At 40.2% G+C, this 71,146-nt stretch overlaps 4 protein-coding genes and 1 long non-coding RNA gene across 6 annotated transcripts; 2 read left to right on the top strand and 3 right to left on the bottom strand.

The window, feature by feature from the left end:
* Positions 1 to 6,882: 6,882 nt before the first annotated feature.
* LOC122054145 lies at positions 6,883 to 7,436 on the bottom strand. The gene is made up of 3 exons (XR_006132581.1): positions 7,396 to 7,436; positions 7,175 to 7,275; positions 6,883 to 6,906 (listed from the first exon to the last, which is right to left on the bottom strand). It is a non-coding gene; the product is annotated as an uncharacterized LOC122054145 (long non-coding RNA).
* A 30,893-nt stretch (positions 7,437 to 38,329) lies between these two features.
* LOC122052898 (WD repeat-containing protein 3-like) lies at positions 38,330 to 44,464 on the top strand. 2 transcript variants are annotated; one of them, XM_042614639.1, is made up of 13 exons: positions 38,330 to 38,500; positions 38,569 to 38,720; positions 38,818 to 39,033; positions 39,114 to 40,205; positions 40,414 to 40,539; positions 41,487 to 41,668; positions 41,756 to 41,987; positions 42,096 to 42,305; positions 42,526 to 42,651; positions 43,119 to 43,187; positions 43,398 to 43,520; positions 43,962 to 44,012; positions 44,109 to 44,464. In XM_042614639.1, exons 4-13 carry the CDS (start codon positions 39,177 to 39,179, stop codon positions 44,259 to 44,261), a joined length of 2,301 nt encoding a protein of 766 aa, XP_042470573.1. In that variant the 5' UTR covers positions 38,330 to 38,500; positions 38,569 to 38,720; positions 38,818 to 39,033; positions 39,114 to 39,176; the 3' UTR covers positions 44,262 to 44,464. The 2 variants fall into 2 exon arrangements, with proteins under 2 accessions (XP_042470573.1, XP_042470572.1); XM_042614638.1 differs by having other exon boundaries at positions 38,335 to 38,720.
* A 362-nt stretch (positions 44,465 to 44,826) lies between these two features.
* Positions 44,827 to 52,451, top strand: LOC122052897 (OVARIAN TUMOR DOMAIN-containing deubiquitinating enzyme 12-like). The gene is made up of 12 exons (XM_042614637.1): positions 44,827 to 45,047; positions 45,136 to 45,177; positions 46,282 to 46,643; positions 46,804 to 46,952; positions 47,120 to 47,193; positions 48,127 to 48,181; positions 49,967 to 50,041; positions 50,156 to 50,229; positions 50,326 to 50,374; positions 51,794 to 51,878; positions 51,956 to 52,012; positions 52,235 to 52,451. The coding sequence occupies exons 3-12, from the start codon at positions 46,313 to 46,315 to the stop codon at positions 52,285 to 52,287; spliced, it is 1,002 nt and encodes a 333-aa protein (XP_042470571.1). The 5' UTR covers positions 44,827 to 45,047; positions 45,136 to 45,177; positions 46,282 to 46,312; the 3' UTR covers positions 52,288 to 52,451.
* A 2,897-nt stretch (positions 52,452 to 55,348) lies between these two features.
* On the bottom strand, positions 55,349 to 56,925 carry LOC122054144 (transcription factor MYB8-like). The gene is made up of 3 exons (XM_042615967.1): positions 56,515 to 56,925; positions 56,299 to 56,428; positions 55,349 to 56,195 (listed from the first exon to the last, which is right to left on the bottom strand). The coding sequence occupies exons 1-3, from the start codon at positions 56,648 to 56,650 to the stop codon at positions 55,535 to 55,537; spliced, it is 927 nt and encodes a 308-aa protein (XP_042471901.1). The 5' UTR covers positions 56,651 to 56,925; the 3' UTR covers positions 55,349 to 55,534.
* Positions 56,926 to 60,331: 3,406 nt separating this feature from the next.
* On the bottom strand, positions 60,332 to 67,235 carry LOC122052896. Its single transcript, XM_042614636.1, has 7 exons — positions 67,151 to 67,235; positions 62,009 to 62,083; positions 61,630 to 61,882; positions 61,203 to 61,290; positions 60,665 to 60,731; positions 60,534 to 60,592; positions 60,332 to 60,437 (listed from the first exon to the last, which is right to left on the bottom strand). The coding sequence occupies exons 3-6, from the start codon at positions 61,748 to 61,750 to the stop codon at positions 60,539 to 60,541; spliced, it is 330 nt and encodes a 109-aa protein (XP_042470570.1). The 5' UTR covers positions 61,751 to 61,882; positions 62,009 to 62,083; positions 67,151 to 67,235; the 3' UTR covers positions 60,332 to 60,437; positions 60,534 to 60,538.
* Between the last annotated feature and the right edge of the window lie 3,911 nt (positions 67,236 to 71,146).

Raw genomic sequence — 71,146 nt, 5'->3', positions numbered from 1 at the left:
GGAAAAATATAAAAGACCTATTATATTTTGGACTCTAGGACCATAGGGATTCATTTTTACATTAATTATAGGGGAGTGAACGGAGTTAAGCTAATTATCAAGTAACTTTTGAAAAGGTTTTCAAATTTAGCTAAGTTTTTTTAAACTTAGTTTTTCAAATTTAATTAAATATTTTTCGAAAAACTTTTCAAATTTAACTTAGTATTAAATGGTCTTTCAAAATTATCTCAAATTTGGTTATATTTTTGTTAAAATCGTTTTCTAACTTAAAAAGTTAACTAAATATTTTTTCGAAAGCTTTTCAAATTTAATTAAGTATCTTTAGAACAACTTTAACTAAGTTTTCTTCAAAACTATTTCAAATTTGACTAAGTTTTCTTTGAAAAATCAAGTTAAAATACTTTTGAAAATATTTTGACTATGTTATCTATCCGTAAATTAAGTATTTTTCAAGCTTAATCAAGTTTTCGTTAAACTAAAATTGTGTTCTAAACTTAGCTATCCGGCAAAGTGCTCTTTCAACGCAATCATTTTAAAAGCTAAAAATATAGCTAAGTTGATTTTTTAGAAAAAAAAAATATATGCTACCTTTCAGGGGGAGTTTAAAATCGAATATTTGTTTTTTCTCTTTTCCTAGTATTCTTTTTTATTTATGTCAAAGGGGGAGAGAGAAAAGTTAAGTAAATTAAGAGTAAACTTAAACATAATCAAAGGGGAAGCATAAAGTTTTTTTGTTATTTATGCTCATGTTTAAGTTTCTGTACTTACTGTCATATTTTTTCTCTACTTAACTTTGAACCGTGTTGCTATAATCAAAAAGGAGGAGATGGTTGGTGCGGGAAGCATCCGACGATCAAACCTATATTTTGATTATGTCAAAAGGTTCAAAGTTAAGGTGTTTTATTTTCTAATATGTTGAACAAGTTTGCAGGAAAGTCCTAAGGTTTCTTAGGCAAAAGTCCTAGCTGCGGTTAGGCAAGTGGAAAACCCTAGGGGGTGGTAACCTTAGGTCATAGGGGGTGGTAACCCTATGCGAAAAGTCTTGGCGGGTCGAGAGCTTCAGGCAAAAGTCCTAGGGGGTGGTAACCCTAGGTGGAAAGTCCTGGTGTCGCGAACCAGGTGGAAGACTGGACGGACCGGGAAGCAAAAGTCCAGCAGAAAGTCCGGAAGCTTCGAACGGTGAGCAAAAGTCCAGTCGATCTGGAGGATCGCACTGGCAACAGGTAAATCTCCTGAGTGGAGTAGGTGAGGACGCGTTCCCCGTAGAGGGAACAGTAGGCGTCGGGTCGACCTAGGGTTTCCGGTTAGAAATCCGAAGTCAGACCCGGACAGTCCGATGACTGTCGACTATCATTTGTTATATCGTTTCTATGCTAACTTTGTTTTGCAGGGCATGTGTTTGGGACTAACACATTTTGCAGGAACAAAGAAGCAACTTTGGCCTCGGATGAACAGTGTCCGAGGCGCCTCCATGGGGCTTGGAAGCTCCTCGGGTGCAAGCCGAAGCCAGCTGTCCAGAGGAGCTGGAGGCGCCTTGGACCAGGGCTTGAAGGCACCTTGAGGAGGCTTGAAGGCGCCTTAAACCTGATAAGGTGTGACCAGGTTTACGCTGATCCACCCGTGCGACTCGGCGGCCTGGAGGCGCCTTGGACAGGCTTGGAGGCACCTCCAGCACAGTATAAAAGAGGGGTCGAGGCAACATCTCAAAACAACAACTTCCGAGCAATCTTAACGCTACAAGCTACTAACGAGACGATCTCGAAGTGCTGCAACATCATCCCGATGACCTGGAGCTTCAGCATTCATTTCTTTATTGTCGGTATTAAGTTAATTACTATTTTTCTCTGTACTTAGCTTGTAATATATTTTCGAGATTATAAGTGTTGCCCAACATACACGCTCAACGAGCGTGAGCCTTGGAGTAGGAGTCGCTCAAGGCTCCGAACCAAGTAAACTCCTCGTGTCTCTGTGTGTGATATTCTCTTTACTATTTTCCGTTGCGTTTATTATCTCGATTAGTTTTACGATTCCGAAACGAACGAAATAGCCACGAGCGCTATTCACCCCCCTCTAGCGCTTTCGATCCAACAACAATTACATCTAAGATAGACTCTATCTTGAAAAATCACACTTGGGAACTTGTGGATCTTCCTCCTGGAAGTAAACCACTAGATTACAAGTGGATCTTCAAGAAGAAAATGAAATCAGATGGAACAATTCATAAGTATAAGATAAGATTGGTAATCAAAGGATACCAACAATGAGAAGACCTCGATTACTTTGATACGTATTCTCCGATATCGAGAATAACTTTCATCAGAGTATTATTGGCTATTACCGCTCTATGAAATCTCGAAATACCTTATATGGATATAAAGAATGCCTTTCTAAACGGAGATTTAGAAGAGAAAATCTACATGGAGCAACCTGAGGGGTTTTCTGTGCCGAGATAGAAAAATAAGGTATATAAATTGGTGAAGTGATTATATGGCTTGAAACAAGTACCAAAGTAGTGACATGAGAAATTTGATAATACTACGAAGGAATGTGGATTTAAAATTAATGAATGTGATAAATGTGTCTACATGAAAGTCACAGAGAATGACTACATCATCTTGTGCATATATGTAGATGACATACTTGTCATTAGGAGTAATAATAAGATAATCAAATTCACTAAAGATATGTTAAACTCAAGATTTGATATGAAAGACATGGGTCTAACTGATGTGATTCTAGGAATCAAAATTCTTAGAACGACAGAAAGACTTGTTCTTAGTCAGTCTCATTACGTGGATAAGATTCTTGAGAAATTCACCAAGGCCGATACTACGTTGGCACGAATACCGATAGATACGAGTCAACATCTATCGAAAAATTGATGTGAAAGTGTCTCTTAGATAGAGTACTCTCGAGTGATTAGAAGTTTGATATACCTGATGAATTGTAAACGACCAGACTTGGCCTACACAGTAAGTAAACTGAGTAGATACACGAGTAATCCCGGTGTTGAGCAGTAAAAAGGGATAACAAGAGTACTAAGGTACTTGAGATATACTCGTGAATATGTATTGCATTATACGAGATATCCTATTGTGATCAAAGGATACAGCGATACGAGTTGGATATCTGACGTAAAAGACTCTAAGTCTATGAGTGGATATGTCACTACAACAAAAACTGCAAACGACAACGGATATTATCCGTTGTCGTAGGGTTAAAAAACCGTTGTAACTGAGGGTGTTGTAGAATGTATTGTCCTACGACAACGGTTTTGAATCCGTTGTCTTTGTAGACATTTGACAACGGTTTTTATCCGTTGTTGTTTATATGCCCAAAATTTGGCTACGAAGGATACGACAACGTTTTAAAACCGTTGTGGTAGATAATTTTAACAACAGAAATAAACCGTTGTGGTAGACATTTTTTACAACAGATATAAACTGTTGTGGTAGATAATATTTGACACATTTATTTTTTTTACAACAGTTTTAATATATTTTACAACGGATAAAACCGTTGTCTTTTATCACTTTTTTAAAAAAAAAATTGTTGTGGTTTACCTAGTTTTTACAACATTTTTAACTGTTGTCTTTAATGTTCATTAATACCAAACAACCAATCTTATTTTACTATAAGAAAACCACCAATGCAAAACTAAATATTTACTACATTAAATCCAAAATAAACATCCGTATATAATTCATCTTGTAGCCACATATACAAAAATATACAAAATGAGTTGTTACTCATCAAAATACACATGTTTTTCATTACTCTCCATATACATTAAATCACATGTTTTCCATTTGCTGTTCTCCATATGGCTTTTAATTTACAAATTAGCAAGGCAAGCTACATCCTAACAAAGCTCACTTCTTGCATCAAAAAAACTCAAGCCTCACGAATTGCCCGACCTGCAAGAGAAATTTTAACAAAACTTATCAAATTCCAGAATTCCAAAAGGAGAATGTAATTAACCAATCTGTAGTGCATTGAAGGCAAAAACAAACCAAATGAAGGAAACAAAAAGAGGTGTTTATTAGAGAATAACAGTACATGGAATCTACTAGGAGCAGTGATACCAAGCTTAGCATAGTTTATTAAATAATTAGCACTACATGCAGCTAACATTATTTAAGTGAACTATCATCCAAGATCAATAGAATCCATGCAAAGCACATTACATCCATTAACATCTTGAAACAAAATATTCATGCAATTTTCTGTGCCATTTTCCAGACTGCATTACCTTTGAGACCTGGTAGGTATAATATGCTTTTCCATTTTGCAAGTAACAAGTTGCCAGGAGCTGCAAATTGACATAAGGAGAGTACAAACAAGAAAAAATAATAAATTATAGGAGGAAAAACATGATTAAGTCATGGCATATAGACGAAAATCATAAGGAGAGTACAAACAAGAAATTTGTAGAGCAACTCATAAGATACAAAAAGGTCATCATCTAACAATTCACAAGGAGATAACTTCCACATTGTCAGTCCTTGCATAATTCAAAAAAACTAAATAATCTACTCACACAACCCAGCCATTATTAATTTTGGACCACAAAGAGAGGCAATAAATAAGGGAAATGTCAGCTAATTCTGCTCATGGTAGAAATGCAAGAATGAAGTATTGAGCAAAGGAGATAGCTAGCTGTGAACAAACAAATTATTAGCACTAAGGAATCAAAATCAATAAGTCATGGAGTCACAAACAAAGTGTTCAACCATCTTTTGAAGTCTAGTAATTTATACCTAGTAATGAATATAGTATAGTACGCAATCCGCCCATTCGGATCGCACTTCGTCAATTTCTTCATTGGAGTAAATTGTTTTCATGAACTGTTAACAAACCCAGATTATATTAGTAAAAAAAATCAGTAATGAAGAAGCAAAGTCAAATAAAAGAAATTATTTGAGAAAATTGAGAATATGTCAAATATTACCATTGACAACTACTCACATTAAAATCCAAATTCAAAAGAAAAAAAACTACATCAAAGAAAAAAGGGAGAAAAAAACAAACGAAATTGTCCCTTCTTATTCCCCTTCACTCTGAATCCGAGTTCATACTCTCCATTCCCTTCAACCCTCTTCGCCTCTTCTTCTTCTGTTCAAAACCAATAAATAGATACTAAATAAATGTTTCTCAATAGAAAATATAATACCGATGTAATTGCTAGAATAGATATAGATATTTCAAGGTGATCAAGAGGGGAAAAATGAACAATAATTAGAGAGCGAGCCACTGCACCAATGGAACATAACATACGTGGACCCGCTCGAAAGGGCCAACAAAGACATGCTGCATTAAAGACATGCAACAATGAAGGAAAACCAAGGAATATTGTCAAAATTAATAATAGAAGGAAATGATCGAATACTATCATGCAGCACAGCAGCAGTGAAAGCAATCAAAAAAGGTAGAGAATGTTAAAAATTAAGATGAAACAAATATCAGAGCATGAAATTTTAAAGAATGGAAGCAAGTGGACAGAAATGGATACCTTCCTCGTGCATGTCTTCTCCCTCACTTCATACCTTGCCCTTGTCAAATCTGTTAGCCACATACCTGGATAACAGTACTGGGATCCAAATTCACAACAATTAGGAAAATAAAGTTTGAATTTTGAGAAGAAAATGAGCAACAAGTTGTGATTTTGCTGAATCCAAAGAATGGAAGAATGTGGAAGTAGTGTGACCAACACTTACCTGATAGTCCAAAGAAGAGGGCAACATCACCATCTTTGCCCATATTGTTGCTAGAGTGCTGGGAGAGAATATTTCTTTTAGGCATTAGATAGTGCATCACACCAAACAAACCTTCTTCATCTCCCCGGCATACTGTGTGTCAAGGATGACCATTTCTTTCCTATCAAGATTAAGATCAATGCTGGTGGAGGTAGTCATGTAGTGTGTGTATCGATTACATGGAAACTAGCCAACATTGTAAATTGTGAAGCAAAAGAGATCCGTTTCAGCCCAAGGCAATAGTGCATTACGTATTCTAGTTGTAAATCGGACCAGAATTTCAATAACAACAGTAACAACAACAATGGCAAGTCTTGTATAACCAGTAAACCTCTTTGGGCGGATCAAAACTTCATCAAGAAAAAAAAAAGAGGAAAGGAAAGATATTTAGAAATTTAGTAGAAGGAAAAAAGGATTTCTTAGAGAAAAAATATTCCAATGTAATGGCATCATTTGGCTCAAATATACCAACATGATCTGCATATAGAAAGTTTCCAAACTGATGTAGATCCAATTACTGATAATTTCAACAACTGATATATAAAAATTAGCATGGAAGAAAGAAATGCAATCATTAGCAAATCTTGCAGAAAAGCATAGAAACAGGGATGATGCTTGTGCCACTATCTAGCAAGTAGCACCTAAATTCGAAAAAAAACGAATAATGGACAAGTTCAGTTGCATGTCGCATTCGATCAAATGCGATGTTTCCACTTTATTGACAATTCTATGAAAACTAAAATAGAATGGAGCTCGACAACACTATACATATAAATATAAAGATCAAAGTTTCTGAATGGATAAGTGTGAGAGGGTGAAGTGTAACGAAATTTCAAGATTTTGCAGGCAAATCTTGCTGATATGCTAGAGAAATGAATTTACCTTGTTGGAAGATGAGCTTTACATGAAAATGTAGTTCTAGCATCTCTAAGCAATTTCCACCACCTTCGAAGAAGACAGTGGAATAAGGTAGTCTATCTCTGTTTTAAATCCCATGCTCAAAATGCATAGTTTGAAATGCTATAGATGCCTCAATGAAACACTCCATATGACTAGGAACTCGGTGATTGAAAGGTTTCAATTGGTAATCTTCACAAATAAAAATAATTTGGGTTTTTCTTCCAATTCTTCAGGCGTAGGACGGATGCACCTGCGATCCTTCCAATTATTTCTTACAAAAGAGAGTTTTTCTTCTTCTAATTTACATGTTTTCCCTTGGCATTAAGGAGAGAAAGAGGAGCTAGTTATCTCACTAACACTAATATATGCATATGTATGATCCAGCCTGCTACTAACACAACTATGATTCACTACTAGAGATCAACAGAACCAACGCAAAGATGACTTATCTGGATAACTGTCGAACTGTAGAATTGAAGAGCATCTTTAGCATTCTTATTAGTAGTATTTTCACTTACATGTTGTGCATGAACAGGGAATGATAGGCCCTTGCAGAGACAATTTGAACTTTGATTCGATGCTCGGGATCCCAGTTGAGGAATTGGTCATTCACAAATACCTTGTATCATTCAGATGACATATTAGGATCTATGAGGAATTACATCAAACACTTGATGTGCATATGTACCTTATTAGGATCTATGAGGAATTACATCAAACACTTGATGTGCATATGTACCTTATCCAAAGAGTTGAGGTAATCGACAGCCCTCTCCCTGTGCACTAGGAAGGTGTGCTCATCCATCTCTATGTTCGGTGAGCCTCTGCATGAATAGTGAACATACATATTGAGAAGGAACCATCAATGGAAGGATCATGAATTAGTTGTGTGGACTTACTTTCCCCACCAAAGCTCATTGGCAGTGGTTTCATCCTTGACAACGCGCTTGTCCCTCGGCGAACGGCCAGTCTTCGCGCCGGACAAGGTAGCCAAGGCTCCGGTCGATGTTATGAATGATCCATATTCATGTTTTATGGCTTGCTCGTAGAGTTCTACAAGGAATTCGTGATTCTTTCAATGAGAATGAAATGTGATGATTTGAGTGATGAAGAGGAGATGAGAGCAGATATCGACCGGGGAGAGGTTGTAGAGGACATGGGTAAACTTGAGGGCGTTGTTGCTGACGCTGATGGTCGGCGTCAAGTAGTGGTGGTGCTCGGCGCCGACCTCTTCTTCTGCAGGGAGTGCAGTTCGTCGATGGTCTTCGCCTTCACCGGTGGTGCGCTGTCGTCATGGCAGATCTCGTTCTCTGGTTTCTCCCTCCCGTGCGTCTGGATCTTCGGCAGCCCATTGGAGAACGCCTCCGCTCACCAGGAAACGAGAAGGAGAACAACGTCGTATGAGGAGAGGGAAAGATAAATGGCTTAGGTTTGGGAACGCGAAAACACGGTGCCGAAAAGAAAACAGCGAGGGAAAGGAAAAAATCGAAGGGGGGAAATGACCAAATTCAATTACAACGATTTTTTCAAAACTGTTGTCGTAGCCGCTAAAAATTTGGATAAAGACAACGGTTTATAAAACCGTTGTAAAAAGTGTTGTCGTTTTAAAAAAAAAATCGCTCAACGACAACAGTTTTGCCAAAACCGTTGTCTTTTATATTTAATGGGGAGTTCAAAGACAACGGTTTTGGCAAAAACCGTTGTCTTTGAGCAAATACGCAACGCTTTCTCTTAAAACCGTTGTCGTAGGGGTGTTGTCGTTTGCAGTTTTTGTTGTAGTGTGTATTTACTCTTGGAGGTGCAGCCATATCCTAGAAATCTCCTAAGCAAACGGTAATAACCAGATCTACGATAGAATCTGAGTTTGTAACTCTTGACAAATACAGTGAAGAGGATGAATGATTACGACAATTTTTAGAAGATATTCCACGATGGCCGAAACATGTACCAGTAATTTGCATACATTGCGATAATCAATCATCAATCGGTCGGGCACAGAGCCATATGTATAATGGTAAGTCAAGCATACACATCGTAGACATAATACCATTAGATAACTACTCTCAACGGGAGTTATCACTGTTAACTATGTGAAGTCAAAGGATAACCTAGTGGATCCGCTAACCAAGGGGTTAAACAGAGAGTTAGTTGCGAGCACATCACGAGGAATGGGCTTGATGTCGTTGTCAGCGATCAGTGTAGAGGACACCCAACCTATGCTGACTAGAGATCTCAAGAATTAGGTTCAAAGGGGCGACTAATTTGCTCTGACTAGACACATTGTGGGGGGAACGACCCAATGAATCAGTGAAGGGTGGATGTTAAGCACATAACTTTTAATGATCAAGAAGAGTAGATGGCTACTCTCGAGGGATCACCTATATGAGAAAGAAGTGGGGCTATTTCGAAGAGAATTGGAGGCACAATTCTTAGAGCTGCTCACAGAACCAGGGGTGTTCATGGCCAAGAACAAACACACTAATGAGAACTGAGTTGTATCAGGAAGAGTCTTGAGTGAGATATGTCAATGCATATGCAAACGGTAGAACAATTCAAGGACATCACGTCTACTGTCAGCCAATAAGCAAACATATATGCACAAGGGAAAGTTCAAAGGGTAAAACTTACCTATCCTATATTTGACTCAACTGTTGAATGCTATCATATACCCGATCTTCCATTCATGTGGGGGATTGTTGGAAATGTGAATGGAATAAAGAGGTGGAGACGAAGAGACTCTATTGTGTATGAGTTTAATCTCACATTAGAAGTCTCTTGGCTTTATTGTTGGTTTAAATTATGATACATGCATTGATATTGTAAACATATGCATGGGAAGAGACTCTCTCATGCGTGAGTGTGCAGGAGTGGGTGTAAATCTAGGGTCCGGATTGTACTGAACCAAGGCTAACTCGTGTACGGGCACGACCTATGCATGTCGAATGTCGGACCGGTCGAGGCAAAATTTGCCCAAAAGAATGAACCAACATATTGCCACTTGAATCTCTTTTTGCTACATGCTTAAGAGTGTAACGGAAACATTAATGTGAAATTAATGGCGATTCCATAATATCTCGACATTAATGATGACATTAAACTCATTAATGATGATATTAAACCCAGCATTAAATGAGCATAATTTGATCATTTATTGCAGGCAAGGTGAGAGCTCCTATATAAGGAGACTAGATCTTGAGCAAATAGTAGAGTGGAAGATAAGCGAAAGAGAATAGAGAAAGAGCAGGGAGCGAACCTCCGTCCACCCATATTTTCTCACAAAAACTCTCTCAGTCGTGCATCCGCTTGGCTGAACTACTCGTGATAGCACTCAGGTGCATTCTCAGTTCACCATGAACAACTAGTACTTGGTTGTGTTCGTAGTTTTACTATTGTATCCTGGGAAACAGACGATCCAAGAAAACCTCGAAGCATAGTCGGAGGTAGGACGAATCTGTTTCAAGAAAATTATATTGAGCGCATGCCTTGACATCTTACTTGGTGAATTCTCTTTTCGACTCGACAATCGACTCCCGATTCTGCTACGCACCACATCGACTTCGCAACTCGGACCACCGAAAGTTTAGCATAACTTATTTGCTGGCAGCCTGAAATTATCAGTTCAAGTCATCTCGATAGATAAATTAGAATTGTTTTTGTATAATTTCAATTCGACTAATTCCCTAAAATATCTTGCATCAGATTGTCCAACAGTTATTAGATCTCTGAATTATGGGTTATGGTTTTGTGTATAGTGTTATGCCCAATTCTAATATCAAGTGGAGCCGCAGATGTCAGATTTGCCAAAGTGGAGCTCACCATGTAAGCTGAGCTTGGAAAATTATTACCCAAAATATCAAAGTCCCTATTCGTAAATTATGCATGGTAATTAAATTTTCTCAATTAATTACTATACATCTGTATGAGAAATGCTAGAACTTTAGGTAGTGTTCTAGATCATCAAAGGATATACATCAGCCTCGCCATGTACTAAACTTCTACAAATAAAATATATTCTTGAACTAGGCAGCTAATTGTGCTTAATTTAATTTACTTATTTCAATAGTCCACACATGTACTCCAGTTCCAAAAATTCATTGTGATGTAGCTTAAGCTATGCATATATTGTGAATTCCCTTTCATTATTCTATAGACAAGTGTGTGGAATGATAGAAGCTATATATTAGGAATATAATATACCATTTAATTGTATTAATTTATAAATATTACAATTTTAATTTGGAAAGGGAGTCTTTGCATGCATGTGTTTGTATAATTGGAGATAATTTTTTTATTGAAGTAATTGGTGATTTCAAAATCATGCACCTTTTCACCTTGAATGAAGATGAGTGAATATACAAAGATAAAATTGAATCATGTGAGAAATTAAATGTTAATTCCATTAATTAGTATCTTTAATGTTGATCTAATGTACATTAATTAATGATCAATAGACGTATCCAATTTCACTTCCTTTGTGTAAGCTGTTAGAAGATGTACACATATATATTAGATAAATAAAAACTCCCATTAATGCATGATCCGGTGGTAAGAGCCCGGGACCCCCTAATAAGGGGTCAACGTCACATGGAGGTCAAATAGCCAAGTAGCCCGCCGGAGAAGGGTGAGCTGTCCGGACTTGGAAGAAATGGATAAGACCGATCGGCCGACCAAGGGACATTCGGTAATAAAAGGCGCCCCGACCGGGTAGGGGTTCCGACGCTCTGTCGAAATAGTAGTTAAGAGCCGAGCGGAAGAACCAGGAGAAAATGACACTGCTAACAGTCTCTACATAGCGCCTACTGGAAATTTCCCCAGCACACCAATGTCAACGGCAGGCCGGACGCGAGGTGACTGCCGTCCGGCCAGCGCGTAAAAGGAGGATGGGCCGGCCGGACGGACTCCCTGTCCATCCGGTCGGACGCCCCGGATTATGAGCAGTAAAGAAGGGGGAACATCTTCTGATAGTCGTCAAGTCATATGGCTAGGCCATACTCCTAGTCTGACAACGGGGTGTCCTGTTGTCCCATCGAAGGTGCAATGGGACTGTTGCAGTATGGCGTCAGGTAAGCTCTCTGACAGGTGCATACCGGGGTATGGGCTGCCGACACATATGCACCTCGGTGGACGTGCATTAGTTCTTTCACCACTCTATATAAAGAACCTCTCACTTCGCCGGAGGTATGCGCTCTACGAGTTTTGGAGCCCCTTTCTCTCTATTGAGGTTTGCCTGACTTGAGCGTCGGAGGGTCGCCGCTGGGAACCCCTTCCCGGCCCGACTTCTGTGCAGGATCGCTGGAGCTTCGGAGGCCTGCGCCATCGACTAGGAAAGCACCACGTGCCCAGCGTCCTTTGGTTCGGCGATTCGGACAGGATCAATTTGGCGCCGTCTGTGGGAACGCTCCTGCATCCGATCGGAAACAATGGACGAGGCTGGACGACAACACACGGTGACGCTTTCGAACGAGGAACTCGACGCTCTGATCGAGATAAGGGTCGCCAAGCTCGTGGAGAAAAAACAGAAAGCTACAGCCGAGCGGCCGGAGCAGCAAGCAACATCAGCGTCTGGTGGTCGAGCGGAAGCGCCACCAGCCACCGTTGCATTTCATCGAGCCCTGTTCCGCACCCCTGAAGTCGTACCAGCTCACAGAGATAGGGGATCTTCTTCGGATGAAATGCCTAGACGAGATGCCAGAAAGGGGAAAGCTCCCCGAGCGGATCAATCGCCAATTTTCAGAGGCTATTCTGCGAGACCCCCTGCCCAAGCATTACGTGCCTCCGACGATCGGCGAGTATAATGGGACAACCGACCCAGATGATCATTTGGGTAAGTTTGACAACACGGCAACCCTACATCAATACACAGATGGGGTGAAGTGTCGGGTTTTCCTCACCACCCTCTCCGGGTCGGCTCAACGGTGGTTTCGGAGGCTGCCGGACGGATCCATCGCGAGCTTCAAGGATTTCCGAACGGCCTTCCTCCACCATTTTGCGAGCAGCCGACGCTACCAGAAAACGAGCGTGAGCCTGTTCACCATCAAGCAAGAAGCCCGTGAATCGCTTCGAGGTTACATCCAGCGGTTCAACCAAGTGGCGATGGGCATTCCAACGGCCACCTCGGAAACTATGATGAATGCCTTCACACAAGGCCTAGTGGATGGAGATTTCTTCCGATCGCTCATCCGAAAGCCGCCCCGGGATTATGATCACATGCTACACCGGGCTAACGAGTACATCAACGTGGAAGAAGCGCAAGCGGCCAGGAAAAAAGAAACTCCAGCCGAGCGGCCCCCTCCGTCCGAGCGGAAACAACATGCCGCTCATCAGCCGCCCAGAGGACCGAGGGCCGAAGCAATCAGAGCCCCTCATGTCCGATCCCACGTGCAAGAGGTAGCTGCCGCTCGGCCAAAGCCAAAGAAGAAATGGACCCCGATGTTCTGCTCCTTGCACCGGACGGATACGCACAATACAAGAGATTGTCGAAGTTTTCCCTTCGTGGCTCATCCAGTGCCCCGGAATGTCGGACGACGGTCTCCCTCAGTCGACAGGCGGCAGAGAACTCATGACGCCGAACGGACACGAACCGATAGGCCACAGCAACAGGCTCCCGATCGGCATCGTTCTCCAAGGCAGGAGAATCGCCGAGCATCCAGAGAACGGTCCCGACCTTCCGCTCGGGAAGAGGAAAATAGAAGCAATACTTCCCGAGGTGAGATCAACGTTATTGCTGGCGGGCCGATCGGAGGAGACTCTAATCGAGCTAGAAAGGCAAGCGTCTGGCAGCTCTAAATTCATGCAGTCGGCTGCAGCCAAGAGCGGGCGAACGGACCGGAAATCAGTTTCGGGCCAAGGGACTTAGAAGGAGTTGAAGTACCCCACGATGATGCTCTGCTCATCAAAGCGGTAATAGCCAATTACACAATTCACCGCGTATTTGTTGACACAGGGAGCTCAGTCAACATCTTATTCAAGAAGGCGTTCGATCAACTGCAAATTGATCGAGCCGAGCTGTTACCCATGACAACTCCGCTATACGGGTTTACGGGTAACGAAGTTCAGCCGGTCGGACAGATCCGGCTGGCTACCTCGTTGGGAGAAGAGCCGCTCAGGAGGACAAGGACAACAAACTTTGTGGTGGTCGACTCTCCCTCGTCCTACAACGTCATTCTGGGACGACCAGCTCTCAGCGAATTCCGAGCGGTCGTCTCAACCTTCCATCAGAAGATCAAGTTCCCCGTGGAGAACAAAGTGGGAGAAGTACGGGGAGATTAGCTAGCAGCTCGGTGATGCTACATCGAGATGGTCCGAGCAGAAGCCAACTCCGCTCGGAAGACACCCCGGATCGAGGTAAACACGATCACTGAGAAGCCACCTTCTTTAATTTATGAAGAAAAAGAGGAGGTACAGATTCACCCAACCCGATCGGAGGCCACGACTTTTATTGCATCCGATCTGGAGGAGAAGCAGAAAGAGGAGCTGACCCAATGCCTCCGAAGAAATCATGATGTCTTCGTCTGGGCGACGCATGAGCTGCCTGGAATTTCGCCTAGCATAGCGCAGCATGAGCTACATGTCCGGCCAGGCGCACGACCGGTGAAGCAAAGAAAAAGGGACTTCAGCGCCGAGCAGAATTCCATCATCCGAGCGGAGGTGGAAAAACTTCTGGAGGTCGGCCATATACGCGAGGTGCAGTTCCCGAGCTGGTTGGCCAACGTAGTATTAGTCTCCAAGCCAGGCAACAAGTGGAGGCATATGATTTTGGGATCTCAACAAAGCTTGCGAAAGATTTTATCCTCCGCCTTGATAGATCACCGGTGGACTCTACGGCCGCGAATTAATCAGATGCTTGACGCCTACCGGGCTATCACCAGCCGCCGTGAAGATCAAGAAAAGTCACGGCACTTATTGCTATAATGTGATGTCGTTCGGACTGAAGAATGCGGGGGCCACATATCAGCGTTTGATGAATAAAGTATTCAGAGAGCAGATCGGGTGGAATCTAGAAGTTTATGTGGACGACATTCTCATTAAGTCCGTCCGAGCGGCCGATCTCTTCAACGACCTGGAAGAAACCTTCCGAACGCTACGCAAATATGGAGTCAAGCTTAATCCCCAGAAGTGCATGTTCGAAGCAAAAGGAGGGCGTTTCTTGGGGTACATAGTGACCAAACGAGGCATCGAAGAAAATCCCAGCAAGGTGAAAGCTCTGCAAGATATGCAGCCTCTAAGAAATACAAGGAAAGTGCAGCGTTTGACCGGTCGGATAACCGCTCTGTCCAGATTCATCTCCAAAACCGTCGACCGGAGCCTTCCTTTTTTCAAGATCTTACGCAAGGCTACAAAGTTTCACTGGGATGAAGAATGCGATCGGGCGTTCGAAGACTTGAAGGCATATCTGAACTCTCTCCCAGTATTAGCCAAGCCGACTGCTGGTGAGCCACTTTATATGTACTTATCTTCAACCGAGCATGCAATCGGCTAGGCTTTAGTGAGGACGAGCGGAGAAGAGCCCGTGTATTTCCTTAGTCATATTTTAAAAGATGCTGAATCTCGCTACACTGGGCTCGAGAAGCTGGCTTTTGCTCTGATCCTCGCCGCTCGGTGCCTCCGTCCATACTTCCTGGCGCATACTATCATCGTCAAGACCAATAGCCCGCTCGGACGTGTGTTACTGAATCCAGGAGCATCCGGGCGGCTCATCAAATGGACGACGGAGTTAAGTGAATTTGACATCCAATACCAGCCCCGCTCGGCGATCAAAGCGCAATCCTTAGCCGATTTTGTGACTGAGGTGCAAAGGCCGGAGCCGGAAGTTATGTGGAGAATATATGTGGATGGGTCGTCCACTCGGCTCGGAAGTGGGATTGGAATATTGTTGCTCTCCCCTCAAGAAGAAAAGATGCACTTATCCGTCCGGCTGGATTATAAGGCTACCAACAATGAAGCAGAGTATGAGGCCCTCATAGCTGGCTTGCAGGCTGCCCGGCATGTGGGAGTCGGTCGGGTAACGCTCCACTCGGATTCGCAGTTGGCCGCTCAGCAGCTCTCCGGTACCTTCGAAATCAACAGCGCTCGGCTCAAGCTCTACGCTGAAGCCTTCGAGAAGCTGAAAACCGATTTTAGAGAAATTATTGTCCAGAAGATACCCAGAGAAGAAAATCAAGCAACTGATGAGTTAGCCAAACTCGCGAGCTCAATAACGTCGGTCGCCATTCAGCAGCCAATTGAAAAAGTACTGTTGGTAGCGCACGTCAACCGGATGGAAGGCCTCACATTTCCAAGCGACTGGAGGACGCCCCTCATAGAGTTCCTCCGCTCGGGCGCCACACCATCCAATGAGTATGAAGCCCAGCTGCTAAGGAGGAGAGCCGGTCAGTTCACACTCATCGGCGATCAGCTTTATAAAAAGACTTTCTCACGCCCGTTGTTGAAATGCGTGAGCTCGGAGGACTCGGCTTACATCCTCCAAGAAGTACATCAAGGATCGTGCGGAGGACATCCGGGCGGATGAGCACTAGCTAAGAAGATCCTGCTAGCTGGATACTCTTGGCCGACTTTACAAGCAGATGCCGCTCGGACAGTGTCGACGTGCCTTTCATGCCAAAAGTACCATAACTTCAACCACCAACCGGTAGAAGAAATGAAGGCATCAACAGTTTCCTGTCCGTTTGATCAATGGGGAATGGATATTGTTGGTCCATTCTCGATGGCGACCGGGCAGCGAAAATTTTTGCTAGTGGCGGTTGATTATTTCTCCAAGTGGGTGGAGGCCGAGCCGCTAGCCAAGATCACCGAACAGATGGTCAAAAAATTTATCTGGCAACACATCATCTGTCGGTTCGGCATCCCTCGCCGGCTCGTCTCGAACAATGGGCGGCAATTCACAGGAAATGCTGAAGATTGGTGCAAAAGCTACGACATTCAGCAACACTTCACGTCCGTGGCTTATCCCCAAAGCAACGGTCAAGCGGAGGTGGCCAATCGGAAATTTTTCATATTTTACGCTCGGCTCGACCATTTGGGAGGAAGTTGGCGGATGAAGTCCCGGCGTCTTATGGGCCATCCGAACGGCTCCAAAGGAAGGGAACAGGCCACGCCTTTCCACTTGGTGTATGGCGGCGAAGCGGTCATTCCTGTTGAAGTCGGAGTCGAATCCGCTAGGATCCAAAGCTATGATGAGGGCAACGCCGAGCGGAGGAACACAGAGCTGGATCTGGTCGAAGAGGAAAGAGCCAAGGCGTCCGTCCGGCTGATGGCGTACCGGCAACGGATGAAGCAAAATTACAATCGCCGCGTAATCCCCAGATCATTCCAGGTCGGCGATCTTGTTTGGAAGAAAGTCAAGCCGGTCGGCGACGTCGGCAAATTGGAGGCACCGTGGGCGGGCCCCTTCAAGGTTATTGAAAAGCTCCGCTCAGGCGCATATTATTTGGAGGATGAAGCCGGACGGCAGCTGGATCGACCGTGGAGTGCCAATCATCTCCAGCCTTATCGAGCTGGGTGAAAGGTGCACGAATGTAATTCATTTTTGTGTATATGCTAGTCGCCTATGTCCTTGTAATGCAGGAAGCAAAAAGATGAAAACGCATTGAGCATTATTCGCCGAACGGCCTACTGCGTGAAGACCCCGTGCCGTTCGGCCGGGGCGTACAAATATACTAGCCAAACGCTCGATGACGTAGACCCCGCGCCGTTCGGCAGTGTGAATTGTATCCGAGCCAAAGGCTTAGTATCGAAGGCCCCGGACCGTTCGGCCGGAGGTACATTAAACGAGTTGCACGATCGATAACGAGGACCCCTCGCCCCTCGGCAAGTCGGCAGGGCGTATATAATCAGTTAAAAGTTAGCCGGGAAGGCCGTCGAGCTCCGACGTTAAATATCGAGAGACGAGCCGGCGTCTATAAATGTCCGAGCGGAAGACCGTCGAGCTCCGACGTTAAATATAGAGAGACGAGCCGGCGTCTATAAACGTCCGAGCGGAAGACCGTCGAGCTCCGACGTTAAATATCGAGAGCCGAGCCGGCGTCTATAAACGTCCGAGCGGAAGACCGTCGAGCTCCGACGTTAAATATCGAGAGACGAGCCGGCGTCTATAAACGTCCGAGCGGAAGACCGCCCGACGTTAAATATCGAGAGACTAGTCGGCGTCAATAAACGTCCGAGCGGAACACCGTCGAGCTCCGACGTTAAATATCGAGAGACGAGCCGGCGTCTATAAACGTCCGAGCGGAAGACCGTCGAGCTCCGACGTTAAATATCGAGAGACGAGCCGGCGTCTATAAACGTCCGAGCGGAAGACCGTCGAGCTCCGACGTTAAATATCGAGAGATGAGCCGGCGTCTATAAATGTCCGAAGGAAGACCGTCGAGCTCCGACGTTAAATATCGAGAGACGAGCGGCGTCTATAAACGCCAGCGGAAGACCGTCGAGCTCCGACGTTAAATATCGAGAGACGAGCCGCGTCTATAAACGTCCGAGAGGAAGACCGTCGAGCTCGGCGTTAAATATCGAGAGACGAGCCGGCGTCTATAAATGTCCGAGCGGAAGACCGTCGAGCTCCGACGTTAAATATCGAGAGACGAGCCGGCGTCTATAAACGTCCGAGCGGAAGACCGTCGAGCTCCGACGTTAAATATCGAGAGACGAGCCGGCGTCTATAAACGTCCGAGCGGCTCGCATTGCAAGAATCTAGCGCAAACCCCTTTGAGGTAAGGCGCAAAGCTAGAGATGGTTAATTAGAATTAAAAATGTGAGCAAGTGAACGAATGACGTTCGCGCGCCGAGCGGCTACCTAGTTGCATGGCGAAAGATGTTATTGAAGGCAAGCGGCTTGAGTCCACGTTATAGCGTAAAGCCGAGCGGAGGAGTTATAAAGAACACTTAAAATGTGACGAAAGAAAAATTTCTTGTCAAAACGGAAGTTGGAGGAACAGAAAAGATTATCTATTATGCACTGGGTGAACCAAAAAAGTTACTACAAAAATAAGTTGAGCCGAACGGCTGGAATACAAAAAAGTTCAAAAAAAAAACGCTTATCACGCGTCAAAGTCAAAAAGGGTGTCTGGGATGGCGCCCATCACGGTCGCGAGGTCCTCGGGGGGGATGGCCAGCTCGGCGGGGAGGTGGCCCTTGGTCTTCAGGTAATCTACCGCCGCCTTGACCGCTTCTTCGAAAGTGAGGGATATCTTGTCAGTAAACTTCTCTCCGAAATCTTCCGAGCGGAGATACGCCTTCCTCACTTCGTCCGAACGGGCCGACTTTCCCTCTTGATATTCTTTGAGCGTGGCGTGGGCAGCGTCGCTGGCGGCTTGGAGATCCTTCAAGTCTCCATCAAATCTTTGGAGATCGGCCGAGCGGCTCTCCTTCTCGGTAGCCAGCAGAGCATCCAGATCCTTGATGCGTTGCTCCAGCCCTCGGATCTCCACCTTCATGTGGTCCATATTATCGATGGCCTGGAGCTTCCGGGTGGTCGCCGTCTTGATCTCCTTATCCCGTTGCTTGATCATCGCCTCAAGCCGAACGACTTTGCTCGCCAGATCGGAAGCCCTTTTCCGTTCGGCATCCAAGAGTTTTTGGCCTTCTCCAGCGGCCGACGGTCTTGCACTTCGCATTTTTGTTTTTCAAGTCGTCCTCCGTTCGCCAATCGATCGCTAATATATGCTCCACCAGCTCGCTAGCAAATGTGGAAGTTAAAACATAATTCAAATACGCAAACAAAGAAACAGAGCATACCCGGTGGCTTGTTGGAGGTTGCTGTCGGCTGCCCGGGAGTCATCTTGGCTATTCGACGCCGAGCGTCCACCCAAGCTTGGGCAAGAGGGCCCGTCAAGGTGATCTGCTGCTCGGGACCATTGGCCGATCAGAAGAGCCATGTACGCCTCCGAAGGAAGGCGCAGAACGGTTTTAATTAAATTCGGCCGCTCGGCTCACTCACGGAAGCGTCGGCACCGGTGGACGAGGAGGGAAGCTCGCCCAAGCGCCTGATACGGCGCAGAGTTCTTGTAGGACTGGACGGCGGCACCTCGGAGCTTGCCCTCGGAGAGCCATGTGGGGTCGGGGTACTCTCTAGGGAAACCGTCCCGGACAACACCGGAGCATCCGCGCCCCGCTCGGGCTGTGGTTCATCAAATGGAGTTGAGGCAGATGCGGATTCCGGTCGTCGGCGTTTCCGAGTGCGTAGCGGCACATCATCGGCCGAACGGCCCTCCACCTCGGCTTCGGTAGAAGGTTCTATGTCGCCCACGGCCTCATCGTGAGAGGCAGGGGCGTCTAAGGCTTCGGGGACAGTTGGAGTCCCCTCACCTTCTTCGCCGGCCGGATCAGCTGGAGCCGCCAAGCCCCGCTCGGCGACCTCTTTGTTCTTCACCGCCTCGATCTGAGCGGCTTTCAATTTGAGCTTCTCGGTCGCCTTAGCACGCCACATGACTTCAGCTGCAGAAGCAAGAAATAAATCAGTTAGAACAAAATAAACGGGAGGATAAGGGAACTTACTCATGCTGCAGGGCAGATCGGCTGGGGTAGAAGACAAGCCGAATATGTGCATTACTCCCGAAAGGAGCAGCTTGTCAATATGATAGCGCTGACCAACTAGCCGTTCGGCTGCATGAAGGTAGGTCGCGTTGCCTCTAAATTTGCCGAGCTCCGGTTGCGCCGGCAGCGCCGTCTGCCACTTGGTACGAAAAGTTGGCCGCTCGGGAAAACGTATATAGAAAAAATGCTCCTTCCAGTGTTTGTTGGAGCTCGACATGTTATCGAAGAGGACGAAACCTATCCTAGACTGGAAAACAAAGGTGCCCCACTCGGCTTGCTTGGGATAAAAAAAGTAGTGGAAAATTTTTGGGTCTAAGGGGATGCCGTTCAGTTTGAACAAAACTATCACTCCGCTCAGGAGCCTAATAGAGTTGGGAACTACCTGGCCGAGTGGAATGCGAAAATAGTTGCAAACTTGTAAGAAAAATTGGTGGGGTGGAAAACGCAGTCCGGCCAGAAATTGGTCTCGGAAGAAAAGAACTGTGCCGGACGGTGGTTCATGAGGCCGATCGGCCGGTGTGGCTAACACTATTTGGTGGTCGGTCGGCAGGTCATAGGTTCGAGTAAGGCGCAAGGCGTCCTCCTCGTCGAACCGGCTTTCCATGGCAGAATACCAAAGACCCGGAGCACCGCCGGTCGACTGCGAAGTACTGGTCATGATCGAAAGACAAGAATGCGGGACAAAAGGGGAAGGTTCAAGCGAGGAATGGATGGAAACTGACTGAAGGAGACGATTAACAAAAAGAAGAAAACGTTGGGAGCGAGAAAAAAGGTCTTACGAGCAAGGAAGACGGTCGGAAGACGCTGTAGGGTCGCCGGAAAGCCGAAACGCAGGGTCGCCGGCGAAAGGAGGAGCAGCGGGATGTCTGGAAACGAGGAGGTAGAAGTGCGGCGAAGAGCAGGGGTCGGGAGCTTTATATGGGCGGCCGCCATCAATTTCCACCGTCCGATGCAGGTCACCGATATCAAGGTCGTCATCCAGCTGTTGATTTCAAATGGCGGTTGTCCCATCGGAAGTGACGCCACCGCCATACGCTGACGAGCGCACGATCGCCACGTGTCAGCGGGATATTGGCTGCATTTAATGAGCTCCCCTTACCGTGCGCAGCGCACGTGATGGATAGTAGGGGAGAGCATCGGACATGGATTCCGAGAAAACACAAGGCACGGACAAGATGCCGCCGAACGGACGAGCATCCTTATGCCTGGCCGAGCGGCCCAATGCAGCGATCGTTGCTCAGTCAGATCGGCAGTCCAATCAGTCGGATTTCGCCTCCTTCGACTAGACTCGAGGGGAAGGCAAGTGATCCGGTGGTAAGAGCCCGGGACCCCCTAACGAGGGGTCAACGCCACGTGGAGGTCAAATGGCCAAGTAGCCCGCTGGAGAAGGGTGAGCCGTCCGGACTTGGAAGAAATGGATAAGACCGATCGGCCGACCAAGGGACATTCGGTAATAAAAGGCGCCCCGACCGGGTAGGGGTTCCGACGCTCTGTCGAAATAGTAGTTAAGAGCCTAGCGGAAGAACCAGGAGAAAATGACACTGCTAACAGTCTCTACATAGCGCCTACTGGAAATTTCCCCAGCACACTAATGTCAACGGCAGGCCGGACGCGAGGTGACTGCCGTCCGGCCAGCGCGTAAAAGGAGGATGGGCCGGCCGGACGGACTCCCTGTCCAGCCGTTCGGACGCCCCGGATTATGAGCAGTAAAGAAAAGGGAACATCTTCTGATAGCCGTCAAGTCATATGGCTAGACCATACTCCTATTCTGACAACGGGGTGTCCTATTGTCCCATCGAAGGCGCAATGGGACTGTTGCAGTATGGCGTCAGGTAAGCTCTCTGACAGGTGCATACCGGAATATGGGCTGCCGACACATATGCACCTCGGTGGGCGTGCATTAGTTCTTTCACCACTCTATATAAAGAACCTCTCACTTCGCCGGAGATACGCGCTCTACGAGTTTTGGAGCCCCTTTCTCTCTATTGAGCTTTGCCTGACTTGAGCGTCGGAGGGTCGCCGCCGGGAACCCCTTCCCGGCCCGACTTCTGTGCAGGATCGCTGGAGCTTCAGAGGCCTGTGCCATCAACTAGGAAAGCACCACGTGCCCAGCGTCCTTTGGTTCGATGATTCAGACAGGATCAATGCACATATGATTGGGCCTTAGAACAAATAAGTAATGGCTACCATTTCATGTACTCTAGACTTAATTAATGTGCTCATATATATTACTTTTCATGGCACAAATCAATGTGTTCTTCCACAAAAGTTGAAAATAAATTAAAATTATGATGACAATAAGATTTCTTTGACAAGACATTTGTTATATTTTATCCATAATCTCATAATGCCATTATGAAAGACAACATATTATCTTTGAACAACACGAGACACAAGTATATATTCTCCGCTGATTAATGCATGCCACAAACACAATGATTGTGTTGTATGTGCATGTTTTAATCTCTCTATATATCTTATCTTTTAACTATTCTCAACATCTAGCGAAAAAACATCTCGACTCAATCATGTGGAAGAGAATTAGAGATGAGATTAAAATTCTGATTTTTTTTTTTCAGTACATGTGTTTATATTTATTCTCAGGTGATAATAGAATGTGTAATCTCACTGTGATGTTCTATTATTCATATGCTTCCAGCTGAGAGAACAAGTAAATAACTACAAAATATATATATATATATATATAATTCTCAGGTGATAATAGAATGTGTAATCTCACTGTGATGTTCTATTATTCATATGCTTCCAGCTGAGAGAACAAGTAAATAACTACAAAATATATATATATATATACAAAATATATATATATATATATATATATATATATATATATATATATATATATATATATATATATATAGCTGCTTTTTCTCCTCCCCATCTGACACACATCCCTTTTCTTCTCCCCTCTCTCCCTGCCAAAGGACGCATGTAACCTTCTCTGTTATTTTTTTTTTTAGTTTTAATTTTTTAATTAATTTTGTTTAAAAATAACTCTCAGTATATTTTAAATTTTATTTTTTAATTAATTTAATTTATTATTTTTTATCAATATTTATTTTTTCAATTTTATATAAATTTTATTTAGTTTTTATTTTTTAATTAATTTAATTTATTATTTTTTTCATAATACTGTTATTTTTTCAATTGATTTTTTTAAATTTTATTTTTTATTGATTTTTTGTTGTTAATCAATTTTGAGTTTTATTTTTTTAATAATTTTTTTATATATTTATAATTTGTGTTTATTTTTAGTTTATATTTAAAACTAACAAAAATGCTAACAATTAATAGTGAACACATTCATAACTTAGGAACAAATATAATTTTTTCAAATGAAGAGTACATGTAATAATACAAAAAAAAAATGAAAATATATAAAAATAGAAATCTTAATCAATATTACCTCCAAATTCTGCTCTCGACGCGTTTGGTGGTGGTGCACCTATTACTTCGTACCACAAATAAACACGTGTCCTGTAACGAGTGGCCCATCCTTTAGCTTTATATGATGAATGTTGCCACCACCAAGTTGGAATGGGTGGTACAGGATAATGAGGATGTAAGAAAACTTGTACGAAGTGATTGTCAACATGAGCAATAGCTATTTCTCGACACTCTTAGTTTGAAACTGGAGGAGTTCTTAATGACAAGTGAGTAAAACAACTCACAATATTCTCACCAAATGTATGAAGTATAAGATTGTACCTTGATGCGATGATAATTCCCAAAGGCATAGCGTCCATCCAATATATTTCTGGTGCCCACGGCTCGAAATAATTCAATGATAATAATAGATTGGTTACCAAATTTGGATCTGGATAAAGTTGATCATATAGATCCTTATTTTGTTGAATCTCTTCTATAAGCTCAAATCGTACTTGAACCCAACCTTCTTCAAAAATAATAAATAAAATTGATTAAAGAAATAAAACTAAATAAATATTAAAAAAATAATAAATAAAATTAATTAAAAATAAAATTTAAAAATATAAGTATTAATGAAAAATAATAAACAAAATTAATTAAAAAATAAAACTAAATAAATTAAAAATATATGAGTATTAATGAAAAATAATAAATAAAATTGATTAAAAAATTAAAATTAAATAAAAATTTAAAAAGATATAAGTATGAATGAAAAAATTAATAAATTAAATTAAATTTAAAAAAAACTAAAAAAATCAAAAAAAAAATAAAAAAAAATCAAAAAAGATAGAGGGGCAGAAGGACATTTAAAGGGGGGAGAGAGAGAAGGGAGGGGAGGTGCACGTGTTAGGGGAGGGGGAAAAGTAATTTTTATATATATATATATACCATGGGCATGCCAGCGTAGCGTGACACACATCCCAAGAATATTACTGAATCGTATATATGTCGTCAGAAAATGAAGTACAGTATCCCATATGCATTATCTAAATTCACATTAATTAATTAAACTAACTAGCTAACTTTAAATGTTGTGGAACGTTATCTGGCTTTACGAATAGTGATAATAAATAGATCACCTGCGCACGCTTACTGATCGATCGATGTTGCATATGGCTAATTCCTACGAGCGAGATGTAGCTAGGATTTGACATCGTGCATGGCGCCATGGCGGCCATGCACTCTTCGCCTTTCTTTTGGTCCGCGGCCATGCATGGTTGGTTGTCAGAAAGAGATACTAGAAATAATCTCACAGGGTTACTGTTTTTGAAAGGGCAGTTTAGTAAAAGAAAAAAAATGATTAAATAGATTGAGTAACGTTAATAAAATATATAATTTAAAAAAAAAATAATTAATTAGATTAAGTAACGTTAGTGACATACATAATCTAGAGAAAGCGATAGAATATAAGAAAGTGCTTGTTTTTTTATTTATTATTTTATTTTTTAAAATAATTTATTTTATGCGTTTTTAGGGAGAAACAAATTTAATTCTAGTGGCAAAAAAAAAATATGCTAAGTACTGCATAATTTGTTTTCTCAAATACTTTCAATGTTCCTGCTTAACACAAGTCAATTAGATTAATTGATTTGTGCACAAGTCAATTATAATAAAAAATTAACATATAAATGAAATTTAGTGTGATCATTATAATTATATAATTTTTATTATTTTTTATAATTAATATAATGTATATACTATGATTGTGACTGATATTTTTTAAAAATGATGAAGATATATAGCTGGATGAGGATATGACTTAACAGTTGATCTTGTGAAGACTTTGCTCCGTTCTGTAAAATCAAGATTGTCAGTGTCGGACCAGAAGGGGTCCTGGCGTTAGCCCTCCGATGCTCAAGTCAATTACCGGAATAGTAGAAAAGCGGTAAAGAACTGTGGCAACAATAGGAGTTTAAGCACAAATAACGGATACTTCCGCCGGTGTATGGACCCCCTTTATATAATGCTCCAGTAGTAGACGTGCACGCTTCTCAAGACACATGCACGTTTCCCCAACTGTCCTATGAAAGACATGTCGCCAAAAAAGTGTCTCTGACACCATTCCTTAACAAGACGTGTAAATTCCTAACATGAGCTTCCGTCGTACAATTTACTTATTGACCACGCCATGCTATCAGTGACAACAACTCCCAAAAAGATACAATGAGCTAAACAAGAGGTCCCACTATTTGACCGAGCGGGGGAGCCACTCGGGCGAGATTCCCTGCCCGGTGGATCTCAGTTGTTCCTTTCACTCGGCTCGGTAGGTTGTTCCTCGGACTAGCCCTTATAGGGTCGTTACAGTTGTGAGCATCTAATATCCTCTCTGTATGGTTGTCCATCCGAACAAGCAATCTGCTCAGATGAGCCTTCTGGCCTATCAAACCCTTCAGACTCGCTCGGATCGTTACCACCCACTCGACCAACTTTGCTAACTCGGCAGTTTCTGACTTTTAACCGTCTTGACTTTGACTTCCACATCGGCTGTTGTTTCCGCCTTTGACTCATACCTGATAGGCTCCCTTTACCATCACATCACAAGTCTTTGTTAGGGTCGAAATGTGCTAGGGGGTCGAGTCTGGGCACCCGGATCGCCTTGGTGCCCTTGGCACCTACTAGGCTAGCTTGCTTTGAGTGCTTAGACCCTTTTCTTCAACATCTTCCACCTGCAAGAAAAGGTTAGTCGGGGAATAAAAATTATATCTACCCTACAAAATAAAGTTAGCACAACATAGCAGATAGGGTAGTAATTCGATTTTATCTCCTTGAGACCAGAATCTAGTTAAGATCTCAACTTAGGCTTCCCAAATAGACCTAAGTTAGATCGACACCTACAGTTCCCTCAATGGGGAACACGTCCTCATCGAGTTACTTTCCTTCAGTCACTTACCTTTACTTACTTGCCAAACATTTAGTCCTTCAGACCTGTTTGAACTTTTTCTGGCTTTGTTTAGTATCTGACCAAGCTGATCTACTAAGACTTGCTTGTAACACTGAGTTAACACAATAGATATAAAAATGGTAAGAAAAAACAGTGTTAGCATTATTAATAATTCGTTGGTCTGGTCGACCGTGCGCGGTCGATCGAAAACCAGTCGACCACATATTACCTAGGGTCACCTCCTTTTAGGGATGCCTAACTTCACTTACTAGGACTTTGATTGTCTAACTTCACTCATTAGGACTTCCATCACATAACTTCACTCACTAGGACTTCCACCACCTACCTTCACTCACTAGGGTCCGACTTCACTCACCAAGACTTCCACCACCTAACTTCACTCACTATGACCTGACTTCACTCACCAGGACTTTCCCTTTCCTAACCTCCAGTTAGGACTAGTCACTCAGCAGACTTCTCACCTACCTATCCTTCGGTTAGGACTTACCCTTACTAGTCAATTTTCTCTACCAAACATTAAACCCTTGGTTAAACTGACCAAACTAAGGTACATCGTCAAACATCGAAATCCTAAAGGTCGATTCACTAACACGATGTAGCACCGCCGAGCGACCAATTAGTCGCCTTTGACTTCGCCGACCGTATTATCCACCAGGAACTTAATCTTCTGGCAAAAGGTGGACACTACGACTCAGAACTTGTTTAAGGCCAGTCGGCCCAATATTACATTATAGGTGGATGACACATCCACCACAATGAAATTTGTAATCCCTGTCCTCTTGAGAGGCTCCTCTCCGAGTGATATGGCCAACCAATCATGGGCAATCAATAATACTTCATTGCCCATAAACCTGTACAGCGGGGTCGTAATGGGCTACAAGTTCCAATCAATTTACAGTTGGTTAAACACCTTCTTGAATATGATATTCATCGAACTATCTGTATCCACAAAAAGTTTGATGAATAATATAATTAGCTATTACCGCTCAAATGATCAAGGCATCATCGTGAGGGATCTCCACTCCCTCTAGGCCCCGAGGGCCAAAATTGATCTCTAGTCTCTCGGCCTTCTCCTTGCTGCATTGCACAACATGTATCTCCAATCATCGGACGTGTGACTTCCTTGCTATGTTGAAATCACCATCAATCGGTCCCCCGACGACCCTGACGATCATTCCGATTTCATCTCGAGCCACATTGATTCAGTTTTCCTCCTCTTGAGCTGAAGGTCGAACTCACTTAGCCGAAGTCCAAGCAGGACTTGCATTACCTCTTCGTTGAGGCTAGTGTTGATGTTGCTCGGTCGCCGATCTTTCTTCTTTCTATCATCTATTTGATCGACATCGATGATGCCGACCGAGAGAAAGTGAACAACGGTGATATCCTAGAGGTGTCGATCAGCTTGAAACTGGCCTCAAGTCGTAGGAGTCATGGGTATGTGTCGTCAAGCGGTGGTAGGAGCAGAACAACGTGTCCACGACCTATCTTTCGATGACTTTGGCCATTCTGCTTCCACGTGCTGCACAGTATGGGCTCGGGGCTCCTGGTGCAACTGTGTTGCTCCCGCTTAGAGGCCCTTTGGTGGTTGATGGCTACTGGCCGACCGTCGTTCAGGGGTGGCAGTATGTTCAGTGGGCACTTCCTTCCTTCGTGCCGCTTGGACCTCTTCCACATTGATGTATTCGCTAGTGCACCTGAGCAGGTGATCGAAGTTTTTTTGTTGCTTCCAGATGAGTGAGTGAAAGAATTTGCCATTAATAAGGCCTTGCGAGAAGACACTTACCAATATTTCTGGGGTGACCAATGGGATATCCATGGTCACTTGGTTGAACCTCTTAATGTAGGCTCTCAATGCCTTTTTGGGTCCTTGCTTCACAACGAACAAATTAATGTTCATCTTCTGGTAACGACAGCTAATGGCAAAATGATGTAGAAATGCCGTCCGGAAATCCTTGAAGCTATGGATTGATTCAACCGGCAAATGCCTAAACCACCTCTGCACTGATCTAGAAAGGGCGGTGAGGAAGACTCGACACTTCACTCCATCGATGTACTGATGGAGCGTGACTATGTTATCAAACTTGATCAGATGGTCTTCTAGATCGGTTGTCCTATTGTACTCTCCGATCATCAAGGGCGTGTAATGTCGCGGTAGTGGGTCGTCCAAGATCCCTTGAGAGAATTACATGTTGATTTGTTCGGAGGAATCATTGATCCTTGGTGTCTTTCCCTTCCATCCGTTCCTGATAGGCGCATCGTCCGAGGAGGATCCTTGCTCTCTATCCGCTTGGCCTTGTTCCTTTGAAGGTGTGTGGAGCAACGCTCGGTGAAAAGAGATCGACACATTTGGCACATCCTTGTATGTGCTGGTCGACTTCTTGTTTGGGCCCCCGAGCAGATATATTTTTCGCTCAGTTGTTGTAGCCAGCCTGCCGTCCCGTTGCTGATGTCGCGGGTTCATTTGTTTGGCGCTCAGCCATCGCTTGCTGTTGCTGTTCCACCATCTTGGTCGCTCGAGCTTGTATCAGCATGTCCAACTCTTCCTTCATTAATGTCACAGTCATAAGTCATCCAACGTCCTCCATCTCCATGTCTCGGATACAGGTTAAGTTCCCACACACAGCACCAATATGATCTTGTCCAAAAATGATGAAGACAGCTGGCCAGGGATGTGCCTCAGCAGTTGACCTTCTGAAGACTCCACTCCACTCTGCAAAACCAAGAATGTTAGTGCTAGGTCAGGGAAAGAGTCCTCAACGTTGGCTCTCTAACGCCCAAGTCAATCACCGGAATAGTAGAAGGTGGTAAAGAACTGTAGCAACAACAGAAGCTTAAGCACAAATAACACATACCTTCGTCGGTGCATGAACCCCCTTTATATAATGTTCTAGTAGTAGACGTGCATGCTTCTCAAGGCGCGTGCATGTTTTTTCAACTGTTATATGAAAAGACACATTAGAAAAATGTCTCTAACACCATTCCTTAACAACATATGCAAATCCCTAACATAACAGTGGAAGTTTTCGTTGTATGATTTACCTATTGACCATGTCCTGCTATCAGTGATACCAACTCCCAGAAGGATATAATAAGCTAAGCAAGGGGTCCCACTATTTGGCCGAGTAGGAGAGCCGCTTGGCTAGGATTCCTCTCCCAATCAATCTCAGTTGTTCCTTTCGCTCAACTCGGTAGGTTATTCCTCGCACGATTGGACATGCGATCTGGTTAGACTAGCCCTTATAGGGGCGTTACAGTTGCAAGCATATGATGTCCTCTCTGTATAGTTGTTACGTCCGGATGAGCGATCGGCTCAAATGAGCCTTCTGGCCGATCGGACCCTTCAGGCCTGCTCGACTCATTACCACCAACTCGACCAACTTTGCTGACCCTGCGAGTTTCGACCTTTTACCATCTTAACTTTGACCTCTACATCGAATGTTGTTTCCGCTTTTGACTTATACCTAATGGGCTCTTTTTATCATGCATCAGTGATGATATATGTTATAGATCTTATTATGAATGACATTACTAAATTATTCTTTTATTTATCTTAGATTACAAAAGTCAGAGTATTCAACATTTTCTTATCTAAAATATATAATTTAAAATAAAAAAATTATTTTATTAAATTTGGATATCCACGTTTTACTATATCATTTATCAATTATTTTTTTTAAATTTATTAATAATTTTGAAAAATAAAATCCAACTCAGGCTGACGCAACCATAGCTTAACCCAGCTTGAACTCGTTTGAGCGGCCAAATTTCTAATCAGCTAAATATGACCTGAATGAGTCCAATTCAACCAGTCCAACATATTGAGCCAATCGAATTTAGAGTTCGTGGTTCATGTTTATCCTAATTGATCTATTTTAACATGTGTCTGGATAAAAAAGTCATTTTGTTCCGGAAAAATAGAAAAAAAAAATTGATGATTTTTTTTAAATTAAATAAATGAGAGTTTTATTCGATTTCTATTCAATTAATCATTTCTCTTCCACGTTTTGGATTAAAGAAGCACTCAAGCAAATAACCTGAAAAATTCATTTTGTTCCGGAAAAATAGAAAAAAAAAATTGATGATTTTTTTTAAATTAAATAAATGAGAGTTTTATTCGATTTCTATTCAATTAATCATTTCTCTTCCACGTTTTGGATTAAAGAAGCACTCAAGCAAATAACCTGAAATCCATTTTTGTTTTTTAAAGATTTTTTTTAATCTAAATATTTAATTTTTCAAACCAACTCATCTGGATCAATTCGACTCTATAAAAATTTCAACCAACCACCATTGCCCACTTTAAAAGTATTGGAAGTGTTTTATATTTGATTAATTGGGATAAGTTGGAAGATTTTTGACGAATTAGTTGATAAATATAGTCGCATTATAATTTAATATAGTTTAATAGCAATTTGATATAATAATTTATTTACTATGAGTTTATAATTTCAATAACAAATTTATTAATTTTAAATTATCAATGGTTTTACTGTAAATTTATTAACTAGGTTTTTTTCTTAAAATTATGGATGAATTACATTTTACCCCCTGAGGTTTGGTTAAAATACGGAACGATCCTCGTGATTTCAAAAGTAACAAAAAAATCCCTTGACTGGTCGGTGATAGTAGTCAATTGGTAAAAATAAGAAAAAGACATATATACCTCTGTGTTTCAGTGGGAGAAAAAAGTAAAAAATTAACTGAAGTAGTTGAATTTTTTTTGACATATATACTGAATGCAATATATGTCTGTTGATGTTGAATTAAGTGAAGAGGATGATATATTTGTGATAAGTAATGATGAAAATAATCATGATTCTGTTGATGACAGTTGGTTTAACAAATATTGCATCCATGAAACCAAAAAAATTTATGTCTTTACTTAATGTCGATGGAGACATATATACTGTCTTTTTGTACAGCTGAAAATTTAAGTACTCATTTTGGTGGAATGAAAGCATCTGTGGATTTTTAATGTCTTTGTGTGGGCTGTTGTTTAAATCATCAGGTTGTTTTGCAATTACCTTTCTTTTGTTAAAGGGTAGTGATCCGGCGGTTAGAACTGGGGACCCCTATTTTGAGGGGTCAACGCCCCGCGGAAGTCAAAGGGTCAGGTGGCTGACCGGAGACGTTTTGTGAGCCGGTCGGAACCTCCCAGCCGGCCGACCGAGGAATATCTGACGGTAAGAGGCGCCCCGACACTCAGTGGAACAGTAGCAAGGAGCCGAGCGGAAGGCCTAAGAGAAGGTGATATACTGTTAACAGTCCTTACATAGCACCCTACCGAAATTCTCCCCAGCATATCGAAGTAAATGGCAGTCCGGACGGGAGGGGAGTTCCGTCCGGCCAGGGCGTGAGATGAGGTCCGTCCGGCCGGCGCATGAACTCCCCGTCCAGCCGGACGGACGAACGTCTCGACCTGTGGTGGGTAGAGATAGACAAGAACACCTTCTGACAACCGTCAAGTCCTATGGCTAGGCCATACTCCAAGTCTGACAACGAGGTGTTTTGTTGTCCCATCAAGGACGTACTCGGACTGTAGCAGTATGGCGTCAGGTAATCTTTCTGACAGACACATACCGAGGTATGGGTTACGGACACGTATGCACCTCGGTGGACGTGCAGGAGCTCTTTCGCCGCTCTATATAAAGAGCTGCATACTTCGCCGGAGGTACGCGTTCAACACCTCTGAAGCCACTTTCTTCACTGTTTGCTTGCCTGACTTGAGCGTCGGAGGGTCGCCGCCGGGAAGCCCTTCCCGGCCCGACTTCTGTGCAGGTTCGCCGGAGGTTCGTGCAACTAGTCGAAGATCCACGTCAGCAGCCGAGAGCGCCACGTGCCCAGCGTCTGTTGATTCAGCATTCGGACATGATCAATTTGGCGCCGTCTGTGGGAACGCTCCTGCATCCGAACGGAAGCAATGGACGAGGCTGGACGACCGCCCACGGTGATGCTCTCCACGAAGGAACTCGACGCTCTAATCAAGGCAAGAGCAGCTAAGCTCGTGGAGCAACAGAGAGAGAATGCGCAAGCCGAGCGGCTGAAGCAACAAACAACGTCAGCATCAGGTGGCCGAGCGGAGGCAATTATCCCTGAGCGGAGGCAATGATCCCCGAGCGGACGCCTCCCCCGAGACAATGATCCAACCCGCATTCAAGGGGGAGCACCGTCGAGCGGATGAAGATGGATTGGGACTTGGATCAACCATGAAGCGTAAATCATCTCCAGCCGTACTGAGCTGGGTGAGAGGTACGCTGATGTAATTTTATATACGTTTTGGTCGCCTATGTCCTTGTAATGCAGGAAGCAGAAATAATTAAAGGATGACAAATAGCTTCGCCGAACGGCAGTGTCAAAATTAGCCTTAATGGCCGTCGAGCTGCGACGTTAAATATCGAGAGACGAGCCGACGTCTATAAACGTCCGAGCGGAAGACCGTCGAGCTCCGACGTTAAATATCGAGAGACGAGCCAGCGTCTATAAACGTCCGAGCGGAAGACCGTCGAGCTCCGACGTTAAATATCGAGAGACGAGCCGGCGTCTATAAACGTCCGAGCGGAAGACCGTCGAGCTCCGACGTTAAATATCGAGAGACGAGCCGGCGTCTATAAACGGCCGAGCGGAAGACCGTCGAGCTCCGACGTTAAATATCGAGAGACGAGCCGGCGTCTATAAACGTCCGAGCGGAAGACCGTCGAGCTCCGACGTTAAATATCGAGAGACGAGCCGGCGTCTATAAACGGCCGAGCGGAAGACCGTCGAGCTCGACGTTAAATATCGAGACGAGCCGGCGTCTATAAACGCCCGAGTGGAAGATCGTCGAGCTCGACGTTAAATATCAAGAGACGAGCCGGCGTCTATAAACCGTTCGGGCGGAAGACCGCCGAGCTCGACGTTAAATATCGAGAGACGAGCCGGCGTCTATAAACGTCCGAGCGGAAGACCGCCGAGCCCGACGTTAAATATCGAGACGAGCCGACGTCTATAAAGGTCCGGCGGAAGACCGCCGAGCTCGACGTTAAATATCGAGACCAGCCGGCGTCTATAAGCGGTCGGCGGAAGACCGTCGAGCTCCGGCGTTAAATATCGAGACGAGCCGACGTCTATAAGCCCCGAGCGAGAGACCGTCGAGCTCGACGTTAAATATCGAGAGCGAGCGGCGTCTAAACGCCCGGCGGAAGACCATCGAGCCCCGACGTTAAATATCGAGACGAGCGGTGTCATAAACGCGTCCGGCGGAAGACCGCCGAGCTCGACGCGTTAAATATCGAGACGAGCGGCGTCTATCAACGCCCGGCGGAAGACCGTCGAGCTCCGACGTTAAATATCGAGAGACGAGCCGGCGTCTATAAACGTCCGAGCGGAAGACCGTCGAGCTCCGACGTTAAATATCGAGAGACGAGCCGGCGTCTATAAACGTCCGAGCGGAAGACCGTCGAGCTCCGACGTTAAATATCGAGAGACGAGCCGACGTCTATAAACGTCCGAGCGAATAGCCATCCAAGTGATACATTCCGGCGGTAAGAGCTGATCGACGACATGTCCGGTCCTTTAAGGTCAACATACGGCCGATCGGCTCGCTTAGCAAAAATAGATGAAAAACCCCTTTGAGGTAAGTTGCAAAGCAAAAGATGGTTGATACGAATTAAAGATGGGAGCGCGTGAGAATAATGCTCGCGCGCCGAGCGGCTGTGCAGTCGCATGGCGAAAGGCGTTTTTTGAAAACAAACCGGCTCGAGCTCATGTTAACGTATGAAGCCGAGCGGAGGAGTTTTAAAGAACACTTCAAACATGACGAAAGAAAAATTTCTTGCCAAAACAAAAGTTGCAAGAACGGAAAGATGATCTATTTAAGGCAAACACTGGGCAAACAAAAGATGTTACAGCAGAAATAAGTTTGGCCGAACGGCGAGGGTACAAAAAGTTGATAAAAAACCCTCCTCACGCGTCAAAATCAAAAAGAGCATCAGGAATGACACCCATCACGGTAGCCAGATCCTCTGGAGGGATGGTCAGCTCGGCGGGAAGGTGGCTTTTAGTCTTCAAGTAATCCACTGCCGCCTTGATCGCCTCTTCGAAAGTGAGGGAAATTTTGTCGGTGAATTTCTCTCCGAATTCGTCCGAGCGGACAAACGCCTTCCTCACTTCGTCAGAGCGAGCCGACTCCCCATCCTGATACTCTTTGAGCGCGGCTAGGGAAGCATCGTTAACAGCCTGGAGATCCTTTAAATCCCCTTCAAATTTGAGCAGATCGGCTGAGTAGCTCTCCTTCTCAGTGGCCAGAAGGGCATCCAGATCCTTGATGCGTTGCTCTAGCCCTCTGATCTCCACCTTCATATGGTCCATGTCGTCGATGGCCTTGCGCTTCCGAGTGGTCGCCGTCTTGATCTCTTTATCCCGTTGTTTGACCACAGCTTCAAGCCGAGCGACCTCGTTTGCCAGATCGGAAGCGCGTTTCCGTTCGGCTTCCAAAAGCTTTTTACTTTTCTCCAGAGCAGCCGTGGATTGCCCCTGGTTCGCCTCGGAAAGCTTGAGTTTTTTCATTTCTTCCTCCAGCTCGGCCAGTCGATTGCTGACCGCAATCTGCTCTACCCAACTCTGCGAACAAAGGCAGTTAGGCTAAAAGCTAAAACAAAAAGCATCAGTAAAGCAGAAAGACATACCCCGGTCGCCTGCTGCAGGTTACTGCCCCCTAACTGACTGGGGGACATGAGCGCAACGCGTAAGCGCGCGTCCTCCCAAACTTTGGCGAGCGGACCGGTGAGGGTGATCTGCTGTTCGGGAGCTGATGGCCGATCGGCGGCCTGAAGGTATTCCTCCGAGGGAATCTTAGGACGGTTTTAATCACCCTCGGGCCGCTCGAATCATCTTGAGATGCAGCGGCATGGCCAGAAGACTCGCCGATCGGGACCGGATGGTCGTATAGTCCGAGAGGTGGAAGGTTGCGCCTCACGGATGGTCGGCGGCAAGTCAAGTTGAGTCGGAGTGTGCTCCGAGGAGACCGCCTCCAAAACCGCTTGAGCCTCATCACTCCGCTCGACAAGCTGTTCCCTCAGTGAAAGCTGTTGAGCGGCTTGCTCTAGCCGACGGCGCTTTCGAGTCACCAAAGGTGTCTCGTCAGCCGATCGGCCTTCCTCCTCGCCCTGGGCAGAAGTTGTGACATTGACCGCAACCTCGTCAGTGGAGATGCGGGCAGCCGATGCCTCGGGAGCAACTTGAGTTCCCTCGCTCCCTTCAGTTGCAGCGCCGGTCGGAACCAAACCTCGTTCGGCTACCTTTTTGTCCTTTACCGCCTCAATATTGGCAGCTTTCAGCTTAAGCTTTTCGGTTGCCTTAGCACGCCACAAAACTTCAGCTGCAGAAACAAAGAATAAATCAGTTAGAACAAAAGAAAAAGGGGGATAAGAATCGCTTACTCATGCTACAAGGCAGATCGGCTTCAATGGGAGACAAGCCAAATATGTACATTACTCCAGGAAGGAGTAACTTGTCAATATCGTAACGTTGGCCGACCAGCTGGTTGGCCGCATGAAGATACGTCGGATGACTCTTGAATTTGCCCAGGCCCGGTTGATTCGGCACCGCCGTCTGCCACTTCGTTCGGAAGGCCAGCCGTTCGGGGAGACGCATAAAAAAGAAATGCCCCTTCCAATGCTTATTGGAGCTCGGCATGTTGGTAAATAAGACGAAACCCGACCTAGATTGAAATATGAAGGTCCCCCACTCGGATTGTTTTGGGTAGAAGAAATAGTGGAAGATTTGGGGGTCCAAGGGGATATCATTCAACTTGAAAAGGACTATTACCCCGCTCAGCAACCTAATCGAGTTCGGGACTAATTGGCCGAGCGGGAGGCGAAAGTGATTGCATATTGTGATGATAAACGGATGTGGAGGAAAGCGCAGCCCGACCAAAAATTGATCACGGAAGAAGCAAATGGTGTCGGGCGGTGGATCATTGGGCCGATCGGAAGGAGTGGCTATAACTATTTCGTGGTCGGCCGGAATTTCATACGTTCGAATAAGACGCAATGCGTCTTCTTCATCGAATCGGCTCTCCATAGTCGTATACCAGAGACTAGGAGCGCCGACCGTAGGCGTAGAAGTGTTCGCCATGGGCGAAACAGAGGCGATAATCGACAGAAAAACTAAAAGAAGATGTCGATAGAATGCAAAAGGAAGCAGTACAGGAGGCGGGTAGCTGGAAAAGAAGGCTTACGGGTACGAGGAAGATCGAGAAAAGGAAGAAGATGGCGAGCGCACCAAGCAGACGGGGAATAAAGATCGCCGGAGCAGAAAGAGTCGCGTGAGGGCGGAGGTCGATGAAACAATAAGGCGGCGGAGAGAAGAGGCCGCGATATTTATAACGTTCGCGTCGAACGGCCGTAGCCGTCCGATCCAGGTCGTGAAAAACGAGGCCATCATCCAGCCGTTCATTTCAAACGGCGGATGTCCCATCGAAAGTGACGCCACCGCCATACTCTGACAAACACACGATCGCCACGTGTCAGCATGATACTGGTCGCATTTAATGAGCGCCTCTTACCGTGCGCACCACACGCGAGGAGCAGTAGGGGAAAGAAGTGGGCATAGATTCCAAGAGAATACAAGGAAGGGGCAAAATACAGCCGAACGGAAGCCTGGCCGAGCGGATTAATATAGCGCAGATCGGCAGTCCAGTCAGTCGGACTTCGCCTCCTTCGACTAGACTCGAGGGGGAGGCAAGTGATCCGGCGGTTAGAACCGGGGACCCCTATTTTGAGGGGTCAACGCCCCGCGGAAGTCAAAGGGCCAGGTGGCCGACCGGAGACGTTTTGTGAGCCGGTCGGAACCTCCCAGCCGGCCGACCGAGGAATATCTGACGGTAAGAGGCGCCCTGGCGGGAGTCGGGGTTCAGACGAGCCGAGCGGAAGGCCTAAGAGAAGGTGATATACTGTTAACAGTCCTTACATAGCACCCTACCGAAATTCTCCCCAGCATATCGAAGTAAATGGCAGTCCGAACGGGAGGGGAGTTCCGTCCGGCCAGGGCGTGAGATGAGGTCCGTCCGCCCGGCGCATGAACTCCCCGTCCAGCCGGACGGACGGACGTCCCGACCTGTGGTGGGTAGAGATAGACAAGAACACCTTCTGACAGCCGTCAAGTCCTATGGCTAGGCCATACTCCAAGTCTGACAACGAGGTGTTCTGTTGTCCCATCAAGGACATACTCGGACTGTAGCAGTATGGCGTCAGGTAAGCTTTCTGACAGACACATACCCAGGTATGGGTTGCGGACACGTATGCACCTCGGTGGACGTGCAGGAGCTCTTTCGCCGCTCTATATAAAGAGCCGCATACTTCACCGGAGGTACGCGTTCAATACCTCTGGAGCCACTTTCTTCACTGTTTGCTTGCCTGACTTGAGCGTCGGAGGGTCGCCGCCGGGAAGCCCTTCCCGGCCCGACTTCTGTGCAGGTTCGCCGGAGGTTCGTGCAACCAGTCGAAGATCCACGTCAGCAGCCGGGAGCGCCACGTGCCCAGCGTCCGTTGATTCAGCATTCGGACAGGATCAGGTAGTATTGTCCTGGATTTAAATTCACAGCATAATAAGGGTATTATTGTCAAAAAAAAAAAGGAGGAATTTATGATGATATCAGTATTTTAGTGTGCATTCCTAGCGTCAAAGAGTTATAATGTTACAATATTACCAGTCAAGAGACTTTTTTGTTACTTTTAAAACCACGAGGATCATTTCATATTTTAATCAAACCTCGGGGGTAAAATGTAATTCACCCTAAAATTATTCTCCTCTTCCTAAAACCCTGACCTAAACCAGTGCGAACCAGAGCCGTGATTTCGTCGCACCTCAGCCGATAGCGTCGCATTGCCTCCGCCGCCAAGCCGGAGCCGTATCCACCACCGCCAAGCAGGAGCCCGGAGGGTAGCGCTATCGTCCGTCCGTCCGTGATGGTGAAGTCGTACCTCCGGTACGAGCCGGGTCTCGTCTTCGGCGTCATCTCCTCTGTCGACGCTAATATTGCCTACGATCCCTCAGGGTTGCACCTCCTTGCACCGGCCCTTGACAAGTTTTTCCTCTGGAACCTCAAGCAAGGTCTCGCCTTTAAGACCTTCTCATCCTCCACGCGCTCCTCCCATACCCTCGCAGTCACCACCATCGCCGCCTCTCCTTCCTCGTCGTCCACATCCGTAAGCGGCCTCTCGCCCTCACCTTCGGTTGAGCTCTGTATTCTTCCACTACTACTACTACCAAAAGCATACCTATCTTCTGTTATTGATGTTTCAGATTGCCAGCGGGCACGCTGATGGGAGCATTCGGCTGTGGGACTGCGAGAAGGCTACATGTGAGGCGACTCTAAATGGCCACAAAACTGCGGTCACTGCCCTCCGCTATAACCACCTCACCTCCCTCCTTGCTTCTGGTGGCAAGGACTGTGATGTCATCCTATGGGATGTAGTTGGTGAAGCAGGGCTATTTCGGCTCCGTGGCCATCGAGACCAGGCAAGCCTTTTGGTTTTAGCTATTTGCTTTTATTTCTAAATTTCTTTGATCCTGAAAAAAACCGAGTGTTTGTTTTTCAGGTCACCGACCTTGTATTTATTGATTCAGGAAAGAAGCTTGTCACTAGTTCCAAGGACAAGTTCATGAGGGTTTGGGATCTTGAGTTGCAGCAATGTGTACAGATAGTTGGCGGACACCACAGTGAAATCTGGTCGCTAGATGTTGATCCTATGGAAAGGTTTTTGGTCTCTGGATCAGCAGATTCTGAACTCAAATTTTATGAAATAAAAAGGAACACTGAGGTGGTTGAGAAGGAAAGTAAGTGGGAGGTTTTGAAGAACTTTGGTGAAATCCAAAGGCAGAGCAAGGATAGAGTGGCTGCTTTGAGATTTAACAAGTCTGGAAACCTTTTAGCATGTCAGGTGGCTGGAAAACTTGTGGAAATTTATCGAGTTCTCAGTGATGATGAAGCAAAGCGGAAAGCCAAGAGGCGTCTTCACCGAAAGAAAGAAAAGCTTTTGACAAGAGATGCAGCTGGAGGAAATGAAAATGGAGGGCTTGCAGATTCCTTATCCAGCCAGGAATTTCAGCACCCCACTATTGTGGTGTCAGATGTGTTTAAGCTTCTTCAGATGCTACGCTCAAGCAAGAAAATTTCTTCTATTGCTTTCAGTCCTAGTGATCCCAAAGTTGGTCTTGCTACTTTATCATTATCCTTGAATAATAACATGCTAGAGACCCATTTAGTTGATTCTGATAAGATATCCAAATTGTATTCAATAGAGCTTCAGGGGCATCGCTCAGATATCAGAAGTGTTACACTTAGCTCAGATAATGATCTTTTGATGTCAACTAGTCATAATTCTGTAAAGATTTGGAACCCCACTACTGGAGTTTGCCTCCGCACCATTGAGTCTGGATATGGACTGTGTAGTTCTTTTGTACCTGGAAACCGCTATGCCCTAGTTGGATCCAAAAGTGGATCCTTGGAGATAATTGATGTTGGTAGTGGGAGTTGCATTGAAGTAGTAGAAGCTCATGCTGATTCCATAAGATCGCTTGTACAACTTCCAGATGAAAATGGAACTGTTGGCGGACAGGGCTTTGTTACAGGAAGTGACGACCGTGATGTAAAATTTTGGGAATATACCGTCAAGCAAAAATCAGATAATGTGAGTTTTCTGGTTATAACACCTATTGATCTTTGGTATCTGAAACATTCTTCTAATATGTTTAGTGCTTAAATTGTTATAGATGTGTTGGTATGTATCTATTCTTGTAAATGTTATGATAAATGTATAGGTATACCATAGGGTTTGAATCAGATGCGTTACATATAATTAAAGGATTCTTTTTGGTTAACTGTATTAACCTTTGCAGGAACCTAAACATCTAGGTGTGACAAATGTGAGAACTTTGAAAATGGATGAAGATGTTTTAGCAATCTCTGTTAGTCCAGACTCTAAATACCTAGCTGTTTCTCTGTTGGAAAAGTGTGCAATCAAGGTAATACTTTCTCACCTTACATCACATTTTTTTGTGCTTATCCGCATCCAGTGAACTTTTGATTTTAGTTATTCTAGAAGGTAGCATCCTGTCTGCCTTACCTTAAGTTTCAAGTTACATCAAAATATAAATAAATTCATGCTGATCTCTGATTTGTCATACCATTTGAGGACATTCACCTACATATAAGCATAAACAAACCTTAAATATAGTGAATTTTGTGCTTACAAATAAATTTACTTTAGAAGATTGAATATATGTCGGTGCATACTGATATGACAGAGTTCCTATGCACACGGGCCATGACATATGGCTTACTTTTTTATATTAGGTCCAACATACGACTCCGTATTTGAGTACTGTTTCACCCTTATGGATCATTGAAATCGTCACGTAATATGTTTCAACATTGGCCAGCATCTACACTAACAACCCATGGTAGTTCCAAGTATTTGGCCAGGCTTAGATGCTCTATGACAATTCACTTCAATATTGGAACTTGTTTTATTGTTTTCTCTTAAGGTTTAATTTTTATTAAAGAAATTTTGTTAGAGCCAGCTAGAAATCTCACTTTTAGCAAACCAACAAGTTACTTCTAGTATGCCAAGAAATTCAGGGGATCATAACTTGTTGTCAACATAACCATAGTTGTCCTAGTTTGCAACATCATCTGGCATCATATGTAACTTATCTAATTAGCCAATATCATGTCATAGTGTTAGTTAATAAAAATGTACTTGTTCCAATGGATTGTGAGCATTTTGAAGAATCGTACCTCTATTTTTTTTGGACAAAACCATTGAACACACGGAGAGGGCTACATTTAGCAATTAACTTTTTAAAAAAAAAAATCTACAAAGAGTTCATTTCTCTGCATTAACTTGCCTACTTTGTGTTTTTCTCAAACTGAACCATCTTTTGGGTGATGGTAAACAAATTTTTTTCAGGTCTTCTTCATGGATTCTTTAAAACTTTTCCTTTCACTTTATGGCCATAAGCTTCCAGTTCTCTGTATGGATATTTCATCTGATGGTGATATTCTAGTTAGTGGCTCAGCGGACAAAAATTTGAAGATTTGGGGTCTAGACTTTGGCGATTGCCACAAATCTATTTTTGCGCATGCTGACAGGTCTTCATGAATGCCATTCACATGATTTTGTTTAGTATGTTAATAAATATAGTATAGCTGATACAGTTCCATATTCTTTTGCAACAGTGTTATGGGCGTTAAGTTTGTTAGAAATACTCATTATATGTTTAGTGTGGGCAAAGATCGACTTGTGAAATATTGGGATGCTGACAAATTTGAGTTGCTCCTAACTCTCGAGGGGCATCATGCTGAAGTTTGGTGCCTTGCTGTTAGCAGTCGTGGTGATTTCATTGTCACAGGATCACATGATCGTTCAATACGTCGTTGGGATAGGACTGAAGAACCTTTCTTCATAGAGGTAATTTCTTATGGTTATATTGTTTTTGTGCTATTAAAAAATTAGCAATGTTGTCCATTTTGTTATTTCTGTTGACTAATATTTTTTTGAACCCTTCTGCAAGTCCAGGAAGAAAGAGAAAAGAGATTGGAAGAGGTATTTGAATCTGCCTTAGACAATTTAAATGAAGACAGATATGCACCAAAAGAATTGGTTCCAGATGAGGGATCTGTAGGTGTGCCTGGCAAGGAAACCAAGGAAACCCTGAGTGCGACTGACTTGATCATTGATGCATTAGACATGGCAGATACTGAAAATAAACGGATGGATCAACACAAGGTACAAATAAACCTTAAACCTTAAACATCTATAAAATGCCACTTGATATGATGCACTTTATGATTTAGCGTCTTTATATCATGGACTCACCCTGGAGGCTTTGACCATCTTCTCCTTGCGCTACCTGTCTAAAACAAACATTGATTTTTAGTAGCTTCCATCTTTGATCTATAATAGTAGATTTGACTGTAATACCCCTGATTCTCATTCTAATTTCCAGGAAGAGCAGATGGACAGTAAAGCAGTGTTTCAGCCAAACATAATGATGCGTGGTCTTTCACCATCTGATTTTGTTCTCCAAACGCTTGGAAATGTTAACACCAATGATCTAGAACCAACACTTTTGGTTAGTAACAATTCTTTGTCATTTACTGTTTCTATACCATATCATGTCAAAGATTATATTGTCAAGGAACTACCATGAAACCATGCATCTGTTTTATCAAAAATTCTTCTGTTGTTGTTTTGAAGTTCTTTCAGTTTAAAAAACCAAAGATTTCATTTGTTGTTTGCACAAGTGCGAGTTCTGTGGTACACTGTTACTGAGAAAGTTTGTCCATCTTGTGGAACTAATTGGAACATAAATCATTGTAATATTTATCTGAAACCAAAATTCCCTGATTTTTTTTATGTACAAATAGTATTGTACAATTACTTCTTGTTCAATTTTCAGCAGTAGGTTTGCTAGTTGAACACACAGGTACTACAGTCTTATGCAGTTCTATACACATATATATATACCATTACAGTTGTACATGCTGCTCTTTTACATGTTAGAATTTCATTGAAGTCACACAAATGCTCTTCTTGCAGTCATTGCCATTCTCTGATGCTTTGAAGCTTATGTCTTATTTGAAAGAATGGGTACGCATCCCAGACAAGGTAAGGACAATTTCAGCACTCTTGTTCTAAATCCTCTCATTTGTCTGTTGTATCATAAAATAGCATTTGAGAATAATATATATGGGAATTGTGAACTTTGTTGCTCTCATTGTCTTTTATAGTGTATCTGATGTCTTGATATGATATAAGTAAGACAATTTGCGCCCAACCAAGAATTATGCAACATAATTACATCTCTATTGCATGTAGGTTGAGCTTGTTTGCAGGGTCACGACAGTTCTATTGCAAACACATCATAATCAGCTAACTACAGCTGTGGCTTCTAGACCAATTTTGACCGTACTGAAGGACATTCTTCATGAGAAAGTTAAGGTACACATTTGGAGCATTTATTGCCTTTAGTTTTTGTTGTTTGAAAGAAGCTCGTATTTAAACTTTGTATCCAATATTTTTTTCTATAATCAGTGTTCAGTATACTGGAAATTTAGGATGAATTCTTTTTGATAAACTGTTATGCCTAATAGCTAGATTCCTCCTGGATTTCTCTTCTTTTTTTTTTAAAAGCATTCTTGTGCAACATTGCTGATCCTTGTTCTAGCTTCTTACATTAGGAAGAATTTGAGTTAAAAAGTATTTGTTGAGGCAGCATCTGTCACTCTGCTTGATTTTCAATCTTGAATATTGAATCATATGTTGATTTCTAACTTTCAGTTTCGTTTTCGATATCATACATTTTCATTGACCTCTAATTCCACGAGCTTTAATTCTTGGGTAACATTCTAACGTATATGGATGCTCTTTTCATCTCATTAGGAGCGCAAAGACACAATCGGTTTCAATCTAGCCGCCATGAATCATCTTAAGGTAGGTAGTAGACTTCTTCTCTACATTTTGCTGTCTGGTAGATATGTTTTAGCAGTTGCAATACTGGTTGCTCTATGTTGTGGGATGGTCAAACAGGAATTGATGTCCATGAGATCCGATGCACTCTTCCAAGATGCCAAGGCGAAACTCATGGAAATCCGTCAATGGCAATCCAAGCGTACGGACAGCGGGGAAGCAAATAACAGCAGGAGGAAGAAGAAGAAACTAAAGCCTTCCAATGGGGTCTAAAAATTACGTCATTGATGCAACAAATATACTGATACAAGATGATAGTTCACCTCCTTATCGGCCTAACTGTTGCCTGATGTAGGGAGTGCCTGTAGAATTTTGATATGCTTGTTTGTAACTTAAATTATCTGTTCAGTAGGTAAAATTTTGACACATCAACACGTGTAGCATCTTTCTGTCATCAATAACCATTGTTCTATTCATTTAAAAGATTTAAACAACAATATGATCACAGTAGTTTTCAGCGATTCGTGACGTTATAAAAGTACTTCACGATTATATAAGATTAAGATTTGAACTAAATTAGTATTATTGTTGAATTTAAATTATTAATCGATTGAAACTACTCCTAGTTTTAAAATCTACTGAAGGCATCGATAATTTGTTATAAGCCGCTGACAGGTCGCCTGCTGATGCCGTCGACGGCTACGCCGACCAAACCATCGTGCGTAGATGCGGTTCGCCCAATTAAAAGACGACGGCTGGCAACGTGGCACAGCTACACACGGATCTAAAAGCCGCACCGCCATCGTGATTCAAATAAATCCACATAAATACTAACAAATCATACGCAAAAATCAGTCTCCTCTTCATCTCCGCCTCTCGTTGCCGGTTCCGTTCTTGTTCCGCTTGGTGCTTCTCTCTATTTGTTTGCCGTCGCGTCTCGAAGTCGGGCTCAGTTTTGGGGCCCTCCCTCTCTGAAACAAACAATCTGAGCCCTTCTTTTGGATTGTTCTTCGTCAGCTTCGCCGCCTTTGTTGTCGGGTCGCTTTGCTTCGATAAAAAGTAAGCTCTTTTCTGTTTGTATTATCGTGGTGGATGGATGTTTCGTGGAGTTTATTTCTTTGCCTTGGACTCTATTTCCCTGACATAGGGTTTCTTCGTACTGGAATTCGTACCGACGGAATGAAAACAGGTACCGTTGCTTTTCCCCCCTTTTCATCTCGTTTGAATTTTGTGCTTGTCTCGATTGATTTATTCATTTTTGTAGTTTTCTGGGTTTATTTGATAAATCCCGAGGTTTGGATTGCGCTGTGGTTTGATTGATTGCCGAAACGTGGTTTAATTTGTTCGTCTTGTAAACCTATTTCTACCGATTGGTTTTACATTCATTAATGAAGCTTATGTTGATTATGATCATGCTGTGCTTTATTCTGTAGAAATGCTAAGCGAAAAGAAAAAACAATTTCTCTTTGCTTCTTCGAATGCCATATTACGTTTGCATTAGGGCTTCTAAGTTTCGATCTAATACATTTTTATGAAAATACTGTTCAATGTAGGGATGATTTATTTGATCCTTTTCTATCATGTAGCAAAGACAATTGCACCAAATGCAATTCTAAGTACTTGCCCATACGATTCTATATCTGTCTATATGGAGAAGAAATCATGTATATTACCTAGTTTAATTTGTATGAATGGTACTTCCAATTTAAATGGGCATGACAAAATAATTTGTCTGAATGGTACTTCCAATTGAAATGGGAATGAAGAAATTAAAGAGATCATTTGTATCTTTTGATTCTTCTGGGGATTGGCCGCTCATGTGCTGCCTGCATTTCATATCTTAAGTTGTTTCGCTCTGCTATTTGTCCTTGTCTCTTGTAAAAGGACTTTAAAATTTATAGACCTTCTGCATTTAATGAAGTTCCACATACAAATACTATTCTGTTGATGTGAAAGCCAATCAGCATTAAATTCATTGTTCATAAGATATTTGTAGACTTCCCCTTCAGTAAGATAGATAGTAAGAAGCATGAGATACTTAAATTGTCAAATATATTACTTCTGCCGGTAGTTTTTCGTATGATTTGTATAGACTTGAATATGTAAATTTTGTCTATCCTACGTAAACAAAGTTTTCATCTGCACATGATGTTTTAAAAGTGGTAAATCTGACAGTGCTCATTGGATTAAAAAATAAATTTTCCAAGTAATTTCATCTGTTGGATATGCATGTCAAACCTCTATTAAATATATAATATTTAAATTCTTTCATAGCTACACTAATCTGATACAGGGTTCTACTTATAAATGATCAATTAAAGTCGATGATTATGTATGAACAAGATCCTGATATTCTTCGGTGGGGTCTCCATCTCCTTATTGATTCATCTTTAAATACCACATATTCTGTGACCACTCATCAGAACAACGCGAAAGATTGTGTTGCACAGCGTGCCAATGAAGTAAGATTGCAGGAAGAATGTGATTCTGTAGAAAATGATGAAGCAATTGCCCGTGCTCTTCAGGAGGAGCTTTCACGGGTTGCTATTGTGGAAGAATCTGAATCTTCACATACAACTGAAGAGAAATTGCAAGCATCTGTGCTTAGTCAAAATTGGTTGGCTTCGACTGCCAATACAGACGAGGGTATTTCAGGTATAATACTATCTAGGAAGTTCTTGCCTACTTTCCCCATTTCACTTTGTCATCTCCTACTACTTATAAGATATTTTCTATTTTAATTTTGTTATTACTTCAATAAATGAATGGGTATGGACCATATATCAATGTGTTGGAAATGTTTCTCTTATCGAAGATTTAGGAAGGATGGAGGCCTCTACGACATTGCCAATGTCCGATGAAAAATTAAGTTGTGAAGGGCAGGTTGAGATAGAATTTACACATGACTTCTCCGCTCTAGATGATGAAGTATGCAAGAGACTAAATCAGATGACTCCTGTACCTGTAAGTTCAGTTCTAGGATTATCTGTTTTGCTAGGCATTCATGGTTGATTTTTCCCAACTCGACAGCAAATTTGAACATCTTGTTTCTTAGTAGTTTGTGCTAATATATCTCATCATTTTCAAGGATGTTGTGTGGATGTATGATAGTCTACCTACCTTATGTGCAGCATATTCCAAAAATCAATGGAGATATTCCTTCAGTTGATGAAGAAATTTCAGATCATCAAAGGCTTCTCGACAGGTATAGACAATGTATATTTGTTGTTCATTACCTTATGAATTATCTTCATTTTGACCATGCAGTCAACAAGAACCTCAAATGAAAATGTTTGATTAAGGTTCTTTGTTTCTCTTGTACGCTTAAACGTTACATGTATTGTTTTGTGGATCAAACTACGTGTTGAATGATCCACATTATGTAACTTGAGAATGCTAAAGAAAATAAATTTACTAGCTGTTAGCTAGTTAACATGTTTTCTTTGTTCTAACTTCTAACACATACAAAATGGGTCAACTAACATCCTTAATTTATAATTTGACTAATTTCTCGGTAGAAAAAAAATGAAAACGAATTTTTGGCTGATTTGTTCAAATTATGTTTTTTGAACAGTTGAGAGACAAGCCATTTGAAATGGAATGTAGGAATTCTAGCTTAACTTTCTGATGCTTAGAATGAATCTACAACTTCAACACTGGGAAAACATTCATAATCAAATCACTATGTTTACTATTGTCTTACCATTTCCATTTGTGCAGAGGAAGTATTTAATTAGTTCTCTTATCAAATAGGTTGTATGAAAGTTTTCACTTTTTAGACCATTAGGGAAGTTGAGCCAGGAATTCTATCCGGTAAATGTCAGATATCAACTTTAAGTTATTCCTATCATCCTATGCTTATTCTAATGGCTTAGCTCTTTTTATTGCCTTTTCGTAATATGGGTTGATGATGTTAATAGAATCTTCAATATGTAACTTCTGTCCGATAAAAGCATTCAATGCATGATTGATGTCATTCCAAACAATTTGATAAATAGAACCATTGGCTGCACGGGGTGGATGACAGATTAATTTATAGCCTATTATTAGGCCTATGATTTTGCTCAATTAAAAGTAGTAGTTAGTTCATGATGTGTTATAGTCTGTATCTATGATAGAAAATGGTTTAATTTTCCAGGTTAAAGTTGTATGATTTGATTGAGCTAAAGGTTCAAGGGGACGGTAACTGTCAGGTTAGTTATGAAGGCCTATCTTCTCATTTTGAACTGTTCTCTATTATATATAACAATATCACAATGTAGGTCTTAACTCTTAACTAGTCTAGCATCACTATCTTTGGTTCAAATTGTTCATTCTCTTACAACTAAACATAACTACATAATGGTTCTCAGAAATTAATGTAAGGTAGAGATTAAGGCATACAAATTTTTTACTAGATAAATGAAGTGAGTTTTTTCGGGTAGGGGCTGGAAATGCTAACTAATTTAAGTATGTCTGACATGAAGGCATCACATGGATATTCTGCATAAATTTGTTACATTATCTATTTACTAACACTCATTTCATGATGTTGGCCTCAAAACAGAGGTGATAATGGATCATATCTATGCTAGTCTCTTAAGACTTGAGTTGGGGTGAGAACAACTCGCCTCATCATTTAGGGTCATGTAGGGCATGAACCTAATGCTTTGTTTACTCTGAGGTATGGATTAAGAAAGGAAAGGTGTCAAAGGTGGGAAAAAAATCCCTTGGGAAAAGTAAGAGAAAGAAAAAGAAGGGAAAAGAAAAAAGAAGGAAACGAGAGGGAAAGAAAAAAAAATGAACTAGTCTTGTGTAACCTCGTGGCCGAAAGCGAGGCTGACCGCGGTTTTGTGCAACACCGCCCATAGCTGTGAGTGAACTTGCAGCCTCGCTCGTGACCACGAGCAAGGTCGGTAGTGGCCGTGAGAGAACTCATGGTTGCCTAGTAGGCCTTGAGCGAACTCGCGGCCGCTCGAGGTTGTGAGGTCGTTTGTGGCCATGAGCGAGGCAGCCCACGGTCTCGAGGTCAGCGCCGTTGGGAGAGATTCAACACGGGGAGGAAGGAAAGTTCATTCGGTCCGATTCGTGTGGATAAAAAAAAAGTCCACGGATGAATTCTTAAATCTGTCTGCCCATTATTTGACAATAGGTAAACAAAAAAAAGGATAAACAATTCTTTAGGTTTTATTTCCGTCCTTCCAAGTAAACAGGGGTAAATGGTGTGACCCCACACTTAGCGTGGATTCATGCTTCAGTTTGGGCTTGCATGACACAATCCATAGGCCTTTAGGCGATGTTAGATCACAACTTAGGGGCGTGTTCGGCCGGGCACCTCTACTTTAAAGAAACTGGTCCTGAGTATTTTTTGTAGTAAATGAAATGAGTTTACAGGGCAAGAGTTAAAGGCATTAACTAATTTAAGTATGTCTTAGATGAAGACAACCTATGTATATTTTGCATGATTTTGCCAGATTTAACAATTTCAGCTCCTTTTTCAATTCAGTTGGGAGGAAGAAAACATTGTGTTATTATTATTTACTAAAGGACATAACTCCCATGTATATATAGACTGCTTAACTAATTAATCAAAAATACAGCTTAATTATATAACAATAGCACTATCTGATTTATAAAATATGTGTATTGTTTCCAAATATCCTCTCTATTGCTATTCCCACATCCCTTGTACTGGAACACTATATAATCCAGTTTACGCTCTCTCTTGTGAGGAGTACTTTGTTTCTTGATACTAGCATTTTTTTAGAAGTTTGCATGTTTTTATAATCCATGAGACCATGGAGTCTCAGTTCTTGGCTTTTGCTAGAGTTTCTAGCATGTCTATGTTTGCAAGGGCAAGGGTTATGTCTGAGTCTGCTTGTTTGCTAATTATTCTTTTGACAAATCTATCTTTCAAAATGTTGTGATACTTATGACAGTGAAACTGGAACCCTTTATTATTAAGAGAACTGATGATCTTGCTTTTATCATCTTTCCAGTTTCGGGCACTATCTGATCAATTTTATCTTACTCCTGAGCATCACAAGTTTGTGAGAGAACAAGTTGTTAATCAGGTACAGCAAAATACATGCCATATACATTCGTTGATTACGGTTTCAGACTTCATCTGCATCTCATGTAATTTTGCTTTGTCAATCAATTTGATGCTTCTTTTTTATGGAACTCAGCTCAAGTCTCATCCTGAGATCTATCAGGGGTATGTTCCCATGTCATATGACGAATATCTCAGGAAGATATCCAAGTACAGTTGTTTTTTTTAATCATATTTTTGTATATGCATGATGTCTGTTGCACGATAGATATAACTTCTATGTTTTTTCTTGATATGGATGAACAGAAGTGGAGAATGGGGAGACCATGTCACGTTGCAGGCTGCTGCTGATTCAGTATGTCTATTACTCTTTGTCATGTAATATAGCCATGTTAGCATTGTTACAGAAAATATTGAAACCATATAAGAATTTTTTTATCCATTACACTCACACTGAACAGACAATTTGGTCACTTGTGAACTTGTATTTTTTTAATCTGTTGACTTTTATAATAAGATATCTAGATGAAATGAATGCCAGAAACTTTACAATACTTCCAAAAGGTCGTAACTAGTCAATGAAGGACCCTGATGATAACTATGTTTAGAAGTTGTCAAATGTAAACAATTAATTATTAAAAATAGAGTTGTATGTAGAGGAAAAGAAGGCAAGAGTGTACTGTTTTACATTATAAGTGGAATATACAGTACATTATTATGAATCAATTAGTAATAATTGTATTATACCAGATCTTTATTTACCTAATCAATTTTTGTTTACTAAAATTGAAGTTAGGGGTTGATATATATCAAGCTTTTGAGATTGGGTTGAAAAGTAAACTATGGATATTAAATCATGCCAGTGAGTTTCATCACTTCTTTTTTCCAACTTCAAATTTAACTGGAGATTAGCACTTGAATGGTCACCGTATGTATTACCGTTTTGGATATTGATAGTGGCCTAATGAGATTATTAAGTTTGTCTTATGTAAAATGGAGAGAGTTACAAATTGAGATTGTAGAATCAACATAGGATCATAAGATGCTACAATTTAATTAAAATAAATCTTTAGAACTTTTTTTGAATTTTTAATTTATGATATGTAAAAGCTTTTAATATACAACAATAGTAATATGAACATTTTATACTTTATCATTCTCAACATCATGAAGCATAATTAAACTATTTATATGGTAAATATATGAACAATGTAATATAATTTTGTGTTGCATCTTTATGTAATAAGTAACAACTCCAAACATGAATGGTGATTATACGATTGATGGGAATGTCAAAAGTTAAAAATGTTTCCCTTTTTTTTTTTTTTTTTTTTTTGTTAAGAGTTCAAAGAATCTCATGTATTCAAAATTTTCTCAAACGACATGACATGCAAAAGACTATCTACTTTCAGTAAACGTTAAGCTTTAAATTGCCTATGGACAATGTAAGCTCATTTCATCTCATAGAAGTTATTTAAAAAAACTTCAGAATTGATATCCTATGCATGAATGTTGGAGGAAATAGAATGAGAGTATAGCCTGATTTAGATTCTACCTAGGTTCTAGATTGTTTAGGTACTTTGGGTCATAAGATTACCATGGGCCTAATGAACTGATCTTTTGCGTAATTATTACTAAAATCTATTATGAGACTTGTTGTCAAAGATGGAGAGGCCATCTGCTATTTTTCAAAAAAAAAAAAATTCTATTTCTTTCCCAACATTTCTCACTTCTCTTCATTTCTCACAACTAGAAATTTCATTATGTGATGCAGTATGGTGTTAAAATGTTTATTCTGACTTCGTTCAAGGACACCTGCTCCATTGAGATACTTCCCAGTGTTGAGAAATCTAAACGGGGTAACTCCTGAGCTACCTTTCCTCTCCCTTCTTTAACACATTTTCCTGATTATCTCGACAATCATTTTTATTTGCAGTAATATGTTTGAGCTTTTGGGCTGAGGTGCACTACAACTCAATCTATCCAGAAGGAGGTTGGCCATCCCTTTTCTTGACTCATACTGTTTCGTGGAATTAGTTGAGCATTTTCTAACTTTAACACGTTAAACTAATGACATAAACATATTATAAGCCAGTCAAAGAGTGGTTTATAATGGTTTTTTTCATTTGCTCTGGTATGGCTATGCATATATTTTGTTTTTAATAAGCCTGATATATATATATTTTTTTCTTTCTACTATGTATTTGATGTGCAGAGTTTCCTACGCTAGAATACAAGAAGAAGAAGTGGTGGCACTTTGGCATCTGAATTCGAAATCCTCAAAGTGCAGACTGCATGCCGGCCAGTGCAGGACTGCAGGCAGTCATACCCCTCTCTTCTGTGTACATTCTAACACATTTTTCAATAGCATACATGTTTATAGTTTTAACTTTTTGTTTTTTTAATGAAATACTCTTACTCGTGCATCGTCAGTTTCACTGCACTATGCTAATTAGAAATATTTTTCTTTTCCATCTTTCTTGTTTTTTTTTTTTAAATTGGCAGTTACACCGATTAATTTTGGGTCCTATGGAAATTAAATTCTCTAAAAACCGCTTGTAAGAGACAATTTATTAATCCAGTGTTCTTAAATTAAACGTCTATTAAAAAAAATATCCATTAATTTGCCAAACTCGATCCTAAATTCATTTCCATCTCTTTGAAGCTTAATATGAGGCAAGTAAAGTTACCTGATGACATGATCATGAGTTCCGGTTTACATGAGAGCAGTATTTAAATTTTTAAAGGTATAATTCTTTGGGAATAAAATTTCTCAGTCACGTTTTGTCACACGCATAACATATAGTTTATAACACTTATTAAGTTCTATAATTTCTATGATTCTAGATTATTTATAACTACCATTTTCAACCGTGTGATGAATAGGTGGGCTAGAACAAATTAATCCTATAACATTAAATTTGATTATTCATAATAATCCTTAGAGAATAAAATCTCTCTCATCTAAAAGTTTTCTCATCATGATTTACTCCTTTTATCTTATTGTAGAATCAATGGTGAGTAACATTTGGAATTAATGAATCATCTTTTCCCACATGCATAACATATAGATTATGACACTTGTTATAATTTTTATGGTTCTAGATTATTTATAACTAGCATTTTCAACGATGTGATGAACCATTGAACAAATTGATCCTATAACATTAAATTTGATTATTCAAAGAGTCATTTGTTTTAACAAACCCAAAGATTAATTCAGCTAAAATTAATATTTACAGAGGCGAACACTATCCGTGTCATGGCCTGAGTGCTACCTTCGAATAAATCCCTTTGCCTCGGATATGAGCAGTAAGGGACTTAATATCTAAAACATATACGTTCAAAATTATGCAACAGAATTAACATTAATTTATAAATAAAATTTTCTTTTATGTAATTTATAGTTTTAAATGGAACATCATTTAAATATGTTAGTATTTCCAAAAGGATAAAAAAAATTGTCTAATTTTATACAAGACTAATATGACAAACTTAATTTATTCTATGCTTTATAAATATATGTAGTCATTGTTGATTGAAAGATTCAGTCGTCATTAGAGTGTACTGATGTGAATAAAAAATTTAACTTCTATTCAAACAACAATTGATTAGAGACTTAGTAGTTGATTGGAAGAATTTTTAATTGATGGATAATATAATTATTGGTTATTTGATGGTCATTTATTTTTGAGTACTCAATTGGAGTGAGACAAATAAAATATGTCTATTAGAGCAACATCTATATAGTCTTTAGAGGTTTCTTGAACAACCAAGAGTATAAAAAACATTATGAATTTCTATTTCTCATAGAGTAAGTGCTCAAGTGATATAATTATTTAAGATCTATAATCCAAGTTCTTCAATCATCAAGTCCTTTGGAAATTTTCTCTTCTTTTTTTTAGGATTATTAATAGTTTATTTGACACTGACTAAGGAATAGCTCATTCACCTAATTTGAAATTTCTTACAAACACATTAATAAAAAATGACTAATTATTTAGGGTGTGAATATGTGTTGGTATATCTCAACTATATCAATTATGCACTAAAATTAAACACAAAAAGGAAATATAAAAAATTAATAATAATAAGGTACTTGAGTTAAAAAAAATGTCTATAAATTGTCTTAGAATCCTCAATCACAATTTCAAAACTTTTATTTTCACTTTCTGTATGTAAAGTTTTATTTGTTTTAACTCTTTCATGCAAATATCATTACTTAATTGCCCTCATATTTTTTAGGTACAAAAAGTCCAAAAAAGAATATAATTCCTCTTAAATTCAGTACGTTAAACTAGAATTGAGTATATTTTCTATTAAATTGAGCATGACTTTTTCCTTACTTAATATAATTCCTACTAAATCCAGTATCATTTAAAAAGAATCTAGTATATTTTTCATCAAATTTAACACTATTTAAAGAGAATCTAATATATTTTTCATCCAATTGAGATGGAAAAAGAGTCGTGCTCGATTTGATAAAAAATATACTAGATTTTAATTTAATGTGGTGAATTTAAGAGAAATTATACTCATTTTTAGATTTTTTTTTTACCTAAAAAATATGAAGGGCAATTAGATAAATTGATGTCCTTAGTTAGGGAGTGAAAATAAAATTTTTTTGAACATAAAAACTACATATAAAGTTGAAGCTGTTATTGAGGACTACATGCAAATTTTTCCAAATGTTTACATAAAATTTATAATAGGATGATCTAACTTACACCTTTGTAAAACACATTAAAATAAATAATTCAGTTAAACTTGGCCACTTGAGAGTATCATTGTACCAACAGACTTAACATTTCATTTCCAATTAAAAGGAGAGTTATTTTGTCACCATTCTAACATCCTAAGCTCAAGTCTCTTTATATTTGTGCTAAATTTTTATATTAGGTTTTCAACTATAAATCCAACTCTATCCATTGCACATTGTCATTTACACCAAGGATATCTGAGTTAACAAAAAAAATAAAGTAGACTTAGATACGTTGTATTAAACTTTTCTACCATACAAGAATCTAAAGTACTCAATTCCTCACTGTCAAACTAGCTATAAAATGATATCTTTATGCAAATAAGACACCATACACAACCCCCTTTGATTAATAAGTACATGTGGCAGAGCAAACTAATTAATCCAAGACTCAAGTAAATAACATACAGCCAGCTGGCCACATCATTAATTAATCAACAATTAAAGAACCAAACAACAACAACACAGAATATATGTATACGTATATGCAAAATGCAACCAGTTTTTCTATTTTATTTCTTTTTCACATATGAATAAATTCTCTTAAGACACAGTCTTATATATCATTAACAAGGGCATGCACATACGCATTAAAAGAAGCCTGTGGCAACGTAAAGACAAGAAAAGAAATTTACACACCAAAAATAAAATAAACAAAATAGAGAAGAAAGACTGAATTCTGAGTTAAATACACATGTTACAGCAAATAATTAAATTTTCCATAGATTATCTTGTAAATCAATATGAGTTGACTAATTAATCAAGAGAGTAATTGTTGTTACCAAAAATATTGCACCCGGAATTGGAACTCAGCAAATGCTTGATCTCCTCATCATAATTTGTAGTATTCTCTGGCTTAGCCTCTCCTCCTCTTCCTCCAAGTAGCAAACTGCTGTTATCTTCAAGACCACCGCCGTAGAGATTATAGTTCTCTATGTTTGTCAGAATGCTATCATCTCCTTCGAATCCTCTTCTATCGCAAAACTCATACTGCTCGAACTGCAGATCTCTCCTTCCATAGCTGATGGGAGTGCAACTTCCACCTGATGAGCTGCAGCTGGGATCAGAATTGCCAAAATTTATCATGAAATTGCTGTTTTCCATCTGATGAGGTTGATAATGGTATGGAACTTGAAGGTGACCAGTAGTCATGGTGGTCATAGAAGTCGATGCGAAATTGAGAGCACTCATGTCATGAGAGATTATTCCAGGGAGTGCTACTTCTTGGCGCGATGAAGACGATGATGATGATGAGAAGTAAGGCTGATGATGATGATGCGGCGGCGGCGGCGGCGGTTTGATCAAATGGGAGTTGATGGACACAAGACCTAAAAATTTCTTCTTCAGCTTGGTGTTCCAGTAATTCTTGATATCGTTGTCAGTTCTACCAGGGAGATGGGAGGCAATGATGGACCATCTGCTTGGTTCGACAATTCACAACATGATTAACTAATTCAGAAATTAATAAGATTAATTAATTAACTAGTTCTACTGATAGACATACATACATACATGCATACCTGCTTCCAATAGAAGAGAAGAAGCTGCATATGATTCGATCTTCCTCATCTGAGAACTCTCCATGTTTGATGTCTGGTCTCAGGTAATTGAGCCATCTCAGTCTGCAACTCTTCCCACATCTATTCAATCCTGCATGAAATACACACACACACAATATTACAGAATTATCTATTTTGTAGGAACAAAAACAGAGGGGAAAAAATTCAGAATTTGACCTGCTTTCTGAGGCAGAGCAATCCAGTTCCCACCAGTGCCATACTTGTCTATGAAGTCCTTGAGTTTGGCATCCTCTTCAGGAGACCAAGGGCCCTTCTTCACGCTGGCCTTGTCACAGCAAGGAGCTCTCCCCATTGGAACAACCACCTCCTTCTTCTTCTTCTTGTTGTCTCAAATACACAAGTCCAGGATCATATAGGACAGATCAGAAGAATGAAAAGGAAGTGATGATGGTGGAGAAACTTTTCAGGGAAGAAAGAGAGAGAGAAAAAGGGAAAGAAAAAAGAGAGATATTATAGAGTCGAGTCTCACAACAAGTCAAAGCAAATCAATGTATTTCATCTATACGTTCATGGCTGTGGATGAAATACTAAAACGACCTGATAGAAGAAAGAATATATATACATATTCTAAGCTGAAATGCAACATAAAAAAAAAGGATGGATTGGGAAAAAAATTAATTAATTAATTAAATGGCAACATTAATAATGCATATAATTGTAGTAGGGAGGGATCAACTGAGATCAAGTTGGGTGGATACGTCCTGTTGTCTTAATTAGTTTATAGGCTGTGGACCTAGCTAGCTAAGAACTCATAAACGCCTTTCTATAGGTTGTGCTTGGTGATATGTTGACAGGGATATTTATTAGTTAAAAAATGTTGTGAAAATAAAGAATTGTATTTATTAGTCACAGTAAGGTGGACTTCATGCTCGCTTTGATGTATGTATATTAATATTATATTATTTTTTCTCTTTGTCTTAGGAATTTCGAGTAAATTTATAGTAACCGAACAGTAAAGAATTAAAGTTCATACAGTGCAATCTAAACAATTCAATTGTGAGGAACATTTCAACTCTTCTAATCCATCCATGCACGTCTACGGCTTAATTAGCAAGTCATAGTGAATTATGACTAGATGCATTATTTAGTAAATTGTCAAAGACAATGCCATGCATAAATCAAGACGATTAATTAAAGAAGATTTTTTGTCAAGATTAAGATTAATTGTTCGTTCAAAAGTTGATCATCAACTAGTTCCGAGTCCAAATCAATAATCAAAGAATTAATCAAACTCGGAGTTCTTGTTCAAATGGATTCATTTTTCAAAAAGAAATTAAAATGCATTTGTTAACTTAACAACCCTCAACTGTTGAACAATGACCTCCCATGACTCCATCCCTTGACTTGTTCGATCAAACATTTTAATCGTAAAACTCGGAGTTCATGAATAATTGTGTGACTAGTGAAAACTGAAAACAAATGGGCATGCATTTCATCAAAGGAATCTTTGTGCGAGTTGAACGCTGCCAGTGATTAGTCAAAACTTGTCGTAATAATACTAATGAAAATTAACACATGGCCCATGTTAGCAGTCAACAAGTAAGTGTTCAAGAATAGATTCCAATCATTTGTCGACAACCAGTTTTTCACCCTGTTGATTGACAATTAATTTAATTTTCTGTACAGAACAAGGGTACGATGGCCAATAATCATGCACAGTGACATGAGTTTTCCTTTTTCTTTTTTTTTTATCAGTAGTACAAGAAGACCATGCATGTGGTGTGTATAATACTTTACTGTTTCGCATTCATCTTTTTCCTGAACAAGTAATGGGCAATTACTTGTCTAGTTTTTGACAACAAGTAGGCCAAAAAATATTAATTTCAGCCTGCAAAGCCTCCTTTTACTTCTCTATATATATTATGGTGTCCATATTCAGTTAAAATCCTTAACGGAGTCAAGTTCTAGCAATGATTAAGCTTCTGTTCCTAATATAAAATTTTCCAAGCTGAAGAAAGTCTCCAAAGGATATCATTTTCAAGAGGTTTATCTGTCACAATCCACAAGATTAAATGATATAAATTGTAGACTCAATCATTCAATGCTCAAGAGGCCAAGTATCTATTGCCATCAACATATTGTTAAAGCCTAAAATTTAGATAATATTATTTTGATGTATTATCGACGACAACATTGGTCCACCTTCAAATGACTATATACATATTATATGGGACTCGTGGAACTAAGGAACTCTCGTTTTCAAACTCTTAACCCTAGTTTTTGGTTGTTCAGATGTCATTGTTGAGTGTTAAAGGATTGCCAACTCAGATGCATGCCATTGTAAAAGCTTGCAATCAGGTTAGGATTGAATTCTCAAGCCTCAACCATTTCATTAAAACATATTAATTCTTTTTTATGGAGATCCAGCAGCAAACTAGTTAGCATTAGGAGAGACCAAACAATTATGATCTCTAGGTTTTCTTAGTGCATGCATGTATACAAGATCAAGGGTAATATGTTAAATACAGTATATATATATAAATATTTGTGTGGTAGACTGATGGCTTTCCTAGTTGCATGCTACTAATTAACCTTGTCATGGAATCTCCTATAAATAAAGAAGAAGCATGATCGATGTGGCTCTGTCTCAATTATAAGGAGGGCAGCCACATGCAGCCAAAGCTCATCATGGCGTTACTTGAGTTGACTTCACGAGAAACAGGGCAGCCTAAATATATGCTTCTTGTCTGCGTACAAGTGCATGTCACGCTGCTGCTCATCAAATAAAATTGTTTAGTTTTATGGTTAGAACAGTAGGGGAGGGACTCAAAGTGACAGTGTTCCAGCATAAGTTTGAAGTCCAACATGAAAGTTAATTAGCAAGATCCGATCCGCAGTTTAGTGACTGTTGTATATCATCCAATTCTTTATATATATAAGTCTGAAGCTATCTGGGGATTCCTATCTCCAAGCACACTGAAACAAGATGAGATAAACTAAAATTATGTTCCAGGAGATGATTTGTCTACTGGTTAAGAGTACGTAATGTAGAGCCCAGTACATAATTGAATGTGGTGGATACTTTTAAATTTTCCTAAAAAATAAATTATTAATTGTTGCTTTTGTAATGGATGTTCATTTAAACTTTCGAGCTGTGATCCCAGTTTTTAGTGCATAGACAAGCCAAATGAGGTAGAAAATTTAGCAGGTTTACTTGAATAGCTAAGTAAGCTAGACAAAGTCGAGTGAGTCAAACATATTGAACATATTGTCATATCGACATGGATAAATAGGCATATAAAAAAGAGCCAAATAATTAGATGACTAATTATGATGAACAAATTAAGAGGTCAAATTAAATAAATCAGAAAAAACTTACTTTTATAGAGTTCTTATCATAAGCAGCCTCACCTCCTTTTTATGGTGAGAAAATAAACTTAGAAATTCACTCAAAACTGGAGATTTATTTTTCTTTTTCTTCTTTTCATATTCTTAAAGTATTTTCAAAAAAAAATTTTATTTTGGAAAAAAAATCCAACAAAAACGGAAACGAACTTAAACTTGGTCATTTGTGATGATGCAAATTACTTGGTATTCCAAAATTTAAAAATGCTCTAACTACTACCATAATGTTTTTTTTTTTAATAATGTTAGTTAACAAACAATTAATTAAATATTTTCTGTATTTCTTTCCCTCTCATGTCGAAGAGACAATATACTTATCATTACGAAGCCTGTTTAGAGTAGAATATAAATAAAGATACAACCATTAAAGATTAATAATGGCAAGAATTAATCAAGACTACAAAATAATTTCAAGTCTGAAGCATGACAATGAATAGACTTTAAACAACTTCAAGATCTATAAAAACAAGCTACGTGCTTTGTAGAAATGACAGACTGCATAAGCATTTTTTTTCCACTTGCATCACTCTGATCAACACTATCAATGGTCCAAAACAATTAAGAATTGTGAAATATCTAAACATTTTTCTAGGACTTTTTTTCTCTAAAAGATTATATATATATATATATATATATATATATATATATATATATATATAAAGAAAAAGAAAATCTGAGACTGGACGAATCTGACATCCAAAAAGAAGAGGCAATGCATTTGAGTCGGACATCTCCTGCAATACAAACATACAACCCATCTTTCAAAATCAAACTCACATCAAGTACCAACCAAGTATTCGGAATAGAATTAAAATTGATAGGGTAAGAACCTTTACTAATCATAAAGCCCTTCATCATGCCAGATATCAACTAAAAAATCGACCATTTCCTGTGAAAGCTCAGTCATTGATTAAAAGAACTGATACTGATGAGAGGGTGAAAATGTAGGAAGTGAACTTACTGCTAAAGGAATTGGTTGTGCAAAGGGTTGACTGGTTGAAAGTAAATCCCCATAACTAGTGCTCCAGCTGCATAGAAACATATGCAATGAGTCGACATATTAATTTATTAAGGAAACATTCTAAACCCTTGGTGCAACGGTAAAATTGTTGCCGTGTCACCTAAGGGTCACGGATTCGAGTTTCGGAAAAAGCTTCTTGCAATGCATGGTAAGGCTGTGTGACCCTTCCCTTGGACGCTATATTAGCGGTAGCTTTATGTACTGAACTGCCCTTTTAAGGAAACATTGTAGATAGGGCCAGCAGAATCAAGTAAGATGGATTCGAGAATATATGTACAAATGTCCGTTTACAGTTTTGCACGACCGAACTGTTTTAGACAGTGAAGCATTGAATATCTAAATAAAAAAAGGGCCCCAAATTAAAGGGCCAACCTGAAGATCAATTAATAGGCACTACTAATTAAAAGAAGTATAAAACTTGAAATTCAAAATCTTAAAATGCCGAGTACTAGAAGAGGGAAAATAGACAAAACCTAACCTTATTGTTGCCTCTCTTGTAATTTTACAAGAGCTGCGAGACTGATCACCAATCCACTGTCTTCGCATTTCATTCCATGCGATAGCAGCTACAAGATCAAGTAGAAAACAAAAGTAACATTTAGAGGAATCTCACTATATAAAGAAGGTGGATCGTTTGTGCACTTCAAATACTTTTAGTAATTGGACAAAGAATCTATAAGGTAACTGATGACTGTCAAAATTTATAAGAGCGAAACAAATTAACTTAGCAGGACACAATCCAAATCTAATGGGCAAATGTACATTGTTAATGGAAGACATAAATTTCATATGTTCTATTTAGGAGAATATAAGTAGAAGAGAGGGCCTTGAAATGAGTAAAAACAAATTTGAAAGAGGCAGTTTTAGTAGGAGCATAAGAAACTACAATAGTAAGACATACCAACCTTGGTTGATAAATAAGTTGTCATGATTTTTGCTTGCTGACTTGATCTCTTCCTTTACTGGATCGCATACAGAAGCAAGGTTTCTGTCAAGGGAATGAGCTATGCTAACAGTGTGTTCCATTGCCTCTGGGTTTAAGGACCATTCCCCTTTCGTGTGTGATAAATGCTGAGGAATATTGTCCTTCCCAGATGTGGTTGGTGTTCTTTCAATTGAAGATTGAGGTTTAGCTAGGCCTCCGTTGCAACAACTGCTCTGTATAAGGAAAAAATTAGAGGTCCAAACGCAGAAGAAAATAAGCAGAGTAAACAACTTGAAATTAATAGAATTTAAGATTTCAAGTAAATAAACTGTGCTTCTTGCAGCACAGAGGTTACTTACCCCATGTATGCTATGCAACAAGTGGTTCTTTAAGTGTCCATTTACCAAACAACAACTGCAGATGCAGAGATTCAACTGTACCAAGTAATACAAGATATAAAACTCTGCATCATGTTAAACCAAGAATTTAGTAGCATTATCACCACTCTTCACAAAATAAATTACCCATAAAATAACAATGCCAGATATTACTTGCAGAGAGAAAGGTCATTAAATATTATCTAGAATAATATGACAATTTAAAGGATACAAATAATGGCCACTATAAAATAAACCAGTTCAATTAAACAAATTTTTTTAGATTTAAGTTACCAATCTATTTTTTTTCTAATTTATTATTTTCAATACACCTAGTCTATTTTAGTAGCTTTGGTGAACTAGATTTTTACAGAGCCTAAAACGAGATCCTCATCCCATTGTCTTAACCATCCAAACAATGAAACAATATTCCCCAACCTCTATTTTCTCTCTTGCAAGGTCAATGACAGCAACACAACCTCCACGATCGAGATCACTAAGGCACATGGATCCATCTTGTGTTACCTCATGAAGATCAAAACAACTTTATTCCGAACAGTGGTGCTGCCTTATATCATTGTTGCTATCTTCTACCTTACCTCATATAGACTCATTATTCCAATTCACATAATCCCCATCTCATTTGTGTGCACTTCTACATTCCTCCCTCGTGGAACCATGATATGCATCAAACAACAGTCAGATAAATCCACATGTCAGCACCTCAAGCCACCATCATAGTGCTCCTCGTGCCCATATTCAATGTTGCAAAACCCTTCCCATGCTGCACGTTATCTTCTTCTACTTGATCCAGTCACAGCAATCTTGTGACCCGCAATGGAATCACACTTAGGGTTTCTCTTTATAATGTAGACTATTATATATAACTATATATTGAAAATGATGATATGAAATATTACTAACAAGTTTTAGTGAGAGGATATTGAGATCAAAGGGAGGTCAAGCTTAGATCCGCAAGAGCTAAATTAGACAACCTAAAAAAAGTTTCAGAGAATCAATTGATAAGCTACTAAATAGGCAAGATAAATAAATATAGGATACACCTACCAACCGTCAAAACTACTAATAAGTACCCATTCATAGTTTCTTTTGGTATCACCCCAATCATTCTATTGATTGATTATTCTTTAATCTAATTCTTTCTATCAAAATGGGAGTTTGCTGACTATATCCTTTAGGTACTTGTGAATGCCCAGAAAAAATAGCAATGAATATTATAAAGTGCATGCCAATATATATTGTAACAAAAGGTGGAATCCATCACCCCAGCGGCCCCACACGGTCGGTCCCACGACCATATATGAGGAGGTAAATCGGGAAGATGTAGTTGACTAGTGCGGGGAGGACTTTTTCCTCGGCTTTGCCGAGATTCGAACTCTTGCCCTATTGTAGCAATTCTACCCCGCACTAACCAACTCAACCTTGCCCCGGGGGCACATGCCAATATATATTGAACAATAAGAGAGTACACAATGGAGGAAATTATGAACATATGTGCATAAATTCACAAACCATAAAACTTAACTCTGAATCAAATTATAATTACATTTATTGTTATAGCATGTCGTGCAATATATAACATATAGAAATACAGTTAAAATACCATAAACCCTGATACATTAAAAATAATGAAATCAAATCAAACAAAATTTTTGGTAAGATCTGCCTTATAAATTCAAGTTGAGCATGATGTATATTCATAACCTAGGGCAATTTGGGAAGAGCCAGGTTTTCACAAACCAGCTTGACACCATTCCACCACCTATATTGTCAGTTGACCACCTTAAAGGTTTTTTAATCAAATTACATGAGATTGCAATGGTAAAAGTACCTATTTGTTCATTGTTTCAAAGATCAACCAGAATAGTATGTTTTTTTATTTTAAGTACTAATTAGGTATTTGAATTATAATTTGGCTATCTGTTGGAGTTCAATTAAAGTGGCATGAGGCCTTTTGGGGAGAACCCAAGAGCAAAGTCATGAGGACTTATGCCCAAAGTGAACAATATCATGTCATTGTGGAGATATATGGACATCCTTTGGGCACAGTAAATGGTATTAGAGTCATGGTCCAGACCAAATGTCATGTGGGATGACTTGAACAAAGTTAAGGGTAGGTCAGGTTGACCGGATGCTTGCGAGAAGGTCTGGAGCAGGTCAAGGTAACCGGATGCTAGCGGGGAGGCCCCGAAGCAGGTCAGGATGATCAAATACTCGCGGGGAGGCCCGAACTAGATGCTTGCGAGGAGGCCTGAAGTAGGTGACCGAATACTTGCGGGGAGGCGAGTAGGTCTGGGTGATTGAATGTTCGTAGGGAGGCCCGAAGCAGGTCAAGGTGACTGAATGCTCGCGGGGAGACCTGAAGCAGGTCAAGGTGACCGGATGTGGATGCTTACGGGGAGGCTAGAGCAGGTCAGGGTGACCGGATACTCGCGAGGAAGCCCGGACCATGAGAGTAATTGTGGTCCTTCGTTTGAGGGGAGGATTGTTGGGGTTCAATCAAAGTCCCACATTGGAAAGATTTGGTAAAAATCATGGGTTTAAAAGGATGTAGGATATCTCCATTGGCATGAAGTCTTTTAGAGAGAGCCCAAGAGCAAAGTCATGAGGGTCTAGGCTCAAAGTAGACAATATCATGCTATTGTAGAGATATGTAGGCATCCTTTGGCCAGAACAAATGGTATCAGAGTCGTGGTCCAGACTAGATACCATGTGGTGTGGCCTTGAACGGAGTTGAGGGTAGGGTGGGCCTAGGGTAGGTCAGGTTGACCGGATACTCGTGGGGAGGCCCCGAAGCAGGTCAGGATGACCGGATGCTCGCGGGGAGGCCCGGAGCAAGTCAGGATAACTGGATGCTTACGGGGAGGCCTGGAGCAGGTCAGGGTGACCGGATACTTGCGGGAAGGTGAGTAGGTCAGGGTGATCGAATGCTCGAGGGGAGGCCCGGAGCAGGTCAAGGTGACCAGATGCGGATGCTTGCGGGGAGGCCCAAAACATGTCAGGTTGACCGGATGCTCGTGGAGAGGCCCGGACCATAAGAGTAATTGTGGTCTTTCGTTTGAGAGAAGGATTGTTAGGGTTCAATCAAAGTCTCACATTGAAAAGATTTGGTAAAGATTATAGGTTTAAAAGAATGTAGGATATCTTCATTGGCATGAGGCCTTTTGGGAGAGCCCAAGAGCAAAGCCATGAGGGTCTAAGTCCAAAGTGGACAATATCATGCCATTATGGAGATATGTGGACATCCTTTGGGCACAATACTATAAATGATGTATTACCCTTCCAATTAACCAAGTTCCTAGTTATCATTCTCCACCACCATAGAGAACTGGGATTCCAATAAGCTCAATCTAAAGATTCATTAATGAATAATACATCTTCTATAGGGGAATCACAATATTTGTAATAATTCATGTATCTTACACTTCCCTTCCAATGAATAAGAACCTCGCAATTTCCTTCACAAGATAGACCTAACCCATATGCAAGACACTATTTCCCTCAATGTATGCTACATATTAAACTTTTTTTGTCAAGTAGAGTAATCAACCACTATCATAATATGGAGAATTAGTTAGAACATAAAACTTTTCTAAAAGGAATCAAGACTACTAAAATGTATTTGTAGTAAACAATATTATGTTATTTCATTGTCTTATGAATCACCATGCAATTTCCAATTCTTGATGCAATAAATAACTTAGCATTATAATAAAACTTCCTAGTTTGCTCACAATTACCAATTGGTTGGATTGGTGAGATGGGATAACTAAGTTAGCACCACAATCACAATTTTGATGCTCACAAGATTTGGCAATTGAGGTCATCACAATTACCTTTATCTGATAGTTTGGAAAATAGTTATTATCTTGGTGAAGCTTCAAAGATTTCTTCAAGGTCTTAGATATCAAATTGGGGAATCAAGATAATAGGAGATTCCACGATGATGGTGACAGTGCATCAAGTTGGATTTTCATTATTTTTTTTTTTTGGTCTAAGGCTTCATGAATTTCCTTATCTTTAATGTTGAGGTTTTATACCATTGTGAGTTTGGTTGTTGCCTTCAAGGAATTTAGGGTGGCTTCTCAAATCCACTAATGCTCCATAAGGAGCTAACATCATTTTTGTTGAACCAAAGGCCATCAAGGTATGGGAAAATTCCTAATCAAGTATACCTCATATAACTATGTATATACTAGCTGAATGATCCTGATGTTTCTCAGTGACTACAGTCAACTTGCAACTAGTTTACCTAATTTCCCAATGAGGGAAAAAGTGACCAATAAATTCATAGCATCCATAAACAGTTGCCCCCTTAGATAATTTCATAAAAGTTATTATCTGAGAATTACTTATTTTACTGAATCATATTCATGATAGTTTAGGTTGATACTTTTTTTTCTCCGAGTCTAGAAAATAAATCTCCATCCACCTCTCTTCCAGAGAAAACCAAACAACACCATGTAGCATTCAAGTTTTTGATTTGATAGAATGTTCTAGTGATACCAATCTTTGAGTGCTCTATTTTATTTTCTTTTATCGCCCTATTTGAACTATCTTTTTCTGAACCCAGCAGGAAATTATTGCCAAAGCCTATGCGTGAAACCATAGTTGAACTCTATTCCCTAAAAAACCCACTTTTTTTAGTCATTGGGCAAGGATCAACTAAAGAAAAGATCGTATTCGCTTCCCCTAACCAGAAGAGACTTCAAAATTAGTGCTTGTTTCCATTTCAACCATCCTTTCCAGTAAGAGGAACCAAACGTTTCCCCTCTGCCAGAGGCGAACAAGCGTGATAACAATCAAGAAATTAACATGGTATTCAATAGGGCGATCAATGTCGAATAATTCATGTAGATCCTAGAATCCTTATTAAGAGGAAACAAACGATCCAGAACCCTAAATGCAAATGCTAAAGATAGAACAAATCAATTCGGACAAGTTAAAATATGCATCCACAAGGGGGAAAAACAAGCTCTACAGAGCCAGTAAAGACTCGGATCGAACATTTCAAGATTCCGGGCGTGATGAATATCAAACCAACGATCAAAAAAGGGCAAAGATACGGACATTTACAGCACAGAAAGAGAGTTTGAATCGAACCGAGATTGAACAAGCGCGGGTGCGGTGATTCGCTCTCTTTGTTTTTTTCTTAACGGAGAAGAAACGAATCGAAGCTGTGGACCTCATCGGTGGGGGAGGAAGCAATTTATATAATAGCTTTATAGATTGAGAGACTTTCGTTTGACCCCTAGATGTTTATTCTTTCTCCAAATTTCCCTTATAATTTCCCTTATTATTAATTTTTTTATTCCATACTTCCCTCGCACTTTCAAGAATTTTCACGGACAAGGGTTGGATCCTCAGCATTTAAGAAAAGATAAGGGCAAAATAATAAAAGTTAGTAGGGCTATAAATGAACCGAGTGTTCATTAATAAATTTAGTATTTAATTTGGTAAGAACTTATTTATATTTGTTAATATACATAAAATTAATTAAACAAAAAATTTGAAGTGCTCGTTAAAGTAAATAAATAAGTTTGAACACATATATATTCAACTCGTAAACATTCGTGAATAACATTGAACAATAATCATGAATCATATTCATTAATAAAAAAAAATTTCAATGTGCTAAATAAATAATAAAATTAAATTAAATAAATAAATAAATTTAAATTATCAAGTTCAATAATCAATCAAACAACTAAAAGTTTCAAATAATCAAACAAATTTTAATTGAGAGTTCGATAACATTTAAACGAATCAAGCTCACATCAAGCTCGAACCAAGCTCAAGTCAAGTTTGAATTGAGAGCTTGATAATACTTAAACGAACCAAGCTCAAACAAAACTTCAAACAAATTCAAATTCATAAAAAATAAAACCAACTCAAATTTAAACAATCATTTTAAAACCTCGATTTTTTAGACTCGATTCGACTCGACTTAGTTTGATTATCTAATCAAACACATTTACACATCTTAAAATTCAGTTCAGTTCAATCCATTTACAATCCTAAAAGTGAGAACGTATAAAATAAAATAAAATAAAAATTACTCTTTTATTCTGGACAACTTGATCGCCCACTCAGAATTTATTTGTTCTTCCTAGGGGTGTAATCGAGCCGAGCCGAGCCGAACCAAACTCTTGAATGTTTGAGCTTGGCTCGTTTATAATCGAGTCGAGCTCGAGTTTTATTTAACGAATATATTCATGGCTCACGAGCTTATTTGAGTTTTTATCGAGCCTAAACGAGCTTAATAAATATAAATCATAAATTTAAATATTCATTAAAACCTAAATTATATATTTAGAGAAAATTATAATAATATTATTAAAATTTATAATTTTATTCTAATAAATAAATTTAATATATTTGTCTATATTTTTCATAAGTATAGTGTAAAATCTATAAATTTAATATCAAAACTATTATTTTTTATTTAAAAATTGCTTAATGAGCTTAACGAACGTGTTCACGAGCCGAAATATTACGAAGCTTGAGCTTAGTTTGTTTATTTTAACGAGTCTCATTAAACGAACTCAAACGAACTTTTATCGAATCGAGCTTCAAATAACTCGTGAGCGACTTGGTTCATTTACGCCCCTAGTTCTTCCTAGAATTGCGACAATTATTCATCGCAGCGTTAAAATACCAAAATGCCAAAGAACATGCAAGATTTATGAGAAATTTATAAAATCAAAAGTCCATAGGATTTGTGGAAAAATCAGCCGTCATTGACGAGCTTTCCTTTGAAATCATCGCCTTTACCTGATTAGTGGCTTATGGAAACTCATCCGTCAATATTAGTATAACAAAAAATATTATATTAATTACAGAAGTTTTTTATAATATGTTCTTAAATAATATAAAAGAAGTTAAATTATAGATCCGTTTATAATCGACTTTTAAATTAATTTATTAAGGGGCGGAAGGAAATTGTTTTCGAGATTATTCTTGCTATAAGTCTACCTCTCTAATTCATCTTTAGCCATCGTTGACGAGCTTTGCCTTTGGGATCATCGCCTTTACGTTCATTGTCTTATCTGATGTGCCCTTTAAACTAATCAAAATTTTGTTTGTAAAAATTAAAAGGAGATATTTTTTCAATTATTATTAAAATAGTATTCCATACTACAGCATTTCATTTCTATCCTTAAAAATATTTTTATATTTTTATATATCTACAATATTCATGTTTGGTCAACTCTAAAATCTAACGAAAGGTCAATATTTGTATTTTGTTGCAATAATTAAAAAAATGTAATTACTAATATTGATTAATATTATATTGTAACAATTATTATGGTTCATAATTACTCAGCTACGGGATCATAATTAATTGTAGCCGTTATAAATATCACAATAATTATGTTAAATTATTATTGTTATGTTATAATAACTAGTATTTTACTAGAGGACGCTATTTTATATAATTGATTATTAAAATAAGTTAGTATGAGTATTTGATTAAATAATTAAAATACAAATAAATTAAATTGATTATAGATTAGTACAATTAGAAGAAAAAAAATTATAAATTTTGAAAAACTTCTTTAAATACAAGGTTTGTTGTTAAATTTTTCTGATTGTTGTCTATATCACATATTAAAATTTTTAGACCTCTAGACTTCGTAACTCTAGATACGATAATGATTAATCTTAACTTTATTGGCTATCATTGCATATGATACAGTCAAGGAGCCTTCGTTGGAATTTAAAAGGAAGTCTTGGATTAGAAGGAGTTAATGACATTCTTGTAATAAGTACTTTATGATTTACATTAATGAGTTAAGTTTGGATCAGATTTTATATCTTTCATCTCCATATCTATTGAGTATAGGATATCTGATGGTATACTCATACCCATTTAAGGATAAGATATACTCTATGCTTAATTTTTTTTCTATTTAACCATTATCATTCAATAAAAATAATATTAAAATTATATATATATATATATATATATTAAAATAATAATAATAATTCTTAAATTATTATATCACACGCATCACACGCATACAAGGATACAACATGTCAAACATGATCACATAATTAAATTTTTACGGAAAGTAAATTTACGTTAGGTGTATACCTTACGGATAACCTGTAACAAAAAAGGCATCAACTGTAGCAATATTGTCGAACCTCGCCTATATTTGTATCCACACCGAGCTCCTCAAAACAACTTCTTGAGTACAAGTCTCTCATTCAAAAGTTACTAGCCACGAGTAAAGAAGAGGGATCAAGAGGAAAAGGAAGAGAAGCACACAAGGGAGAGTTTTCTCCCTTGTGGTTGTCACGACAACAAGAGAGAGCCCCTCTTGTTAGCGACGGGAAAGAGAGAGGGGAGAGGGAGAGGAGAAGAGAAATTGGGTTAAAGTTTTCCAAAAACCTTACACGTCAATTAATGATCTCATGTGTATAATCTTCTCTCAACCATATCAATATATAGCCCTCATTAATGAGTTGCATTAGAAAGCCCAAATCCAACCCATTAACCCTTAACCAAAAATTAGTCCATTAACCCCTTGGTTTGATTCACAACTAAATCAAGTTAGTTCATGACTAATTCATGATTAAACCAAATATGGTCCAACTCTTTCGTAAGAGATGCGACTCATCCGTGCTTCCATTGCAACAAATATTTCTATATTTGTCTTATGTATAGTTCAACCAAATATTTATCTCTTAATCTAAGAATCCTATTGTTTAACTTGTTTTACGTCTTTTAGAGACTCATTAGTGTGTGTGACCCAATAGGTTCATGATTTATCTTGGTCATCCATAATTAGCTACTTAATTATAGAACGATCATGAGTGACACATAGTAGCACATCATAATCCACAATTAGTTAGAAAATCATAGTTGATCTTAAAATTAATTCTAAACCCTTCAGAAACTACAGTGAGTCGTGCCTCATTCCTTTCACTCGTCTTATACTCACTTGGTTCATGACATACTCTATGTGTCTTGTCCCCACTAGATTGACTATGTCACACCTATCCCAAATAATACTTCCTCATTTTGCGGATTTAAATTACTCGTACATGTGTACAAGAGTCTCGCACTCTTAACATGTGATGCTTTGGCCA

Source organism: Zingiber officinale, chromosome 3A, assembly GCF_018446385.1.
Source record: "Zingiber officinale cultivar Zhangliang chromosome 3A, Zo_v1.1, whole genome shotgun sequence".
NCBI classification, from domain to species: domain Eukaryota; kingdom Viridiplantae; phylum Streptophyta; class Magnoliopsida; order Zingiberales; family Zingiberaceae; genus Zingiber; species Zingiber officinale.
This window is presented reverse-complemented; position numbering and strand designations above follow the sequence as displayed.

What these genes read in the sequence shown, in the direction of transcription:
- LOC122054144 (XM_042615967.1), bottom strand. Translation starts at nt 56,650, where the DNA reads ATGGGGAGAGCTCCTTGCTGTGACAAGGCCAGCGTGAAGAAGGGCCCT. An exon ending in TGCTCTGCCTCAGAAAGCAG is followed by an intron (nt 56,429 to 56,514) that starts GTCAAATTCTGA and finishes TATTTCATGCAG; the next exon opens with GATTGAATAGATGTGGGAAG. An exon ending in TTCTCTTCTATTGGAAGCAG is followed by an intron (nt 56,196 to 56,298) that starts GTATGCATGTAT and finishes CGAACCAAGCAG; the next exon opens with ATGGTCCATCATTGCCTCCC.
- LOC122052898 (XM_042614638.1), top strand. Translation starts at nt 38,481, where the DNA reads ATGGTGAAGTCGTACCTCCGGTACGAGCCGGGTCTCGTCTTCGGCGTC. An exon ending in TCCGTGGCCATCGAGACCAG is followed by an intron (nt 39,034 to 39,113) that starts GCAAGCCTTTTG and finishes TTTGTTTTTCAG; the next exon opens with GTCACCGACCTTGTATTTAT. An exon ending in AAGAACCTTTCTTCATAGAG is followed by an intron (nt 41,988 to 42,095) that starts GTAATTTCTTAT and finishes CTGCAAGTCCAG; the next exon opens with GAAGAAAGAGAAAAGAGATT.
- LOC122052896 (XM_042614636.1), bottom strand. Translation starts at nt 61,750, where the DNA reads ATGGAACACACTGTTAGCATAGCTCATTCCCTTGACAGAAACCTTGCT. An exon ending in CAACTTATTTATCAACCAAG is followed by an intron (nt 61,291 to 61,629) that starts GTTGGTATGTCT and finishes TTGATCTTGTAG; the next exon opens with CTGCTATCGCATGGAATGAA. An exon ending in CACAACCAATTCCTTTAGCA is followed by an intron (nt 60,593 to 60,664) that starts GTAAGTTCACTT and finishes GAGCTTTCACAG; the next exon opens with GAAATGGTCGATTTTTTAGT.
- LOC122052897 (XM_042614637.1), top strand. Translation starts at nt 46,313, where the DNA reads ATGATTATGTATGAACAAGATCCTGATATTCTTCGGTGGGGTCTCCAT. An exon ending in TACAGACGAGGGTATTTCAG is followed by an intron (nt 46,644 to 46,803) that starts GTATAATACTAT and finishes CTCTTATCGAAG; the next exon opens with ATTTAGGAAGGATGGAGGCC. An exon ending in TGCAGGCTGCTGCTGATTCA is followed by an intron (nt 50,375 to 51,793) that starts GTATGTCTATTA and finishes TATGTGATGCAG; the next exon opens with TATGGTGTTAAAATGTTTAT.